Here is a 60,948-nt window from a genome sequence, read left to right as displayed (position 1 = left end):
TAGGAGAACAGATCAATTTCTTCAATAAATGGGAAAGAAGTATATATACTTTTCAACAATTACATAAACAAGGGCAAGGGGCTGTGATATGGTCATACAATGGAAAGCCATAAAGTAAAAAATATGGATGATTTATATTCCAAATATAATTGTTATAAAGAAGCCAAACACAAAGAGGTAAATATTCTAGGCCAGATAGGCTTTTCTAAATATGTCCAGAATAGTTCTTGTCCAATAAATGTCACCTTGATATGAACTGAAAAAGATCACTAGCATTAAAAACTTTACTACTACAACAGAGTAATCCCCAGGGAAAAGGGTGGTTGCAAGTGCCCCACCCTATGGAAGGTAGAGCTGGGTGGGGAAGTAAAGCTAGAAAAGATTGAGAAAAGGACTGAGAGAAGAGAGAAGACATGGCTGAGGAGAACTGGAGAGAGATGGATAAGGGAGAAGGCTGGAGGAGGAACATGAAGCAGAGACATGAGAAGAATCTGTGCTTGCATCTTGCCCTTGGACTTGTACCAAGGACTTGGGATATGGAAGGAGTCACTTGAAAAAGATGGAAACCCATGGGAAGGCTGACAATAGTAGTCTTTATATTGACTTGAGTTTTGATTTTGCTCTTTTTCTTCCAGATTTGTCTAGTCCTTTTGTTGTAGAGCAGCCCCAATACAAAACAGGGTGCCTGACTGTGGGTCCTCACCCGCGCGCTTAAAAGGACTTATCAATGCTCTACTGCAGGCACACGTGAAAGGTTAATAAAAGGTTTATTTACAAGGGAAGGGAAATGAGGAAATGTACAGCTCAGGGAGAAAAGTGGGAGACAAAGTTTTAAATGAGTCCTACCCGATCCGCCGATCAGGAATCCCAAAATGGCGCTCTGAGAGCTGGCTGCCAGCCAGGAGCAGTGAAGCCAGGAGGCAAGCGATAGCGAGCCCCCCAAGGCCCACGTGTTTAGTTTTTATATCCAACCTGGCTGTCCAACTCCACCCTCAGGTCCCAGCCACCCTCCCTTTGGTGGTGATGGGATTTGTCTTTCCCAGTGTCTTGATGGGTTTAGTCTGGAGTGGGGGTGGGGTCCACAAAGCCTGTATGAAATTAACTCAGGACATCATTTCCCCCTAACACTTTCCGCCCCATTCTGTGCTTCCCCAGCAGAAGTTGCCTTAGACTTGTGGCAGGTTTTTGGGTTTCAGTGGTCCTGCTTTGGGTCAATTCTATTTGTCTGGGGATTTACCCACAGGGGGATGAGTAACTTTGGGTGTTTTCATGTGGAAACTGTTTTATCTCTCCATTCTCTTTATTGCACACTAATTGTATTAAAGTTATTTTCTATTGACAGTCTTATGCACTAAAGTATGTTTTGTCTTGGTACAGTAAGTGGCAGAACCCAATGAGAGCAGGCAGATTTGGCTTTTCAGGATGCCCCTCATCCTGCCCCCTAACATTACCATTAATTAAAGAATTGATGAGGGGGTCTCTCTGATGGCAGTTGAGCACTGGGCTGTGAAGCTGCCCACAGCCTCTATAGTGTTGGTTCCATCCCCGCCCAGCAGGCGAGGGTCCCACATGGTACACAGACCTCTCCTGCCACCCACTGCTCCCCTCAGCAGTGCATTTCCTCAGTCTGCCTGTTCTGCTCCCCGCTCTGGCTCTGGTGAATTCTCTCACCCTCCCGCACTTCTGACTGTACCCAGTGCTTATATAAACAAACAAACAAACAAACAAACGAACAAACAAATAAATAAATAAATCTTAAAAAAAAAAAAAAAAAAAAGAATTGACGGGGGAAAGGATGTCCTGAGCAAACTCTATGCAGGCTTTGTGGACTCCACCCCCATAACACTGGGAACTACAAATCCCATGATCACCAAAGGGAAGGTTGTGAGGACCTGAGGGCAGAGTTAAGCAACTAGGCTCTCAGTTTGGTTATTTAACTGGCCAAGTTGTGGGGATTGGGGGATGGGAGGAGTTGGTCACCCTTTTGGCTATGAGGTGTGCTAGGTTTTTACCAGTTTGTTGCGTCATTGGGATTCCAGGTCAGTGGAAATGAGTAGGACGCCTTTAGGAGCTTATCTCCCTCTTTTTCTCACTGAATTATTCATTTCCCATTTCCCTTTCCCTTGTAAATAAACCTTTTATCAACCTTTTGTGTATGTCTGCAGGTTAGCATTAATAAGTCCCCTTTAAATGTGCGGGTGAGGATCCAGTCAGGCAATCCCATTTTATATCGGGGTTTGCCCTGTAGCAGCATGACAATTACTTTAATTTAAAAACAGAGAAAACCTTAGATGCTTTCTGTCCTTGTCCTGTTTCCTAATAGAAGAGCTAATCACTACTCTCCCTTTTACAACCTAGAAGGATGTAGTTTGGGAAGTATCATTTGTATGTAGGTTTACCAGTGAACATCTTCTCTATCTGAGAATCTTGCCTTTACTTGATGAGCAAGAAAGTATATGTCTCTCTCTGTCCCACCAGATAAACGCTCCTACTTCCTTTCTTTATTTACCCTCTAGGCTTAACAAACTCTGTTTTCTTATATTCCAAGGGAAAAGAGTATCTACTGGAAGATACCATCAGAATTGCTGACCACCAGGTGACAGCAAAAGCAAGCTGGTGTCAGTCAAAAACCTCCAGATGCTAGTGTTGCGAGGATGAGGATGGATGTGCTGACTCACTCCCCCCATCTTCTCCCTTATAACTCTAGATAATACCCCTGCACTCTGCAAAAGAGCAGGACAGTGGTCTTTTAGACCTTGTCTGCTGCCCTCCTCACTTTGTCAACAAATTCAACTACTTTCCTTCTCCTCAAACTCTGTATCCTTTTGCTGACCAAGGGAACCAAGACCATTCCAAGACCATTTACTCCCCCACCCCGAGTAAAAATGAGGTCAGCTTCTTCTTGTCTTTCCTGGGAAGAACCCCCTCCCAAGTCCCTAAACACAGAAGGATGTCCCTGATCCATTTAATTATTCTTTAGAATCCACAGTCATGTAAATATTCCACACACAATTTATAAAATTTTGGACTTTTTTCCTACTAATATCTCTGATGTTGATTTGTTCTTCACTCCAGCCTCAGAAGAACTCAGATGGGGCAGGGCAATGTCCCCCTGCAACCTGACAGTATTTTATAATTTTATTTACATGAAACCATTATATTCAGGAACAGGGATTTTAAAAATGTTTTTTTTTTTTTTTAAATTTTTGTATGTGAGCACATTTCACTATTTCTCATTTTAATGTCCTCAGACAATGATCTATGTTAATATTATTGCTTATTATCAAAACATTGTTACTTTTTTGACTTATTTTTTTCTCTTACAGACTTTCCAAACATAGATATAACATATTGAAAGCACTGACCCTAGTGCCTGAAGGATGTAAGTTACTAGACCTTTTTCTACTACATGGAAAAATCATGTAGGTTTTTTTTACGATCAATTTCCTCATTTGCATACCAGATGGTGGTTTAAGGAATAGAAGCAAGAACATCTAGTTTTCTGGCCAACATAGTTGCAGCTATATAATTTGATTTAAACAATGAAGATGACACCATTTTCTTTGCTAATTAGAAATGCAGTAACCCAATCCTTCATTACATGAGTGTAACTACTTCAAAACTAGCTCTAGGGTAAATTATGATATAACCATAATCTATAAATGTCAAGAAAACTGAAGTATGGAGCAAATAATTCAAATGCCACACAATTATAAATACAAAACAGTTAACTTCATGCCTAGGGGTGTTTTCCATAATAAAAGGTACATATTTTTAAAGAGAATAGGAATGGTGGCAGCTGCAAAATAGTTGCCTGCCAATTTGACTGTTGATTAGAGACTGTGAAAATTATTAGCACTTATTCTGTACTTGGCAGCCATTTTTGCAAAAAAAATAGGAAGTAATTTTATCCTTACATACATTTTAAAGCCAGCACATTGGCTTGGAAAGCACAAAGCACAGAGATTTACATCAAACTGACACATTGTATGAAGAGCATTGTGGGGAAACATGGTGTCACTTGCCTCTTAGAGTTTGTGACTAGACATTGACCTGCAAAAGAAAAAGGAAAATTTTTCTCCTAACACAACTGGTACATAAGTGTATGGCTTTGATAAGCAAAACCCCAAAAAGATAATTTCCCTAACAATGGATGAATTATGCACTTCTTGCATACAATTGCAAAACTATAGATGTTACAAAGAAATCATTAAATAAACCAAATCCCTGTATTTCAGAAATAGATTTATAATTTGTTTTTGAAAAATTGAGATAATTTAGTGCATTAATTACTCATTTTTTTCATATTTTATCATATCAATTTCTCTACATTATTTGCTTTTAAAATAAAGTTAAATTAAAAAAAAGCTAATGCATTTTGTAATTATACTTTATGGGTTTACTATAATACATAGTTTACTTAGGTATTCTATAATGGAGATCCACTATTTTTGCTTTTATTTCCAAAAAAAAAATATATATATAATATATATATATATATATATATATATATATACTGATTTTTGGTATATATTAAATATATATATATTTACCTGTATTTCTAATAATTTACTCAAATTTAGATTAGAAGCAAATGCAATTATATGATACCTTAATTTTTTTATTTAAAAAAATAAAGATTTATTTATTTATGTATATAAGAGCTGGGATACAGGCCAGAGGCATGGGGGCTGAGAGAATTCACCAGTGACAGAATGGGGAACAGAACAGGCAGACTGATGAAATACACTGGGAGCAGTGGGCAAGACAGGAGAGGTCTGACCGGATCGGGGATTGAACTCCTGCTGCAATGGCTGGCTGCGGAACAGCTCCATAGGTCGCATTCCAAACCCTCCGCCACCCCCATCCCTCATCAGCAGGGAGGCCCAGGACACCTTAATTTTAAGGTCCTTGAAACATATTTTGAAAGTACTCTTCAGAAAATATTTGAATAATTTTTTGCTCACAAATTTGCTGTTAAATTTTAACTTTGTTCATTATTGAATCTGTATATGTTCATACAACTGATTGATTATAGGGTTTTTTGATGCTCTGATCCATTAGATGAAAAGGAAATGTCTATTAGACAGTCAAAATGAGTGTGGAAATCTGGGAATCCACCTGATAGATTTTATTCTGTGAGAGCTGTTCCAATAAACACAAATTTGAATTTAGTTTATATGGTGGATCATTGACATTAAAAATGTAATTATTATTGATAGGAGGGACTTACATTTCTAAGTTTCCCTGACCTATAGATGTGCAGATGTTAAAGGAAGGCAGCACAATATTTAATCTCACCCCTTTGAAAGAATACCTTGCAGAAATGCAAAGGCTGTTACTCTGTTAAATAATTGAGAAATGATTTTTATCTGGTTCCTTGATTAACAGTGGATGTAAAAAAAACTGATGAGCTAGAGCCTGTGAAGATGACTGCTCTCTTGCCTGCTATCCAAGGGATGGGGTCCTTGGAAAGTCTTCTAGTTCATTTGTTCACAGACAGCTTAGAAAAAAGAATTTGGTTTTGTATCCATATTCCCTTGACTACATTAGGTTGGTGAGAAGGCCTGAAAGCATCAGGTGTTTATGGGTACAGTTGAGGATAAAAAAGTTACCTGGCAGAAACATAATTGAAAACAGTGATTTGGTGGAAGTAATGAATACTATCCGCATTTAGGGAGAGTAGATAATTCAAATCGGGTTGGAATGTTTATTTTCCAGAGATATTTCAAAGAAAATAAAGGATTTTTTTTTTCTGGTAAGTTTATTGATGTCATTTTTATGAAGTGTTGGGTTCAGAGAATGGGTCCTTGGGTTACCTGTGAGAAAAGTTTTGTTAATGGGAATAGGCCTGGGTTCTGCTGCCTGTCACTGCCAAAAAGCAAAGACAGGAATTGAATCTATAATAATTACTTTCTTTTTCAGATCTCTAGCCATTGATTTGCGAGAACAGAGGGCATAAGAGACCATTCTCCCAGGGCCATTGACATGTAGGAATGAAAAGACCATTCTGCCATCTCATCTCCAGCCTGCCCTTTTTTAATGAGTTAAACAAAAACAGTCATAAGCAAACAGCACATCATAATTCTCAGGATATTGGGGCCTCCCTGGTGGCACAAGGGGTTAAGATGCAAACTATGAAGCTGTCCGCAGCCACTGAAGCACATGTTCGAACCCCGGCCAGGGAGCTACCCACATGGCGCAGCAGACCTCTCCTGACTCGCCTGCTGCTCCCCTCAGCAGTGTATTTCAGTAGATCTGCCTATTCTGTTCCCCACTCTGTCTATGGTGAATCCTCTCACCCTCCAAACCTCTGGCATGTACCCCAGTTCTTGTATGCATAAATAAATCTTTAAAAAAAAAAAAGAATTTTCAGGATATCATTTAATAAAATAAAAAACTTAACCCCCTCCCCTTACCCAGCAGGAAGGTTTGGGACAAAGGTTTGCATAGATAAAGGGACTTGATAAGGTTGCTATGGGAACCAGACCTTAAGAGTGATCACTTTGATTGTGAAAGTGGAAGCAGGGCCAGGAAAATTCTATGTCAGAGGTCAACACCCATCCCAGCAGATAACTGGCTAAACTAACTTCCAGCCATGAAAAGCCTAGGAACACAGTTTATACAAGGGCCATTCTCCCAGGGCCATCAGTCTGAGAAAACAAGAGACCATTCTCCCAGGGCCATTGACATGTAGGAATGAAAAGACCATTCTGCCATCTCATCTCCAGCCTGCCTTTTTTAAATGAGTTAAACAGAAACAGCCAAGTCTTTCTGTTGGGGAACAATATATCCTGAATGAACTCTATCCACCATTATTTTATGAACTCCACCCCCACCTCCAAGCCAAAGAGATCCCAGGTGCTGAAGATTACAAATTCCATTGTGCCAGGAATCTGCTTTGACTCATGACTAACCAAAGGGGGAATTGCTGGGAAGTAAGGGTGGAGTTCAGCCACACTTGGTGTTATAGGGCAGCCCCGATACAAAACGGGGTGCCTGACTGTGGGTCTTCACCCGCGCGCTTGAAAGGACTTATCAATGCTCTACCGCAGGCACACGCGAAAGGTTAATAAAAGGTTTATTTACAAGGGAAGGGCAAATGACGAAATGTACAGCTCAGGGAGAAAAGTGGGAGACAAAGTTGTAAATGCGTCCCACCCGATCCGCGGATCAGGAATACCAAATGGCACTCTGAGAGCACCAAATGGCACTCTGAGAGCTGGCCGCAAGCCAGGAGCCGTGAAGCCAGGAGGCGAGCGACAGCGAGCCAGCCCAAGGCCCATGTGTTTGGTTTTTATACCCAAATTGGCTGCTTAACTCCACCCTCAGGTCCCAGCCACATTCCCTTTGGTGGTGACGGGATTTGTCTTTCCCAATGTCTTGATGGCTTTAGTCTGGACTGGGAGTGGAGTCCACAAAGCCTGTATGGGATTAGCTCAGGACATCCTTTCCCCTAACATTGGTATATAACCAAAGACATCTGGGCCTGGACTAGTTTTGGTTTTTGCCTGCTTTCAGTGTGCTCTCAGAATCCCAGCTCAGACAGCGCTACCAGGAGGATGCATTGCCCAATTAATCTCTCTGAAGGAGGAAGTTAGGAAATGGGGATAGGCATTCAGTTCGGAACAGAGTGCCCCAAGCCCCAAGTGCATTGGATGGACTTATGTAGAGTGCTCAGTCCTTGGGTTCACTCTGGGAAAGGTTTCACCAGAGCTCCCCTTTCAGTAGCATGTGGCAAATTTCTCCATGAGACAGAGACAGTAGTGATATTTAAAGAACAGGTTTATTAGGGAACGAGACAGGTTTGCTAAGAGAGGCCTGCATGGTTGCAGGCGGGTGGCCTTGAGGAGAGGGGCCTCCCCTGAGGGAGGTCAGTGAAGAGAAGTCCCAGCATGGACAGGTCATGGGCAGGCAGGGAGGTTTCTGCCCTGCAGAGGAGAGAGTTGGTAAGAAGAGGCACCTGCATAGTCACAGGCGGGCAGTGGAGTGCTGCCCCGAGCCAGTGCAGAGACTGCACTGATGTAGTACTCTTCTGTATGGGAGGGGCTCACTCCTCCATGGAGTGGCCTGTTTACTGCTGATTTGGGATAACTAGGCAAAACCAGGAAGGGACCAGAGATTCCCAGTCTCCATATCTTTACCCTCAGGTCTGTGCTCCACTTCCTATAGCAGTCTGATCCTGCTTGGGTTTCATGCCTTGTGATAAAGCACTGGTGCCTAAGGGTCCCCAGCTCTACAGCTGAGTTAATGGTCATGTTATACCCCTTGACCCCCACCTCCTTTTGAGTCAGGAGGTGGGCACCTTGGGCACCTCCTTTCCCATCTTTCTATTCTTGTCCTCCATCACATTTATCAGTCTGACTGAGAAACAGTCGCAGACTAGAAAGGAGCCCCTTGCCCCCAGTACAATTAAAAATGGAGTGTTCAGGGCCTCCCCTGGTGGGCAGTGGTTGAGCGCTGGGCTGTGAGGTTGCCCGCAGACTCTGCAGTGCCGTTGGTTCCCTGGCCAATGGCGAGGGTCCCACAAAAAAAAAAAAAAAAAAAAAGGAGTGTTCAGAACACCAACATAATAGCGCACTAGCAATGGACCAAAGCTCGTTTCAAAAAAGTAGGCTGAATAAAGTGGGAAGATTCAGTGCGCCTTGGTATCCAAAGAAACCCCTGTGGGCCTATTAGGGAGAAAGGATGTTCTGAGCTAATCCCATACAGGCTTTGTGGACTCTACCCCCACTCCAGACCAAAGCCATCAAGACATTGGGAAAGACAAATCTCATCACCACCAAAGGGAAGGTGGCTGGGACCTGAGGGTGGAGTTAGGCAGCCAGGTTTGGTATAAAAACCAAACACATGGGCCTTGGGGGTTGCTCTCTTCTCCCCTCCTGGCTTCATGGCTCCTGGCTTGCGGCCAGCTCTCAGAGTGCCATTTGGATCCTGATCGGCGGATCGGGTAGGATGCATTTACAACATTGTCTCCCACTTTTCTCCCTGAGCTGTACATTTCCTCATTTCCCCTTCCCTTGTAAATAAGCCTTTTATTAACCTTTCGCATGTGCCTGCAGTAGAGCATGGATAAGTCCTTTTAAGCACGCGGGTGAGGACCCACAGTCAGGCACCCCGTTTTGTATCGGGGCTGCCCTATAACAGTTCCAGCCAGTCATAAGAGACAGAATGGGGAGACACCCAACAGCCAAACCCCACTCCTTGCCCACTCTACCTATATAAGCAGCTAACCCTCACCACCTCAGTGGCTACCCACTTGGGGCCTCTCTGTGCTTGGAGAGCTTTCCTGTCCTCCTTTCTATCAATAAATCTCTTGCTTTTCTGAAACTTCGGTCTCAAAGTTGAATTCTTCTTTTCTTGCTGAAGACAAGAACCAAGTTAAGAGCCTGCCTGAGGTCCTTGGACTCTGGGCTTATTCCCCCAAAAATCCAATTCATCTCTCTCCCTGGGTTCCCACACTTTTCATTTCCCTTTATAAATAAACCTTTCATTAACTTTTCTATGTGTACCTGCAGTTGGGCCTTGTCCTAAGATTTTTTTTTAAAGATTTATTTATTTTTATATAAGAACTGAGGTACAGGTCAGATGTGTGGGAGGGTGAGAAGATTCACCCGAGACAGAGCAGGGAACAGAACAGGCAGACTGACAAAATGAACCGCTGAGGGGAGCAGTGGGCAAGGCAAGAGTGGTCTGCCACAACATGTGGGATTCTTGCTGGCCGCCCAGGATTCAACCCACACTGCAGAGGCTGCGGACAGCTTCACAGTGCGGCGCTCAACTGCCTGGGCCACCAGGGAGGCCCTTGTCCTAAGATTTTTAAGTGCACAGGTAAGGACTTGTTACAGGGCAGGGAGAGGGGCACCCCAGGACCTCCAAACCTGCCCACTCGAAATAAATTCTGCCATCCACTGCATCGAGACAAAACATATAGACCTTTAATGGAAAGAACTTTAATAAAATTAGTGTGCAGTACAGAAAAGACAAAGAATACAGTTTCCAAATCAAGCACCCAAAGTTGCCCATACCCTCGTGGGTAAAAGTACAGCAAACAGGACTGGCACAAAGCAAGGCCCAAAAGCCTGTCATAAGTCTAAGGCACCTCCTGGTGGGGACACATGGAAAAAGGTCAAAAACAGCTACTAGACAAGTCTGGCAAGAAAAGAGCAAAAAATCAAAATTAAGATAAAAGCTAACACTGGTAACTTCCCCACAGGTCTGTCACCCACATCTGTTTCAACCAGTCTAGGACAAAGAAACAAGCAGTTTCTTCACATGTCTCTGCTCCATGAGCCTCCTCCAGGTCTCATTCTTGCTCTCCACACTGACAGTTACCTCTCCAGCTTCTCCTTCCTGCTCAGTTCCACCTTCCTTTGAGTGGGGCAGGGAACCTGGAACCTCCACTTTTCTTGGGGACAGCCCTGTTACAATCCCCCCTTTTAATTTTTATTCCACCATATTTATGGTGGCACAGATTTCAGGTCCACCCTATTCCAGACTCACATCCAGGCTATCCCATTTCCTTTTGGGGTTCCCTTGTAACACTTCTTTCTGCACAGTCATTTCATCTCTCATTCATCATTTCTCTTAGTGCATTTCAATAAATTCACCTTTTCTGTTTTTCACTACAGAGTATAGAATGATGAATTCTTTCACCCCTATGCCTTCAGCTAAAGCCCCTATCCTTCCCCACACCAAGAACAGTTCATCATAGTTCATGCTCTTAGTATTTGTCATGTTCAGCCTTGGTACATCTGACCGCATCAATCTTTGCCACTTATTTTGGAATCATCGGGGCAGGAATCTCAGTTTTAATCAAGAGTTTTAGTATAAAGAAAACAGATCATTAGTCATAGTGTGTGTGTGTGAAGCCTGTGATAGGTGTGTGTGTGCAGATTCCTGTAGTTGGTAAGGTGCCTTCCCTTCCTCATGAGGCCTGTCAGTTTCACCAGAGTTCCCCTTTCAGTGGCACATGGTCAGTTCCCCATGAGGCAGAGGCTTTTGGTTATATCTAAAAGGACAGGTTTATTATATTTAATAAGTAAAGGAGAAGAAACCACTTGCACAGACATAAGCAGGTAGGAAGTGCTGCCTCTGAAAGGCACAGATTTGTCAAAGGAGATGCCTGCATAGACACAGGCAGGCAGACTTGGAACAAGAGATGTATTTTGCCACTGCAGAAATTGTACTGATATATTGTTCTTTTTGAGAGGAGTTCATTTCTTTGTGGAATTATTATTTATTGTTAAAGTAAATACCTCTAAGATGTGACTTGTCTGATTTGTAAGAATAGTTGATTCTCTACAATGACCTTCAATCTCTATATCCTCACCTCTGGGCTGCACCTCCAGATAGCAGTATGAAACCTGTTCTAGGAGGTAGGGGCTTAGCAGTTTTCATTGCTATAGATGGGTTAACTATGTGAATTATTTCTACCCCCACCTCCAGTTTCTGATCTTGTGAGGCTTCCATCCTGAATTTTAGCCTCCATCCTTGATGGTGTTCCTCGTGGTAGAAGTGAGCCCCAGGGCAAGTTAGGGTTAATTAGGCAGCTTCGGGGACAGGGCAGGCAGGGACTTCAAGAGAGTTTAAGAAGCTTCTGAGATAAGGGCAGAGAAATTCAGGAGGGATAATTAGGGTGGTAAATTTTAAGGCTAAATTTTAAGGCTAATTGAGACCATAAATTTTAAGAGATCTGGGACAGGGAAGGTAAAAGGAGAAATTCTAAGATAAAAGCTGGGAAAATGGGCACATCTGCCCTAGTATATTCACTAGGACAAAGAGCTGATCATAAAATAGGACGATGAGATTAAAGAATAGAGAAAAAGGTTTAAATATCCCCAAGACCTAGGCCTATAATGTCTGTAATGGTGTCTTTTGCCACTCCTTGGCATCACTTCTTTGGAGTTCTTGCTTTTGTTCTTTTCCACTAAATAAACTTTACTTTCTTGAACAAAGTTTGCTTCTCTTTGCTTATTATCTAAAAAGTCTATGAATTCTTTTTTATGGCTTTGTGGGACAAGAACGGTGGTTCAAGGGCTAAATTAATAGTGCACATTGGCTTCAGAAGGATATACCAGATAATGCCTAAAATAATTAATAAATACTTATGTAACAATAGGAGAAAAATCACATCATACTTCACATTCATTTACAGAACCTTCTCTGGATTTGTCATAGGAACTGGTTTTGATTTTAAATGACAACTCTTGCCTGGTTGGCAGACAGAATTGAGGGGGTACCCCAGGACTTCCACACTTGCATTTTTAAAATTTTTTATTAATTACTATTTTTTATTTTTTACATCATTGTTCATTTTTAAACAATATTTGCTTCCCCCAACCCCCTCAGGTGTAGTCCCCATACAGTTTCCTTCACCAAAGTACCTGTGCACCATCAACTCAGTCCCCTGTGCTCCTCCCTCCCTCCCTCTGATCCCTCTCCTGCCTCCTCCCCACTTGCATATTTTAATTGGACTCTGCCATTATGCCATTATTCACCAAATAAAGACATAGCATATTTTTTTCCAAACAAGTTTGGTGCTGAATTAATAGAGATGAACATTTATAAGTATGTAAAGTGGTTTCAAGGTTTAGAATTCAAATATTAATGCAATTAAAAAGAAAATTGGACATAATCATAAGGTTGATAAATTATGTCAAAGAGGTAATAAGGTAGAGATATATATATATATATATATATCAATTTGTTTCATAAGTTACAAGTCACTTAGCATCTCAAATAGGAAGGATTTCTCTTCTTTCCCATAAGGATTTCTCTTCTTTCTTTCTAGCTAAAAGGCATCACTTTGAAGGCTTTCTTTCATATTCTTTTGGGAGTTGGTTGCATATATGAAAAACATTTCTTTAGTGATTAATTGACTTTTTCTTTCTAAAACATGTTCATTTTTTCCCAAAGAAAATGGCGATAATATTGGAAACTCTCTATTCTGCAAATCCAATTCTGTTTTCTTTAATTAAGAAGTAATTTGCTGATTTACTGTTCTAAACACTCCCTTTCACCTCATTTCTCTTCATCTTTTTATCAATCATGTATTATTTTTAATTGATGATGTACCATTATTTTACATTCCTATTTGCATTCTCACAATGTAGGTTTTGTTCCCTCAGTTATGGCCCAGTTTAAATGTTTTCTGCTACTGCATAAATCCCTACCAAGGGGACTGCCCAGAATCTATCTCCAGCCTATGCTTTGCTGCTTTTACCAATAAATACAAAACACTATTACTCCAATTGTTAAGAAAGGGAAAAATCTTTAGAATAATTAATTCATTTTAATTAAAAAAGCCATACAATTGCAATCTGATTGGGGCAGGAATTTTGTCTTAAGTCCCTGTTCCTGGTAACCTGATCCTGCTCTTTCAATCCTTGTAATTCATCCTCTATCTTTCCCACATTAGAAGTTGAACATTCATTCATTCTAATTGAAAAACAAAAGTCATAATAAAATATTTCTTTTTTTTTTAAGATTTAATTACTTACTCATACAAGAACTGGGGTACAGAAAAGAGGTATGGGGATGAGAGGATTCACCAGAGACAGAGTAGGGAAAAGAACAGGCAGATTCACTGAATTACACTGCTGAAAGTAGCAGTGGGCAAGACAGGAGAGGTCTGCTGCACCATGTGGGGAGCTCCCTGGCAGGGGTTCGAACTTGTGCTGCAGTGGCTGTGGATATCTTCATAGGTTGTGTCTTAACCCCTTGCACAGCAGGGAGGCCCCAGAATAAAATATTTGTTCTCATTTGATTGAGGACCATGAATATGTTGGCATTTGGGAATGGTGACAGGGATATGTGCCTCTCAGGCTGAAACTTAAGCTAAATGTTTGTGTTCAAGGTCATCAGACATTGGGTGAAGTATTGTCATAGTGAACTGATTTGTGAACTTTATACTTGATAGAACCTGAGCCTGTGTCTCTTTTGTTCTGTAAGTTTTATGACAAACTTCTGAAATATCTTTCTGTAATTCCACTCATAGTCCATTCATAGGTTTGACATGAATAGTATATACCAGTTAATAATACAATGTGAAGAATGTGAAGCCCTTACCCTTTCCTCCCCTACACTTTCTTTCAACTTGAAGATCATAACTTTGAATGTATTTAAAAAAGAAAAATCTCCTGGAAGTCAATTCTGTGTTTATTTTTTTTAAAAGATTTATTTATTTATGCATACATGAGCCGGGGTGTAGGCCAGAGGTGTGGGTGGCGGGGGTGGGTGGATTCACCAGAGACAGAGTGGGGAACAGAACAGGCGGATTTTTACATTGCTGAGAGGAGCAGCAGGCCAGACAGGAGAGGTCTGCTGTGCCATGTAGGTCAGCTCCCTGGCCAGGGATCGAACGTGTGCTGCAGTAGCTGCGGATAGCTTCATAGTGCTGACACTTAACCCCTTGCACCACCAGAAAGGCCCCTTAATTTTTGAATTATTGTTTTATTAACTTTACACATATGTGATTAATTTTAAAAAACACCCCTTCTACCCACCACAGCACATAGCTTAGTAAGGGATGGTGGAATGGAATTCAACTCCCACTCAACCTCCTTGGGTGACACTATTCACAGTTTACAACCACAGCATATTCACATGGCACCCTCATTTAAGACTGTGGTTGGCAATGGCTGAATGTTCCTTTCTTTGTCACCTACCAACTGTCTCATATACCTTGCACTTAGAAAACCAAGCTCTGAACTACAAGATAGTTTCCACAAAGGACATGTTTATTAGTGAGTGAGTGGAGCTATGTCGGAACAATAGCCGAGTCAGTATTCAGACAACGCTGCCTCCCCATAAGCACATGAAGGAAGATTATGTAGGAAAGAAATGAGTGCAGGACGAGGCAGAGGCTTTTGGTTATATCTAAAAGGGAGTACCTGGCAGTCAAGTCAATCACAAGACTTTTGTAACATTTCTGGAGTATTTTCTCTTATGCTATCAATTAAAATTACCATTGAATGTTCGTCAGGCACTGATATTATCAACATCCTTGGAAAGAAGAGAAATATCTTGCTAAGCATTAGGCAACTCATCCTCATGACCCTGAGGAATGTAGTACAGTGGCTTATAAGGCAGAGGCCATATTCCCAGTTCAGGCCTGACCACATCATCTGCCCTTCTGATTCTCTTTTTGACTTAACTCCAACTCTCACTCCTAAGCTTGGGGCTTCAGAAACTTGAGGTATACTACTGTTATGCAGATCTTTGTCTAACCAGCCTGTTTTGTAGGTTTTTATACTAGGATTAAGAGAACCCAGTCTTTCTGGAATATCTGTACCTACACATCTTGTATATGTGACAGTTTAATATAACACTGCCTTTAAGTGGGACAAGAGGAATGTCCAAAATCCTACAGGGACATGACTTCTAGGATGTAGTCTGTATTGAATCAACTTTGTTAAATACACAACATGAATATTGAGTCATGGATTTTGTCAGTTTTCTGGCTTTAATATCAAAATTAAACTATATTTTGTTACATAAATTTAATACTCATGACCAGAGATGTTGTATTGGATGTATGGATGATAACAATATTTTAGCAGAATTTGAAAATAAGTTGATTTTTAATGATACATTCTTAAAACTTGTACAATGTTGTAATATAATGTTACTTCAATAAAATATAAAAATAAGCCTTGCTTGTTAAGTATAAAACTTTCTTTGATCTGGCCTCTAGCTTCATTATACAGGGTTATATTATGGATAATCAAAGAAAGTAAAACAGTAAAACTGACATATAAATGACGATCATTGGATCTTGAAAACAACCTTTAAGGGTACTAGTTAGTTTGAATAGTAAGAGAGGTACTATCTACAATTCTGTAAATTTCAGGCAGTGAGGGAATCTCCTTCATGAAATTTTCTGTAGTCTTAGTAGAGTGCCACAATAGAATTCACCCAGTTTTCCCTAATACATACATTTTTCCAACATATATATAACAAACTAATGGATACCGAAAATAATGTCAACATTTACCATGCAGTAACATTTTCCAGGTGCTCTTTGAAGCTTTTATATTAACTAATTTAAGTAGGTCAGAAGAAAATTGGAATCTGAAGACCCTTTTCTATCTTTCAAAATCCCAATGGTATCTCTCACTTCTACTTCTCCCTCTTTCCCAAGATTTGCAAAATTGGGACCCCAAATCCACTTTTCTGTATCTTTCAGGGGCTGCCTGATACTTCTCATGTCTCTCTTTCAATCATTTTCTTTCTGACCCACTCCCTCAGTTTGTTCATGACCAGAGACAACAAGCCAGTGCTTGACCTCTAGGCAATTTCAGCTTGCAGCAGCAGGGTCTGATTGATTTAGCTAATCTATCCACTTATCTTACTTAGTCAGATGTTGTCCCATGTCCTATCATCTATGGCAATACAGATGGAGGGGGTGGGTGAGCTATAAATGTTATTGGACCATTCTGAAGTGATTTGGGACTTATGAAATGACTTGCCAGGTGGTCCAAACCACATTGGATCCTGCTAAAAAATCAAGGCTATTGAAAGAAGGAGGAGGTCTGGGTTCTCTTGGTGGGTTTTGTGACTAAGATCTGTGAATGGTGATTGTTTTCACTGTTTCTGAAGACATTCCTCACTCTGATCTGGCAGATGAGCCACCCAGGCCAGGACTTGAGAGAAGGTGAGGATATCTCTGACTACTGCGGGGAGGCATAGGTTCCTGATAATTCTCCTTACAAATGTCCCTCATTGGTTTTACTCTTGCTGTTAAAGTTGATTCCTTTTTCTACACCACAGATGGAATTATCTTTAATGTAAATTTATTCTATGCATTTATTATTGAAATCCATTGTAAAATTCATCTCATTAAAAATTGTTAAAATCCATACTTAAAATTGATCTCATGGCTTACAGAAGCAGTTTTCATGGGGTAGGAGGTAATAGTAACTATGGAAATACAGGATCAAGGCATCAGTAGATTAGGTGTCCAGTGAGGTCTTCCAGTTGATTGACAGACAACCATCTATTTGCTATGTCCTGACAAGGTAGAAGAGGGCGGGTGGTCTCTGGATTCTATGGAGCTTCACCCTCATGACCTAATTATGAGGTCTCACCTCCAAATATGAACAGATTGAGACTTAGGCTTCAATACATGAATTTAGGGGTAACAAAACCATTTGGATGATAGTGAACATTTTTTTCATCTCCATTTCCTAGGAGAATAGCATTTTCTTTGGCTGAATATAGACTTCATGGCCACATTTTCCAGTAGAGAGTCCTTGAGTGTTGTGATATCCAGACCATGACTTTAAATCCAGTTCTCAACTTTCCTTCAAAGTTCAACTCATTGAGCTGTCTTCCCCCGCCCACTCTCTTCACCTCCCCATCCCTCCATACACTTTGGCTTGCCAGAATTTGTGCATTTGGAAGTCAAGACTGCAGGAAGCCTCTAGATATTGAACCATGCCAGGACTTCTTATACATTCTAAGAACATCTCAATTTAGCACTTAAGTCCATAATAATCCATCAGCCCTTTTATCTCCTCCACAAGGTATTTAGGTATCCTGAATCTCCCAGGATTTTCCTGATATTATCACTGACCAGTCCTAGTAAACTTGTCCTAGGGAAATAAGCACAATTGGTAACCTTCAATTATTTTGTGTTTTTTTTTTTTTTCTTTTCTATGACAACAGTTCTATCTTCATTTTTTAAAAAGATTTATTTCTTTTATGCATACAAGGGCTGGGGTACAGGCCAGAGTTGTGGGGGGTGAGAGGATTCACCAGAGACAGAGTGGGGGATAGAACAGGCAGATTGACCTAAGTATGCTGCTGAGGGGAACAGCGATCGAAGTACACTGCTGAGGGAAGCAGTGGTTAAGTCAGGAGTGGCCTGCTGCACCATGTGGGTTGCTCTCTGGCTGGCTGGGGATTGAACTCATGCTGCAGAGGCTGCAGACAACTTCACAGGTTGTGTTTTGCACCTTCCTTGTGCCACTAGGGAGGCCCCTCTTCTTCATTTTATAGTCTCAATAAGTAGCATGGCACTGGGTAAAAGGATATGCTCCATAAATGTTTGCTGAATGAAGGAATGAATGGATTAATTGTAAAAGGATGAATATCAGTAAGGAAAAAACTCACACAAACAAGATCCAAATTGAATATAGGGTTAGGATTTTCCTACAGCTCTCCCTGGGCACAGGTGGAGTCTCAATATTAACCTAAAAACATACATTTCAATGCTAGTGACTAGATGGTGATATATGAGTCCCAGGAAAGAGGAAAACCCAGTGCTGAGTTAGCTGCCCAATTTTGCATCTATTGCATTTTAAGTAGGAAATAAAAACAGCAGGATATTCTGAGGAAACAAGCACAACTCACTTCTAGTTCTGAGTTGGTGTTATTACTCACTTCTTGCCTTGCTATTGATTTCAGTTATTCTAGTCCCAGATTTATGGCAACAAAATTTCAGCAGATAGCTTATTAATTCAGCAGTGGTCCCTGTAACTGAAAATCTCTATTTCATGCTCGATTTTCTAGCCTTCTAGTTAAGGCTTATGGCCCTGACAACATGATGTGTTATGTGAAGGGGTTGAGAATGATTCCTTTTGATGGTTTCACCCACCTGCACACCAGTTGTTTAATTTTGAACATTTTCCACATTAACAAATATCTAATTGTACTTGTTATGCACAAAAAAACTGTCCTTAGCTAAATTTTCTCTGAGAAAGTAAAGCTAAGGACCCCTGTCCCAGGCAGGTTGGGGGTGGTGGCACCTGCACCACTGGATGAGGTGGGGAGGCTTGGGGCGATGGAGGTAGCATAAACCTAGAGAAGGATTCTGGAGGTGGAAGAAAACAAACATCAGTACAGAAAAAACATCCAGGGAAATCATGACTGAGTGGCTTGGCAGAGAGAATTGAGTAATGAAGAGATAGGAGAGGAATTATGGGCAATATGTGCTAATTAGAGGGTTTAAGACAAAGAGTTGGTAACATGTCTGGAGAAATTCCCTGATCTGAGTATCCAGAGCAGGTTTTCTATTTCATTCTGACCATTCCATTGCTCTCAGTCCAGCCTGTTGCTCCTCATCTAGGCATATTGCTTTAGGACACCAGAAAATAATCTGCAGATCAGCCCAGTGTTGTGCAGAAACTGCACTTGACAGGTGGTCAGGGCTTTGAAGTTGAGTCCTACCTTAGCCATTTCAGCAAATGATTTAATCTCATTGAACCTCAATTTCTTTATTTATAAAATTAGACTTAGAATCATACTTTTCTGGCAGTTTTGGGCTAATTATGTGGAATGATTTATGTCTCCTTTGGTGATTTCTCTAGCTGGCAAACAATGAAATGTTGGTCTCCAGGCTAAGTATCATATATTTGTGCCTGCATAAGGTTCTTCTGTGTTTTTTTTTTTCTTTTCTATGACAACAGTTCTATCTTCTTCATTTTTTAAAAGATTTATTATTTTATGCATACAAGAGCTGGGGTACAGTGCTGCAGGGGACCTTGCTACCCCAGCCAGGTAAGACGATGGCAAGCAGCTGAGAAAAGAGCCTCACATCTTGGGGCCAAAGCTCAAAGAGCCTCACACTGTGGGGCTGAAGAAAAAGAGCCTCACACCTGGTGGCACCAAAGACTTTTAAAGAGCCTCACACTGTGGGGCTGAAAATTCCTTGTGCCTCACACCATGGGGCTGAAGATTGAACATCCCTTTGATTTTTGTTCTTGATCATAATAAGAAAGAACTTCTCAGTAAATACATTGGGCAATAAATTATACGTATAAGAATATTGTAAGTACATGGCATGGAAAACTACTTGCTTAAAAATTAAAACACTGAATAATTTGGCCCACTTGACAATGGGAAATAATTATTGTGCAAGGGCATGCCTGATAAGCAAATCAGAGCTGGCCATAATATTCCTTATATGGAAGTTCTGTAAAGAAACCTTGTAATGATTCATAAAGTTGATTACACTAAGAGTTTCTAGGTAGAAAAAAGTTTTAATAACTGATTACCGGGAAGCAACTTGTCTCTAGCTATAGGCCATATAGATAGAGCAGTCTCCTGATATTGTAGTCTTGGCGATAGGGATGTACCAAGGACTATTAGCTGTACCAGGTTGTTGTTTAGGCTGAAATGATGAGTCTAAGTTTTAATTATCTATTAACTTTTAAGGTCGTTTCTTTTCTCAAAAACACATAGGTGCCAAAATGTCTATGGGAAAGGAATGTACTGTTTTTTTTCTGTTTCACTTCTATGCAAATGATGATGTAATCCCACAGCTTGCCTTAACATATAAATAAAGACCCACTGAGACCCTCAGCAGGGGATACTTGCACCAATATAAGAGTGTCTGTGTCTGCCTCACTCCTTTTCCCCTCAGTCCTCAAGTTTGGCCTAGGCCATCTCATCCTTTCAGGGACACCTGACCGACATTTTGCCAGAGTTGGTCTTCAACAGTACAGCCAGAGGTGTGGGGGGTGAGAGGATTCATCAGAGACAGAGTGGGGTGCAGAACAGGCAGATTGGCTGTAGTACACTCCTTGAGGGCAACAAAATTTTAACAGATAGCTTATTAAGTCAGCAGTGAATTATCATAGGCAAGTTCCCTGATTCTCTGAGTCTTGCAATCTAGTAACCAGGTAAGAAAAATACATGATGAAAGTTAAAACCTGTTCTGTGTTGATAGCTGGAAGTACAGCTAAATAAAATGCCATTGAATTTTAAAAGATAAGAAGTTTTTCTCCAGTTGAGTAAGACTTCACAGACTGGAATAGTCTGTGGAGTATATGAACAATTGGAGACAACTTAGCTGGAGGCATAGAACTTTTAGATATTGAACATGTTTCCGCCATCTTTTTTTTTTTTAAGATTTATTTATTTGTACAAGAACGTGGATATGGGTCAGATGCATGGGAGTGTGAGAGGATTCACTGAGACAGAGCGGGGAACAGAACAGGCAGACTGACCAAATACACTGCTGAGGGGAGCAGCGGGAGCAACAGGAGAGGTTTGCTGCATCATGTGGGACCCTCACTGGCTGGCCGGGATTGAATTGGCACTGCACGGGCTGTGGACAGCTTCATTGTGCTGCGCTCAACTGCCTGTGCCACCTGGGAGACTCTGTTTCCTCCATCTTTGACCCACTGATTCTGGGTGGAGGAGGACTGGGTGCCATGAAACAGAATGCAGCAGGGGGTCTGCCAACATGGGTGAGCACATAGGGAGAAGAGTGTGCGCCTCTATGCAGAGGCAGGATTAAAGTCTCTAGTGAGGATTAAAGGCCACCCATGGCCAGTAGCCAGCAGCTTGGGGTGGGTACATGTCATTGGAAGCTATAGACAAGGAGTTATAGGTTGGGGCCTGCAGCTACCCTAAAGGCCATGCAAAGGGGTGAGTGGCAGTGAGTGAACTTTGAACATGTAAGTTACATGTTAAACATAAACTTTGAAAGGTCATTTAGAAAATGACAGTACATGTTTGGAGGGTACTGTTCCAAGTGACAAGTGAAGATTTAGTTATTGTGGTGATGGTGGGACTGTAGGCACTAAGCAGACATCATTTTACAAAGGCATTTTGGTACTTTTACATGTCCATTCATGTCGCCAGCCTTAGTTGTGTGCTTAGGCCTATGATATGGAGCTGCTGTATATGTACAAGTTACTTAAAAACAAAACCACAGATTTATTACCATACAGCCCTGTAACTCAGAAGTTTAAAATAGGCCTTACCTAACTCCAATCAAGGTATTCATTCTAGAAGCTTTAGGTGAAATTTCGTCACCTTTTATTTTAATTTATTTTATATAATTTTACATCATTTTTCATTTTTGCACAATGTATGCATTTTAATTTTGGTTATATTCCACATACAATTCCCACTCCCCTTATTTTCACTCTAATCTCTTTTCCCTCTAACCCCCCCAGAGAGTGTCTCTGGTTTACAGTTGCTTATTGATTTTGATATTTACTTAATTATAATTAGTCTTTTTCCTGGTCCCTTATTTAGGTTTTCTAGATTCCTGCTATGAGTGAGACCATCTGGTAGTTTTCATTTCTTTCCAGCTTATTTCACTGAACATGATCCCTTCCAGCTCCATCCATGTTGCTGCAAATGGCATGAGTTTATCTTTTTTGATTGCTGAGTAATATTCCATTGTGTATATGTACCACATCTTCTTGATCCAGTTATGTATTTTTTTTAAAGATTTATTTATTTATATAAGCACTGGGTACAGTCAGAAGTGCGGGAGGGTGAGAGAATTCACCAGAGCTAGAGTGGGCAACAGAACAGGCAGACTGAGGAAATACAGTGCTAAGGGGAGCAGCGGGCATGGTAGGAGAGGTTTGCACGTCATGTGGGACTCTTGTCGGTGGCCAGGGATTGAACCAGCGCTGCAGAGTCTGTGACAGTTTCGCAGCCCAGCACTCAACCACTGTGCCACCAGGGGAGGCCCCAGTCATGTATTTTTGTGCATTTGGGTTGTTTCCATAGCTTAGCTATTGTAAATAGTGCTGCATAGGGGTGAAGGTGCCCTTTTGAATTAATGTTTCTATGTCCTTTGGTTAAATACCTAGGAGTGGAAAATTTTGGAGTGTAAACTGGTCCAACCACTATGGAAAGCTGTGTGGGGATTCCTCAACCTGCTAAATATGGATCTTCCATATGATCCAGCAATTTCATCACCCTTCCTTTTTTTTTTTTTAATCCAGCAGCTGCCTCCATTTTCAAATCGAGAAATGACTGTTTGAGTCCTTATACTTCATTGTTCTTCCATTTCTCCTCTTCACGTTTAAAGAGTCTTTGAGATTACATTGGCCCTACTGATCTTGGAGGTATTATTATATCCTAAAGTCAACTGATGGTAACCAACTTCTGCCTTGCTAAGTTATATAATATAGTCACAAATTCTAGGGAGTAGAATATAGACATGTTGAGGGTCCCTTCCGACATACTGTACGAGGGGAGTCAGATGAATGGCTAAGTGAATGCATTCACTTCTGTGTGTATATGCATCTGTATGCCTAAATTATTTCATAGTAAGGAATTTGCCTTTAGAGTAGCCAAAAAAAAAAAAAAATGCCATGATATAGAATAAATTGGGAGACTCAGAAAGAGTCTGCTGGAAGAGGTTAAAACAGAACAAAAACATGTTTTCAGAGGGTACTCGGATCTGTCACCTCATGTAAATTCACAGGACACAGCCAGCACAGGGGTCCAGCATTTTCTGGATTAGGACTAGGGCAAGCCACTTAGACTCTTTGTTCCTCCACTTTCTTATGCCTAAGAAAATAGAATAAGGATTTATCCTTATACACTTGTTTTGAGTATAAAACCATGTAACAAATTTTACAAAACATCTAGAGGTGAATCATAGGACTTATCCTTTTCAAGTCAAATGGTAGACTTATTGTCTGTCTCTGTTATGCAATGAAGTGAATACATCTCAATATCAGACATTCTAATCCTTGTTTTGTTTCTCATTGTACTGAAATCCAAGAGCTAAATGCACAGGTTGACAATTGGTAGACATCAGAAGCAAACTGCTACTGGTTCCCATTGCATAATGATCCAGGCCATATGTTTAGGGAACTTTTTTCTTTTTCCACAGCATCTTTTCAATCTCCTTGTAGATGGTGGTTTCCCATTTCATAGGAGACAAGCTGACTACAACTCCTGCATTCCAGAGGGCAGATATCTTCTCTTTTGTTCCACCTTTTCCTCCAACAATAATTCCTCCAGCATTCTGCTACCAAGAGGAGATGTTATACCGGAAATGAAGGACTCCGCAGGTCTGACTTTGGGACCAGAATTATGTTGCTTCAAAAATTCTGCAACATTTTCTTCTGCATTACCACCAATTTCATTAACCAGTATGATGCCTTCTGTTGCATCAAAGTAGTCAATTAAATCTATTCCATTGAGAGGGTCACCTCCAATGCAAACACACAAAGTCTTTCCAAATTCAACTTGTGTTGTTTGGTGAACCAATCATACATGAGAATGCCATTCTGGACACAACACCATTTCTACCTTTCCTATAAATATGGCCAGGCATGATGCCAGTTTTGCATTCTCCAGGATTCCAGGGCAGTTTGGCCCAATCAACTCTGTCTTTTGCTGGACCAGCAGTTTGTGCTTGACCCATACATTGTCCTGCTGTGGGGTACCTTCAGAAATATACACAACTGAAGGTATTTCTGCCTCAATGGCTTCATCATTGGCAGTCATAGCAAAAGGATGAGGGACATGAATGACAGACACTGTTGCTCCTTTCGGTTCTTTGGCCTCCTTCACAGAATTAAACAGCTATAAGCCCAGATGTGTCTTGCCTCCTTTTCCTGGACCGATTCCTCCAACTATTTGGGTGCCAAAATCCAATGCCTCCTGGCTCAGATAGGTGCTCTGCTTACCAGTGAAACCCTGGCCAAGAACCCTCATATTTTTATTAATATGGAGATGTTTCCAAGATGCTGTAAAGGAACAATGCTAAATTCTATCCTGTCTCAGAAGGAAGGGGTGTGACAGGAGGCAGTGACACCAGTCACACAGCTACTTGATGGAGAAATGGTCTCTGTGACTGAGGCAAGACAATTTATGCTTTGATGCAACAGGAATGTCACTTTTTGGAAGTATTTTTGATGTATTTCCATAGACTGAATTTTTTATTTTTCTCTTCAGAGAGAAAAAAAATATACGTGTTAAATCAGTAAGCTCATTTCTCCTGTTTGACTGTCAAATAGATTTTTCTTTTAGTTTGAGCATATATTACCGTAATAAAGACTATGAATCAGGTTTTGTGGGGACACAGGCACCATGGTAAAATCAGGAGAGGACAAAATGAGTGGAAGATTTTATTGAGGTCTTTTAGTTTTCCAACAACCCAACCTGGAGACTGCACATTTCAGCACCCCTTGCAGAAATGCAGAAGCAATGTCTCCACATAAAAATTAGAGGAAGAGGAAGGCACAGCATAAGTGAAGGAGAACTCCTAGCCAATCCCTTCAAGGCTAGGATATGGTGGAAGAAAGAAAACAGGTCACTTCGGAAAGTCTTATTTTTCCTCCACTGCTTGAGATGTACCTTGGAGATGGACATTCAGAGACATCGTGATTGCTATTAAATGTGATAAGATTCAGAATGGCAAATGACTTTGGTGGAAATGAAATTTGCAGCCATTTAGAAGCATCAGTATATATCAATATATATCAGAATATTAGTATATATCAGAATCTCCTTAAACAAGCTGTGCTAGGTAAAGGATGGGAATTTCCATGTGCTAAATTAGAGCTTAGGATATAGTGCATCAGCCAATCTTAGGATTGGACTAAGATGACCCTGCAGGCAGAGAGTTTGACAATGGATACTGTAGTCAGGTACTCTAAAATGGACACTCTCTTGGAATCTAGATGATGGTTTAGTTTAAAAAAAGAATCAAAGTTTTAGCTGAGAAAAAGTGCTCCTATTCTATAAATAAGTCTATGTTTCTTGGCAGGTACTGTAATTTATTTCACTTATCTTTTACTCACATTTTAATGAATGAGAGATTATGTGGAAGATATAAATGAATGTAAAATCTCAACTTTTTTCTCTGCACATAGTTAGAGTACCATATGTCTAATTTTAGGGTTTTACTACATTTGTTCATTATCTATACATTATTTATTCATTTCCTCCTTTTATAAAAATCTCTTAGAGGACAGAGATCTTACTTGTCTTGCTTTCCTTAGTCTTTGAACTATTATTGGTGCTGATACATGCTCAACAGATATTTGATAATTGAGTAAGTAAATTAAAGTGTGGTAAAAATGGCTGACAATAATATGAAAGGACATAAAGAAATCACATACACAAATTATTTTCCAATATATTTAAAGTCTTAAAAAATGACTTATATTATAATGTTAAAAATAACACTCAGAATTCAGTAAGTTCCTAATATGCAAAGGAACTACTCTGAGAAAAGCATAACAAATTCTGTGAAGAGGGCCCATGGGCTATGCTTATTTTCTTTTTTGTGATTTTCTACTTTTACTAAATTTACGTCTTTTGTGTTGGTGCAAGCTCTTGGATAAAAAAAAAAAAAATGTTATGCAAGTAAGTGCACATGAATATTGGCCAGCATGCCCCCATTAAAGAAACATTAAGGTAAATGAAAGTTATTGCTTTAAGGCATGTAGTCATGAAAGCAGTAATGATCAGGGAGCAGGAAAGTGGGAAAAAGACCTAGCAAACTACAGTGCATAATACAATGCCTGTGATGGCAGATGAGAGTTCCCAGTGTTGTTCTTGTCAACTGTGAACCTTATGTTCTATAGTCACAGCATGTCAGGGTGTTAAAAAGAGGAATTAAGGTGGTTGTCCCGAGAAATTGGGAAAAGAGTGTCTCGTCAAAGTTTATGTCCCTTCCCTTTTAAACAGAGCAGGGTTTTTCCTGTACAGTTCTGTGGGAAATGAAAATGGGAAGTCAATAATAGTACTGTCTTTATTTCCTTCCATTTAATCCATAGGCCATGGGCATGTTGGATATATATGTACATCATAGCTATATGTGAAGGAATAGATGGAGTTGGAGATATGGGATGGAATTGTAAAACAGACGTAGATAAGCCTACAGAAGTTGGTACAGATTCATTTGTAGAAGTAGATATAGATACATAGAGGAAGACGCAAACATAAAACGACGTATGGGTAAGTATGTGGATGTAGAAGTTGATATGGATATAGTTGTAGAAGTGGCTGTAGAAATAAATGTGGATGTAGGTGTAGATGTAGCTATAGCTGTATTTGTAGAATTGTATGTACAGTAGAAATGGATGTGTATATAAATGTGAATATAGAAATCGATGTGAGTATAGATATAAAAGTAGATAACTTTATGACCTGTCTTCTACATGCTTCTCCTACCTCCTCTCCCTCCTCTTATTCCCATGAATTATATATATTTTTTGTTTTGCAGACACATAACATTGTACTTTGTCCCTTTGCCTTTTCTTATTTTGTTTCCCTTCATCTTCTCTTTCTCAAGAACTGACTAAAGAACTTAAATATCCAAAGTAGGCAGGGGTTGGGTGAGGAGTAGGAATAAAGAGGGAAGTAGGCACAAAGGGCTGTGATGGTGGACTCTGGTGGACATCCTGGTGGACATCCTGGTGGACATCCTGCAGCAGCAGGAATCCTAATATTACCATAATTGAAAGAATACGTTATTATGGAAAAAAAAAAGAACTGGTTCAGAAGTCACACTTTTAGGGAAGTTTTACTATACTCTTATAGCAAATGTGTTGATGTCCTTTACAATTACATGGGTTCCTGCATTTTTCTCTGTCTTGACACACGGGAAAATAATTGCCTTTTTTTAGGGTTGTATTTGGAAGGAAAAATAAGAGAATAATAAAGTATTTCTCAAACTGTTGTCTGAATTTCTCTCAGAGGATTGCTAGCTTACACCTGATCACAGCTAGGACATCTTAGTGCCTGCATATGGGTTTGTGTTAATAATTGAGTTGATGTCAAGAAATGCTTCTTTCACTGTCTTAGGCTAATGAGAAAAGCACTGGTGTGAATTAACTCATAAGTGATGTGCTTTCAGCTAGTGGAGGCCAGATGGCACCATGGAACACCACATTAATGGAGTTTCACAGTCACTCAAATAGAGACAAACATGGGAGATATGAGTCATTGTGGGCACTCTGACTCCCAGATGCAGAGTTGCAATTTACTGTTGTAAAACCATATCTGCCTCATTCATGTATTATTTTATTTTAAATTATGCTTGTTTTATATTATTTGTAGATGTGTTCCATATTACATTAACACAATATATAAAATAACTTGGTCTATGCTTTTTAACATTTTATATTATTTTATATATTGTTTACATCATTCTTTATTTTTATACAATGAATGCTTTATCATCTCGGGTATAGTCCCTGTGAAATTCCCGCCACCAATTCACCTGTGTACCATCACAATAGTCCCTTGTTCTCTTAAATGGTTAACATTACAACAAAATGAGTTAAGTTGCAAGGAGCTGAGGCCCTTTCCCCTCCTCTATAAAGAAACATTTAGTAACATCAGTCCACATGCAGACAAGTTTAACTGCTTAGATTCAAAGTTCTTTTTCCACTCTATGGGTGACCTTAGGAAAATTTGTTTTTTTTTTTTTAAGATTTATTTTATTTATACAAGAACCGGGGTACATGCCAGAGGCGCGGGAGGTTGAGAGGATTCACCAGAGACAGAGCGAGTAACAGAACAGGCAGACTGATTGAAATACACTGCTGAAGGGAGAAGCGGGTGAGACAACAGAGGTCTGCCCTGCCATGTGGGTTGCTCCTCCACGGCTGGTGGGGATCGAACAAGCACTGCAGAGGCTATGAACAGCTTCACAGTGCTGTGAAACATTTTAAGCTTCTGTGTCCTCATTGGATTTTGGGGCTGATATTGGTTGCTCCTTTATGTGGTTTTAATAAGATTAAATAAGAAAATACATGCAAGGTGCTTAGTATATTAGTCACACTCATTACATTGTCTATGCCATTATTATTAGACAACTCGAGGGCAAATGCTATATCCTATTCAATTCTACCTGAACAAAGCCAAATGCTACAAATATATTGAGTGCAAAAACATTCATTAAAATTAACTCCTTTTTTTCTTTATAGTTTATCAAAACCAGGCATCATCCATAAAAGTTTAGTCTCACTGTGGGTTGAGTCAGTCCTGAACAATCAGAAAGCAGTCAGCATTTCTCTCTTGTAATGAAGTCAATAGTTGAAATATAGAGTTCTTGATTCCTGGAAATCAAAATGGACTCCAGAATATGTTTATGCTTTGCTGCCCATCAGATGTGGGTCCTTTTTATTTCCCCCAGAAAATTATTCTTTTAATTTACAAATAGTTTCTCAATGCATCTTTAAATCTTAGCTTAAGCTGAACCTGTCTCCATGCTAACCTCTTTGTGTTGACTTAATATTTTTGTCTCATAGGCATTTGTGTCTATCCTCATTTTTACCCTATTTTCTTTGCCAAGTCTACCATGTCTGTGTGTTCCTACTTATGATAGACCCAGCAGTCTCAGCTTGCTTTCACCAGTCTACCTCAAAGGGTGTTTTTCTAACTTAATACTAGTTCAGTGGGCACAGCTTCCAGATGATGAAAATATTCCCATAAGACCCTTTGCTATTTTCTGATGCCTGGATTCCCTCAACAGTGTGTCTCCTATCACCAGTGTGAACATCTACATTTATCCAAACTTAGAAATTCTGCATCACTTACTCACTGGAGATTTCTAAGTCAGCTGCTGAAACTTGATCATATGTCTAAAACATATTCTCATTTCAGGGGGCATATCTTGGGTCAAGCTCTAATTTTCCTTCTTTTTTTTTTTTTTTTTCGCCTGCCTGAAGTTTCTTTTAGTATAGCAATGACTTTCCCTACAGTCTTAAAACAGTGAAGCTCATTGCAGAGAGGAGCAGTGAGAGGAATCCACAGGACTTGGAACCTGGAAATTGCCCTGTTCTTTCAGGCTGAGATACAGAGGCGATTTCTCTAGTGACAGGCTCATTATTTGAATGGACAATCAATAGAAAAATGGCACAGAACAGAACAGCCATCTTAAAAATGGAAGGATGTGTTCAATAAACCCATGTAAAGATATTAGACACCATTAAATGAAGAGAGAAATGAAAATCAAGAACACTATGTGATAATTTTACACTCATTCTGTAGAAATGTGAAAGATATCCCACAACTGTCATTTCTGGAGAGGATGTGAAAGAGTGTTTCTCACTCATTCCTGGTGGATTGAAACTTGGTGTGATTTCTGTCGAAAATAAGTGGGTCTTATTTCCTAAAGAAATTTTGTGATTTAACACTTTGAAAGATACTTAAGAGAAATGCTTGAACATGGACAAAAGAAGACATATGCAAAGAATATACCTAGTGAGCCTGCCCTGATGGCACAGGCTGTTGAGCACCATGCTGTGGAGCTGTCCACAGCCTCTGCAGTGCTGGTTCGATCCCAGCCAGCCTGGATGGTCCCACACGGTGCGGCTCAGTAGACTTCTCCTGTTGCGCCCTCTGCTCCCCTCAGCAGTGTATTTCGTCAGTCTGCCTGTTCTGTTCCCCACTCTGTCCCTGGTGAATCCTCTCACCCTCCCGCACATCTGGCTGCACCCTGGTTCTTGTATAAAAATAAATAAATAAATCTTAAAAAAAAAAGAATATACATAGCATCACTGCTCACAAGCTGCTATGTATGCCCCACAGAGAGTATCATTTTGTGATCCAAACATGAAAGCTCCAGTGGTGAAACTATGGACGAGAACTGTCAGCATAACAGGATGTGGAAAATCCCCAAAGATTATGCATGGCCTGATACCAGATACATAAAATTTAAAATGACATAGATAAACAGGATGGGTGCGCATACATATATTTTAGAAATGCATAAATATTACATCAACATATATAAAAAAGAGGAAGCTAAGGAGAAAAATGGAATTTTGAATGATAGTCACCTTAGGTGGGAAGCAGAAGGAAAATGGGAGCAGCAACAACAAATAAAGAAAACAAAAAGCCAACAAAAGCAAAATTCAATTCTCCTTGTTTTGAAGATTAACTTGGAAGATATTCACAAATTATGGACCATAGTGGCGGGGAGGTCCAGGAATCAGAATCTTGTTTTTGGAGAGTATACAATAAACTTGTCTCTTAGAAATCTCTGGTCATTGTAAGGGTAGCAAGAGGAAGTCAAGAATAGCCATGGGAGAGAAGGGGAGTGGAGGTATTTGGTCATTGACTGGTTGCAGGTGAACAGTGTGGGCTTGGGGATGGGACTGCTTTCGCTGGATCCTATGGACAAATCTGCAATGGGAACACAGAACAACCAGTGCAGCCTAAGCTTTGGTAATACTTGAGTCTAAGACTAGTGAGCAATATCACATTGGACAAGCACTCATTATAAATGGGCTGAGTCAGATGAGTGAGGTGTGAGGCAGACAGAGTGCTGAGAATGTAAGCAATGAGAGTAGAACACACGCAGCCTGAAACATAACAACCCCTGTTATTGGAGTGAATTAATTAACATTTGTTTCCCTCCAGTTTCTTTCCTATAAGTTATATAACATAAAGTAATATAAATATGTCATATGATATATAGTAGACAATATAAATTACATATAAAGTAGATTAATATCATACAACAAATCATGTGTTTTTTTTGATATTTATTTATTTATATATACAAGAGCTGGGGTGTAGGCCAGAGATGCAGGGGTTGAGAGGATTCACCAGAGACAGAGTGGGGAGCAGAACAAGCAGATCCACTGAAATACAGTTCTCAGGTGAGCAGCTGGAAAGATCAGAATGGTCTGCTGCACCATGTGATCAGCTACCTGGCCGGGGATCAAACTCATGCCGTGGTGGCTGTGGATAACTAACACTTAATCCCTTGTGCCACCAGGGAGGCCCAAACAAATCATATTTGGATATCAGGCCAACTTTGGGAATTTTTCACTTCCTGTTATGTTGACAGTTCTCTTCCATAGTTTTGCCACTGGACCTTATGTGTTTGGATCACAGAATGATATTCTCTTTGGGGCATACATAGTAGCTTGTGAGCAGGGATGCTATGTGTTTTCTCAGCATATGTCTTCTTTTGTCCATGTTTAGGCATTTCTCTTAGGTATATTGCAATGGATTAAATCACAAAATGTATAAGGTTTTACTTTCAGAATCAGAAATAATTTTTTAAATAAAGATTTATTTATTTATGCATACAAAAGCTGGGGTACAGGCCAGAGGTGTGGGGGGTGAGAGGATTCACCAGAGACAGAGTTGGGAACAAAACAGGCAGATTGACCGAAATATACTGCTGAGGGGATCAGCGGATTAGTCAGGAGAGGTCAGCTGTGCCATGTGGGTTGCTCCCTGGCCAGTTGGAAAATCGAACTCCTGTTGCTGTGGCTTTGGACAGCTTCATAGGTTGTGTCTTACCCCTTGTGCCACCAGGGAAGCCCCAGAATCAGAAATAATTAACTTAGATTTACTGTGATGATTGAGTTTTTTAATACAGGCAGCACATGGCTATACAAATGTCTATGCAAGATAGAACCATGCAAAGCACTCTTAATAATTGATGCAAAATAAATGATTTTTTTATAATATTTAGAATTTTTGTCCAAACACTAAATATTCTGTCAAATTATGTATGTATGGAAAAATGAAAAGTTGCAAAATTGATATTTAAAGCACTGATTTAAAACATTAGAGACACTGAAAATTAAAGTGTTTCTTTCTTTGTTAAAATCTTACCAAGAGCAGCTTAGACAGTTTGGTGCTGTGCCACCTTCTACATTCTTCTCATGTATAACTTAGGAGACAGAGCAACATCTTTTCAACACCATAGCAAATTGCCACACTCTACTCTGAGTTTGGATTAGCTTCCAACATTTTGTCTTTTGTGCTTTCCATGTTGTGAGACATCTCTGAGGATGTCTTTAAGAAAAACTTCTCACTGTCTTGGCTTCCCCAGGATACTAAATAGTCTACCTTTTTGATGTAGTCTGAAGTTTCTCCTCCCATATTCTTTTGGCTATATATAGAATTTTAAAATTGCAACAGCGTCCATGTTCCCTCTAGTAGTCATTTCTTTGATAATATAATTTATATTTGATTCATATCTCACTTCTAGCATCATCACTTTTTATTTCTTTGCTACACTTTCATTTTTGCTGACTGATTCTATTACCCATTTTGGTAAAATGTTATGCAGCCTTGTCATGGGAGTCAAAGAGGCAACACAATAACATGTTTTTTTTTTTTTTGTTGTTGTTGTTGTTGTTTATTTTGTCTGTACATTGAGGCATTTAGCACCTGGCCAAAATGTAGATGTATGATTTCTTTTAGGCAACTATAAATAATTGCAAAAGATCTATTTGGCATGCCTCATGGGGAAACTGTCCTCCCTCCTATTCAGAATTGAGGCACAGCAGGCCCTACAAGTTGTGCCTTTTGGCACATATGCAATCCTAGGTTAGGTGACAGCATTCCAGATTTCTTTATCTGAAGGTTTTAGACATACTTCCTCTTCAGAAGGTCTCCTGACAGGGAGGAGAAAGAAGGGAAATCTTGAATAACTTTCTGACTCAGTTGTCAGTCATTTTCGTGCTAGCCCTTCTCTCTCTCTTTCTCCAGGCCCTGGGTCCACAAAATGTGGGAGTCTTTTATTTTAGACTTCCTCAACATCGAGTCTGTATGGATCTAATTAATCCCATTCCACTAGGAGGAAGTATAATGGGAGGAACATTGGAACTCTCTACAGTTTAACCTCTTGTTTATACTAGTTTTGTAAATGATTGAAAGTGTGACTATTAATTCTATTTTGTCTTGTCAATGTAATGGGCTGCTCTCACACCTGCCAGCTCAGTTCTTCCCAAAGCTCTGCTGAGCTCCAGATATGCATGGACTGAATAGTAAATGTACAGGCACCAACTTTGCAGAAAATAACATCACTTGTTTTTGATCATGATGAATGTCTGTAATTGATGGAGTGATTTTTTACTGAAGAACGATAGCAAATTTTGAACTTTTTGTTTAAATTTTTTTAAAGATTTATTTATTTACTTGTTTGTTTATTTGTTTATTTATTTATACAAGCACTGGGTACAGTCAGAAGCACTGGAGGGTGAGAGAATTCACCAGAGTCAGAGCTGGGAGCAGAGCAGGCAGAAGGACCGAAGTACACTGCTGAGGGGAGCAGCAGGCGGCAGGAGAGTTCTGCGCGCAATGTGGGACCCTCCTCCGGTGGCCTGGGAGCAGCCGGGGATCGAACCGGCGCTACAGAGGCTGTGGGCAGCTTCACAACCCAGTGCTCAACTGCTGCACCACCGGGGAGGCCCAATCTAGTGTATTTTCTGAAAAACAAAAGAAGTGTGTAAGTGTATGTGTATTAAGAGGGTTTTAAACAATATTTAATGTTTTATTCCCAGTTCATTGATTATTTGTGTCATCATTATACTTTTTTTAATTTAAATTTTATTTTTATATTCCCCATACAATTACAACCCCCTCATTTTGATCCCAATCCCTCGTTTCCCCGCCACCCACCACCCATAGAGTGTCTCTGGTTCATAGTTGTTTGTTGATTTTGATATTTTCTTTCTTATAGTTATTCTTTTTCCTGGTCCCTTATTTAAGTTTTCTAGATTCCTGCTATGAGTGAGACCATCTGGTATTTTTCTTTTTCTTTCTGGCTTATTTCGCTGAGCATGATCCCTTCCAGTGCCATCCATGTTGCTGAAAATTGCATGTGTTTTTCTTTTTTGAATGCTGAGTAATATTCCATGATGTATATGTACCACATCTTCTTGATCCAATCATCTATTTTTGGGCATTTGGGTTGTTTCCAAAGCTTAGCTATTGCAAATAGTGCTGCTATAAACATAGGGGTGCAGGTGGTGTTTGGAATTGATGTTTCTGTGTCCTTTGGGTAAATACCTAGGAGTGGAATTGCTGGATCATATGGAAGCTCTATGTTTAGTAGGTCAAGAAATCTCCATACAGCTCTCCATAGTGGTTGGACCAGTTTGCACTCCCACCAACAGTGCAGAAGAGTTCCTTTTTCTCCACAACCTCACCAACATTTGTTGTTGCTAGTTTTTTTAATATGTGCCTTTCTCACTGGTGTAAGATGGTATCTCATGGTAGTTTTGATTTGCATTTCCCTGATTACAAGTGATGTTGAACATTTTTGCATATGCCTGCTGGCCATTTGCATTTCCTCCTCAGAGAAGTTTCTTTTTAGCTCTTCTGCCCATTTTTTGACTGGGTTATTTTCTTTGTTTTTTGTTGAGTCTTATCAGCTCTTTGTAGATTTTTGTGATCAGTCCTTTATCATTACTGTTGTGTGCAAAAATGTTCTCCCAGTCTGTGGGGTTTCTCTTTGTTTTTGTTATTGTCTCTTTTGCTGTGCAGCAGCTCTTTAATTTGATGTAGTCCCAGCTGTTGATCTTTGCCTTCACTATCACTGCTTTGGGTCATGTGTCTGTAAAAATGTCTTTGATGTGCATATCATGTAATGTTTCGCCTATATTTCCTTCCATGTATTTTATGGTTTCAGGTCTTATGTCTAGTTCTTTAATCCATTTTTGTGTTGTTTTTTGTGCATGGTGTTAGGTAGTAGTCAAGCTTCATTTTTTTGCGTGTAGCAACCCACTTTTCCCAGCACCATTTATTGAACAAACATTACACTAATACCAAACAAGGACTACACAAAAAAATAAAACTACAGGCCAATCTCCCTAATGAACACTGACGCAAAAATCCTCAATACAATTTTAGCTATCGGAATCCAACAATGTGTCCATAAGATAATTCACAACAACCAAGTAGGATTCATTCCAGGAACACAAGGATGGTTCAACATCCGAAAATCAATCAATGGTATCAAACACATCAACAAAAAGAACTATAAAAACCATATGATAATATCAACAGATGCCGAGAAAGCTTTCAACAAAATGCAACACCCATTCATGATAAAAGCCCTTGAAATTCTTGGGATACAAGGAACATACCTCAACATCATAAAGGCCATATATGACAAGCCAACAGCCAGTATCATTCTCATTGGTGAAAAGCTGAAAGCATTCCATTAAGATCTGGAACAAGACAAGGATGTCCACTCTCACCACTGCTTTTCAATGTAATACTGGAAGTCCTAGCCAGAGCAATAAGACAAGAGAAAGACATCCAAGGAATCCAAATAGGAAAAGAAGAATTCAAACTATCGCTATTTGCAGATGATATGGTAATATACATAGAAAATCCCACAAACTCCACAGAAAAACTAATTCAACTCATCAATCAGTTCAGTAAAGTGGCAGGATACAAAATCAACACGCAAAAGTCAGTAGCCTTCTTATACACAAACAATAAATCTGAAGAAGAAATCAAAAAAAACCATCCCTTTTATTATCGAAACAAAAAAAATAAAATACTTGTGAATAAATCTAACAAAAGAGGTAAAGGACCTATACAAAGAAAACTATAAAACACTGTTAAAAGAAATAGAAGAAGACACAAAGAATGGAAAGACATCCCCTGCTCATGGATTGGAAGAATAAACATTATTAAAATGGACATCCTACCAAAAGTAATATACAGATTCAATGCAATTCCAATCAAAATTTCAATGTCATTCTTGAAAGAAATAGAACAATTATTGATGAAATTCATATGGAATCACCAAAAACCCCGAATAGCCAAAGCGCTCCTGAAAAAATAAGAAAGGAATGGAGGTATCACACTCCCAGACTTCAAACTATACTACAAAGCCATAATCATCAAAACTGCATGGTATTGGAACAAGAACAGACACACAGACCAATGGAATCGAATAGAAGATCCAGAAATAAACCCACAGATTTATGGTCAACTAATCTTTGACAAAGGAGCAAAGTATATGCATTGGAGCAAAGAAAGTTTGTTCAATAAATGGAATTTGAAGATGTTTTAAATTTCCCATTGAAATACTATCTGATATTTCATTCTAAAAGGAAACTGAAGCATTCTCCCCTATATTTTCCTCCTACTACTTCTGGGCCCACTGTCCTTTTTTTTTTTAAGATTTATTTATTTACTCATACAAGAACTGGGGTATAGCCCAGATGTGTGCAGGGTGAGAGTATTCACCAGAGACAGAGCGGGGAACAGAACAGGCAGACTGATGAAATGCACTGTTGAGGGGAGCAGCAGGTGAGACAGGAGAGGTCTGCCACGCCATGTGGGACCCTTCCCTACTGGCCTGGGTCAAGCCAGCACTGCAGAGACTGGTGACAACTTCATAGTGCTGTGCTCAACTGCCTGTGCCACCAGCGGAGGCCCCCCACTGTCCTTTACATGGATTAAACTCTGGGGAAGGGAAGTACAAATAATTTACTCCAATTAAGGTAAACAGAGTGTGTTCTGTTGAGGAGGCCCTGGGAGCCTTCAGAGGGATCCTTTCATGGTAGCTAATCACAGCCTCCCTGGCAGAAGGGGTTGCCACTCCTGCACTGGAAGGAGAAATGAGCAAGGTAAGCTCCTTTAATCATGAACTCCACACAAGTTATTTGGAAGCCAACGTGAGTTGCCATCTGTGCAACAATGGCAAATGCCCACTAAATCTGAATATAAACATGATCATTGTAAAAAATGGAGACTTCCCTGGAGAAACTCTTTTGGTGAAGACATGGGGCTCCTACCCAAACCCTTGAAATCTTCTTAGTCTTTCAAGCTTTTTAATAAACAAGGCTAACACTTTCCAGAAAATTCACATGAAGAAAAAGGAGGGGGCAGCATGTTAAAACAAAAGGACATAGATAACATCTATTTTAACGTATTAATTAAGAGAGGGGTAAATTGTGGTCAAAGATATAACAGGTCTTTGAAGACCCTGGCATGATGCCTGGAGTAGCATCAGATGATATTTATAGCAGAGTAACCTTTGCTGAATGCCACTATAGGGGGTGAGTTAATTTGGAGGCAAAATCAAAACCTGGTGTTTGAACTCATACTTGGAACATTCTGTGTTGTATGAACTTTAAAATAGTTTCTTCCTGCAGGCAGATGCCCATTATGAATCTCTGAGAAAGGATCAATAATGTTTCATTTTATAAACTTACCTTGCTACTGATTTTTTTTTCTTCCTGAGAATCATCCATTGAGAAAGGTTGATTCAAGAATATGGGCTCAGATATATTGCATGTACCGGGTTTTTGTTTTCTTTCTTTCTTTTTTTTTTAAGATTTATTGATTTATGAATGCAAGAACTGGCATGTAGACCAGAGGTGTTGGGGGTAAAAAGACAGAGTGGGGGGCAGAATATGCAGATATACACTGTTGAGGGGAGCAGCCAGTGAGACAGAAGAGGTCTGCTGCACCATGTGGGTTAGCTACCTGGCTGGGTATGGAACTTAGGCAGTTGTGGTGATAGCACTGAGATTTAGCCTCTAGGACACCAGGGAGGCATTACCTGGTTTTTCTATTGCTACTTCATCATTGCTGTGCTCCTAAAAGCAAATGTTTAAAGTCTCTAAATCTTGTTTTTCTCTTTTTAAAAAACTGAACATAAAATAACTTATTCTGTGTTGCTACTATCATGTTAATTTTTAAAAAGTGTTTAAGAAGAAAACAAAGGCAGTTCAATGGAGAAAGGATGATCTTTTCAATAAGTGGTGATGGAACAAATGGAGATATATATATATATATATATATATATATATATATACACACACACACATATATATATAACTATAAACAATGAATTTAAATATAGACCTTACATCTATAAAAAATTTACTTAGTATAGATTACAACTGTATATACAAAATGTAAAACTATGGAATCTTAGAAAAAGAAATTGAAAAAATACAGATGTTAGATTTAGTGATGACTTTTTAGATATAACAGCAAAAGTATGATTCATGAAGAAAAAAAAATCCACAAGTTGGATTTCTGTGAAAGACACTATTAATCAGATGAAAAGATAATCCATAAGATGGGAGAAAATATTTGCAAAACACTTACCTAATAAAGGACTGGTTATATAGTTTTAAAAACTGTTAAAAAATTCAACCGTAAGAAAGCAAAATTACCCAAATGAATAAAAGGCCAAAATTCTGAATAGCCACTTCACCAAAGATACACCAATGGCAAATAAACACTTGAAAAGTTACATGTGATATATCATCCAGAAAATGCAAATTAAAACAATAACTACATGTCACTACACATTATTAGAACAGCCAAACTTCAGAAGAGTAATAATTCCAAATGCCAGTGAGGTTGTGGCACATCAGTAATTCTCATTCATTGCTAGTGGGAATGTAAAATGGTAGAAGCACTTGGAAGAGTTTGGTGGTTTCTTACAAAGCAAACATACTCTTACCATACCACCCAGCTATCATGCTTCCAAGTATTTACCCAAAGGAGTGGAAAACTTATCTCCACAAAAAAACCTAAACAGGTCTTCATAGAGCTTTATTCATAATTGCCAAAATGGAAGCAACCAAGATGTATGGTTGATGTAGGTGAATGTATGCATAAACCATGGTACATCTAGATAATGGAGTAAAGAATAGAAAAATCAGGCTACAAAAATATATGGAGGAACCCCTAAGTTTACAATACTGAATGAAAGAAGTTGATCTGGAAAAACTACATACTGTATGATTCTTATTATTTTTTTTTAAGATTTATCTATTCAGGAATACAAAAACCGGGGTATAGCCCAGATGTGCGGGAGGGTAAGAGGATTCACCAGAGACAGAGCAGGGAACAGAACAGGCAGACTGACGTAGTATACTGCTGAGGGGAGCAGCAGGTGAGACAGGAGAGGTCTGCTTCGCCCTGTGGGATTCTTGCTGGCTGTCCAGGATTGAACCCGCTCTGCAGAGGCTGTGGACAGCTTCATAGTATGGCGCTCAACCGCCTGTGTCATCAGGGGAGGCCCCATACTGTATGATTCTAATTACATCATATCTAAAGAAAGCAAAACTGGGCCCCCCCTAGTGGCCTAGGGGTTAAATCTAAGTGTTATCACTGCTATCACCATTGAGTCTGAGTACCATCCCTGGCCAGAGAACTAACCCAACATATGGTGCAGCAAACCTCTCCTGTCTTACCCACTGTTACCCTTAGCAGTGTATTTCAGTAGATCTGCCTGTTCTGCTCCTCATTCTATCTCTGGTGAATCCTCTCACACCCTGTACCTCTGACCTGCACCCCAGTTCTATGCAAAAATAAATAGAAATTAAAAAAGAGAAAGCAGAGCAGTTTTAGTTTACAGAAAATTTTAGGAGAAATTACAAATAGTTTCCATCTATCTCTCACATTCATCATTTCCTTCATTGTCAACATTTTTTATTACAGTGGTAATTTGTTGTAAGTCATGAGTCAATATTGATACAGTAATAGGAACAAAAGTCCATAGTTTACATTAGGGTTCACTTAGTGTTGCAGTTCTATGGGTTTTGACAAATGGATTAAAACATGTATCCAGCATTGATTACTGTATCACATAAAATAATTTCAGTGCCCTAAAATTCCTCTCTAATCTGCCTAGTCATCACTCCCTCTCCCCACAACCTCCGGCAACATCTGTTCATCATAGTTTTGCTTTGTTGTGTTTTGTACTGTTATTTTTTTTACACTGATGTCTTATTTGGTTTCCCTATATTCCTGCTATAAGTGAAACCATCCAATAGTTTTCTTTTTCTTTCTGGCTTATTTCATTGAGCATAATTTCTGAGATGTCTACTGTAACTTCTTGTCTTTCATTACTGTTTTTTTCCTTTTGCTTACTGAACCTACCAATAGTTTTGAAGTACTTAAGGAAATATATAGCAACACAGGCCTAAATCAAGAAACAAGAATGCTCTAAAAAAATAAAATCTAACCTTGCATCTTAAAGAATTAGGTAAAAAACAAAAGAGGGCTTCCACTGGTGGCACAGCAGTTGAGTGCTGGGCTGTGAAGCTGCCCACAGCCTCTGCAGCACTGGTTCGATCTCCGGCCACTGGTGAGAGACCCACATGGCATGACAGATCTCTCCTGCTGCGCCCACTGCTTCCCTCAGCAGTGTATTTCATCAGTCTGCCTGTTCTGTTCCCCACTCTGGCTCTGGTGAATTCTCTCACCCTCCCGTGCTTCTGACTGTATCCAGTGCTTGTATAAATAAAACTAAAAAAAATAAACAAAAAAATGCTACATCGAGGAAAATAATATTATATATAAATGAAATAGAAATAAAAGGCAAGTACAAAGATAAGTGCAAACAAGAGCTGATGACTTGAAAAGGTACCATGCCGTGACTTTAAATGAATAAAGTGACTTCTTTCATACCTCTGATGCCCTTACCTGAAACATACCATTGCTTGACTAGGGTTCAGCTCTGTCTCAGGTATTTCAAGAGAAATAAGAAGCCAAAAGAATAGTGAGAATAAGCTGTAAGTAAATAACAGTGAGTCCTGAGACTATCTGATCTGTAGGTAAAACACAGTTACTTATGAATCCTTTTGTGAACACTTAATGGTCTGTCATTTCTTATTTTTAATTTCTTTTTTTATTTTTTAAAGGTGTTTTTTTCATTTTTTTTAAAAGATGTGTTTATACAAGAACTGGGGTACAGGCCAGATGTGCAGGAGGGTGAGAGGATTCACCAGAGACAGAGCAGGGAGCAGAACAGGCTGACTGACGAAACACACTGCTGAGGGGAGCACAGGCGAGACAGGAGAGGTCTGCCTTGCCATGTGGGACCCGCGCTGGCCGGCTGGGATAGAACTGCCACTGCAGAGGCTGCGGACAGCTTCACAGTGTGGCTCTCAAATGCCTGCGCCACCAGGGGAGGCTCGGTCTGTCATTTCTGATACCTTCTAAGTGCACATAATGTCCACACTAGGGGCTTCATGGTTAAGTCTTCCATTATGGTGAGTTTCTTTGAGGAGCAGCTCACTATAGGACTCTGTCACTTAGACTCATATCACTGGTTTCTGTCTAGTAAATAAGGTGCTGATAAAAGTGACAAATAGTGCTTTCATTTTAAATGTACTATTCTGTCACCCAGCAGAGGGGGAAAGATATGGAAGTTATTAAAAGCAATGGGGAGAGCAGGCACCAGTTTCAATGTGGCACATTTAATCCACAATTCAGCTGCTCTTTCCTCCAAAGAGCCCAGAGACAAGACCAATAGAGATTAAAAATTCTCCAGCAGCAAGAACAGAAAAGTGTGCCATCAATGGTTTATGTGTGTATTTTGCAAATTTATATGATTTTTATCCTATTGGGAAACTACCATGGTATCTGATTGTCCAATCAGTTTCCTTCTAGTCAAAGAATCTCAGTGCCAAGCTCTGAGTAATTTTCAAGGGTGAAGATGACTTGGAGGATTGGGCAAAATTGAGAGCAGTCTGGGACATCAAGACTGGCTCCAAACATCCTCTGTCCTGCAGTCATGCACCCCTGGATCAGAACAGTAGATGAGACCTATAGATGAGGTCTGTGGGGATATCTCACACAGGAGAAACATCTCTGGTCATTGTCTGTTAAGTGCTTATGGGGCATTCTTCAGGATCTCCAGGGCCTCTCAGAGATTCTGAGTTATTTACTCTATGTGATACTTTAGCTGGGAAGTTCACTAATTAAAGCAAAAACTAAAACTAAAACCAAGAATAAATGTGTAAAACACATAGTACATTGGAACATCATGTTATGGACATTCGATAGATAAGCACTCTTTTCCCAAGGAAATATTTACCGAAAGATACACTTGCCGAGGACATTGGACTGGATAACTCCTTTCTATTCCTTCCTCAGGGGGTCCCAGGCCCAAATGGAAAAATGGATTTTTTAGGGAAGCTGCTTTATTTTCTTATTTCCTGGGCAGAAGGCAATGGAAAACCTGTTCAGGCCTGAGCTTTCAAAATAAACCAATGAAGTTGCTTACCAGGCCACTCCTGAAATGTGCGATGTAGACCACCTTTCCTGATGGAGCTAGAAACACCTTCAAAATCAGAGCAGCAAGAGCAGGCCTCATATGGCCAGCTAAAAGCACAGTGATGATAAATTAATGTAATGGATTGTGTTCTCCCTTATTGAACCCCTACCCTCTCCCAAATGAGATGGCGTTTAGAATTAGATAATTGGAAGTTAATCAGATTTAGATGAAGTAATGAAGGTAGAGGCCATTTGTTGGGTTTGGTGCCCTTATATAGTGAGACCCCAGGGAATGTTCTCGTTCTCACTAGTGAGAACACAAGGAGAAGTTGGTTCTCTGTAAGCCAGGAAGTAAACCTTCACCAGGGAACTGAATTGGGATATATTTTTGTAACAGTGTAATCCCCAGGGAAAGCAGAGTTCCAGGTTCCCTGCTCTAAGCAAAGGAAGGGTGGAGCTGGGCAGGGAAGTGAAGCTAGAAAAGAGGAAAAGTGGAGAGAGATGGAGAAAGAATACTGGAGGAGGCACATGCAACAGAGAGACACATGAAGAAAAGGCACTTTCTTCTTGGCCTTGGACTTGTACCAGGGATCTGGGGCACATGGCATGAGACACTTACAAGAGACATGGCTGAGAGAACTGTGAGTGGGCTGACGATGATAGCCTTTATCTTGACTTGCTTTAGCTATTTTTCTTTTTGTCTTGTCTGGCCTATTCTGTCCTTCTCCTGTGGTTCCCGACCAGAAGGTGCCCTAAGCTTTGGGCATGCTTTCAGTCCTCAGTGGCTCCACTTTGGACCAACCCTGTTTGGCTGGGCATTTACCCACCATGGTATGGATAACTTTGTCTGCTTTTTGGGGAAACTATTTTAACTATTTTTTTCTCCTCTCTGTATGGCACACTAATTGTCTTTCTATTGCACACTAATTGTATTAGTTATTTTCCATTGAAGGTCTTATGCACTAGAGTATGATTTGTCTTGATATGGTGGATGGCAGCACTTATTTACAGCAGGCAGGTTTGGGGGTCCTGGGGTGCCCTATACCCTGTCCACTAACACCTTGATGTTAGACTTCCAGTCTGCAGAGCAGTGAGCAAAGGATTCCTGTCATCCAAGCTGTCTAGTCAACCTGTGATATTTTGTTAGATATCCTGAAAAATGCAGCTATATGTTGGTGACCTAGAGGAACTCTCACACTCATATTTCCCTCTTTTTGCTAAACAATGAGGGAAATTTGGGGGTGGTCAGAGACTTGCACAGGATGGCCACATATGGAAGGATCAACCTCCTGACCAAACTTAGACCACTATTGTTTGAAAGATCAGAGTTTGAGTTATCTAAATAGTTCTATCTTCAAGCAATGCCTTCTTTGCTTTCCAGTGAGAATAACTAACCTCCCCTTTCACTGCCAGCCCTAAGAGTCACTGGTCAGAACTAGATACACGGGACTTGGAGAACAGGGGCCAGAGAGCCACACTGAGGTTTCTGAAGGGCACTGGGTCCCTACACACTGCTGGTGTCAGTAGGGTCAGAGGCTGAGTGGCCTGGTAGGACTTCTGATGTCCAGCAGTGGTCACCAGGAGTTGACACTGATCAAGTCAGAATTATCATGCATTAACATGGAAAAGGAGTTCCCTATCAGGGGAGGAGAATGAACTAAAAAGACACAGATGAACTGATCAGACAAAAAGGACTTGATTCAGGAAACAGTAAAAACTATAAAATCATTACTCAGAATGAAATTTAGATAATTCGACATCTACATAACAATACCATGCAGCTGCGAAGGAAGAAAACACTAAGAAATGTAAAGCAAGGTAGAAATTTTGCTATTCTCATATATATTTAATAAAATTAGAATGTGATTAGTAAAATTACAAAAATCAGCGTTGAATGAACTTTGAAAAAAGTGAAAGAATGCAGGCTTACTTTGAATTATCAAATTTTATGGTAGATTTTTCAATTAAGGAAATTACAGCTACACTTATAACTGTAAGTGTCCGGAGCTGCCTGGAGCATGCACCGTGTTGCACATGTGCGCGATAAGTTAGGTTTCGATTTACCATTTTGCCTTCTGAGAAACCACTGCGTGGTTCCTGTGAATCACGTGGGACTTGGAGGTACGATGGGAAGAGCTACCAGGTTATAAGAAGGGAACCACGAGAGATAAGGCAAGGATACTGCGAAGAGACTGCGAGAGAATACTGCGAGAGGAAGATACTGCGAGAGGTTACTGCGAGAGGAGCAGCGAGAAGGCCAGGGAAGGTAGAAAGACAGGGAAAAGAAAGACATGTAAAAGTAAGAGAAGGTAAAGGAAAAATAAAGAAGCAACCGCTAGCGTCAAGTTGTCTCAAGCCCCTCATTTCAATCCTCAGCCCTTCTCTTTTCGTGCCTACGAATCCCGCGGGTCGGGACAGTAAGTATTATTATTAAGTAGTGTCATTGATAAGGTTCTTTACCACATTACATGACTGAAGGAAGTTGGAGGATGATGTTTAGAAGCTTGGCAGTAGGTGGAGAAACCTGGGCCATTAAAGTATCTCTTTAAAATTGCTGGTGAAGAGGTGGAGGCAGGTGGTGGGAGCATGGTCTTGAAGTGATGTACTTGATATAGAAACATCAAAGAAGGTGATCAGTCACAGAGGGAAATATAAAGCCTTAAATCTGAAATTGGCATAAGATTAAGGTGAAAAATGCACAGGTTTTTATAGCAGAATTCAACTGAAGTGACTTCAATTTTCTGAACTTCAGCTTTAACCTTTAATATGGGGGTGAAATTCCAAGCCAGAAAATTATCTTGGATATTGAAAAAGATGATGCAGATGAGGCACTGGAATAATGACTGGCACATGTCTGAACCTCAAAAACATGGCAGAAAATCATGATCAATCTGCCTCCCCATACATTAGGACCTAGGAGTTTAGGTACCTAGTCCAGATAAATGTCTGCATTTTCAGACTATTCATATTTTTCTTTCTCTCTGATTTGAGGAACCATCATAATCTTAAATGTGCATTGTGGGAAAACAGTTCCATTGTAGAGAAATGGGTTGTATACCAGACAACAAAATATCCCTCCTCTAAAGCTTCATACTGTTTGTTGGTGTTTTGTCTTACTCAAGTTGAACTTGAAAAAGCAATCATAACCCCATCCCTCAGATAACAAAGAAGTCAATTCCTCTGAGAAATGTTTGTACATAGTAAATCACTTTAATGGAAAAAAGCAAAAAATTATTTGGTTTCTGTTATAAGGTAACTCCTGATGCCAGTAACATTCCATTTTTTTAATTACTGCTTGGATTCTGTATACGATTCATGCTTTACTCTAAATCTCCATATCTTATAAGCTAGGACCTAAAACAAGATATTCAATTAAATAATTTAATTCCTCTGCTGTGAAACAGTTCCCATTATTGCCTAGGAAATTTCACTGTACTAATTCTCCTCAGAAGAAAAAACACGTTGGTCTGATTTGTTCTATTATGTGAGACTGAGTTCCCAAAAGACACTGCACAATAAAGTCTATCCTGTTTGAAGAGAGAGAGTGGCTTTAATTTTCATATTCTTTGGTGTCCCCAAAAAAGGAATGAGTGGTGTTTTAGCTTAATATTTGTATACTCTGTAACAGGAACTGTGAGGGTAATTTCATGCATCAATCTTGGGTTACAACTTTTGGTGAATCAGTCACTATCATTTCCATTTTCATGATGAAGAAACAGGTAGATAAATTATTAAATATTAGGATGTGAAGGAGCCAGGATATATAGACATGTCCCACTGATTTTAAAGCATGTTAATTTCTATTTATATATGTGGAAAACTAATACAAAATCCTATGATGTTATGAAAATTTTAACTAAAAAATACTTCCATGAAACGTGTTAACTGTGGAGCTCTCTGGGGCTTGCAAAAGTTGAATACTCTTTGTTATAAACTTACTGGCTTTTATTGATTACATTCATTTTCATGTTTTCAGCAGAATACTGGGCTAAATTACAAATTTTATGAACTCCACAATCATTTTAAAGGGAAATATGCTGGTGCTCAAGCAAATCTCTTCCTTGGTAGGGTGAGGACTAAAGACAAGCACAATGGGCTTAAGCCACTTGCCAAGGAAGATCTCACCACTGACTGCCCTATATTTAAGAGTGTCTATTTGTGAACAGGTAAGTAAGGGGAACTGTATATGTATCAGCATATAAGGAGGTGAGTATAAATATGAAGGTCTGTATGTGAGTCTGTATTTAAGGATACCTGCATATGGTCTGCATGGAAGAGTCTGTATATGGTATGTGTATAAGCAGATCTGCATATTAAGAGGTCTTTATCTATGGAAGGAGCCTATATATCGGTCTGTATATAAGAAGATCCACATATATGGATTTGTATATAAGGGGAAGTCTACTCTGTTGAGATGACCAGAGGTTTTGTAAACAAAATCCTCCCCCCCACTACCCCCCACAGTCAAATTTTGTGTTTGGAGAGATACCAAATTTCAACTTTGGGGAAAACTGACTGAAAATAATCATGGCACTACTTGTTCCGTTTCATTACATTTCAAGAGACAGATCCCTTAGATCATTTTAATACTATGTTGCTTCTCATTGCACTAGAGGTCAGGGAAGATCATGATTGTGGTGCAGGAAAGCATAGAGCTGTTCTCTATGATCCGAGCAGACAGGTAAAGGAGAGTCCTGGAGCCCTCGGCGGCTTTCTCAGGCTTTTATTGAGCTTTTACACATAGTGTGTCAACCAGGTACACGGCAGGCAGGGGTGCCAGTTGGCCAGGAGGCTGGCAGGCCTCCCTCCTGGCCCCCGGCAAATTTTCACTCTTTACTGGGCTCTCTGGCATTCTCTCGTGGCCTCTGCTTCTCTGCTCTTTTTCTTCCTGCTGCTTTTCTGTTCTCCTTCTGGTAGTTTTGCCACACTCCACCACACCACACACCACACCTCTCCACACCACACCATCCTCTGCTGCCCTGGCCTTATATGCCCAGTCTCTTGGCTCAGGTGTGCCTACCTATGCATGCCCACACCCTATTCCAGGTGTCTGCCATTAGGCATGCATTTAATCTAATGGTGGGAGGGTGGAAAAACCTGATACTTTTTACTTATGCTTCAATGATTTTTGCCAACATGCAAACTCAGGAATGTTGAATTTGAGAACTTGTACTCATTCCTTGTGCTCTTCTGAGCAAAAGACTTTGTCCTCAAAGACCTATCCAGTTACAGAAAGAGGGTTGAGGAGGTTTTAAACAGAAATTGAAGCCCATTCCTTCAGCAGCCTCCTACACTGGTTATTCTTGCAGCTTGGAAATTTTATTTGATGTCTTCTAACTTAGGGAAGTGGTGGGAAAGGAGAAAATGAGAGTTATTTGAATCATAGACAGCTCTTTGAATTTCAATACATCGAAGTTTCCAGTCACCCTGTCCCACACTATGCCAGGTGCAGCAAAGAAGAGGCACAAGGTACAAAGAAAAGATACAATGTTCAATCTTCTAGAAGCTGAAGTCTTCCCCTTGGCGGGATACAAAGTGAATTCACTCTAGTGGTTCAGAATATATTGCATTGGAAGAACTGATGTGAGAACCCACTTCTGGCTCAAGACTTGGGTAAGGTAGACTTGAAAGTGTTGGGTGCAGTAGTTTCTCATTAAGGTTGCTTCAGATGGCTGGTGCCTAGCACTAAACTAACTCAGTTTTGAATTCTCATTAAGCTAAAAAAAGTGCTTGTTATTGGAAAAACTGGAAGAGAATACACTTTTCCTATGGTACCTCTTTCTTCATGCCTCTGGGAGGAGGCTGGTATTTGCTGGAATATGTTTATCTTCCCCCAGCCCTCCATCTGTTTCACTAATTGCTTATCATCAGCTCTCTTCCTGACTTGTGTTCTCTCTCCTTGAACTTTTCATCTGCCTTTGTCTGGTCTGTTACATCTATGTCCTGCCTGCTGACAGTGGTTTTGTTTGCTGCTGGATTGATTCCCATTTTCTACTGTGGGTGACCTTAGATAGGACTTCAATTCAGCATGCAAGATTTTGAATTTTTGACCTGTCTTTAAAATTCTGCTGAGGGGACAGGAATACAGATACTCATAAATGAATTTTTGTACATACTTATGCAATTAGAAAACAGCTGCAATGATGATCCCAGGATGTGGAATAATCATATGCATTTGCAGGGATGTAGAGACATCATCCAACTGTCAGAATGGATGTCCAAGGTCTAATTATAGTCCTATACCCTTCCTGGTGACAGTTCTTTTTTTTTTTTCCTTAAGATTTATTTTATTTTATTTTATTTAGTTTTTTAAAGATTTATTCATTCATGCATACAACAACTGGGGTACAGGCCAGATGTGCGGGAGGGTGAGAGAATTCACCAGAGACAGAGTGGGGTACAGAACAGGCAGACTGACTGAAATACACTGCTGAGGGGAGCAGTGGGCGAGACAGGAGAGATCTGCTGCTCCATGTGGGATTCTTGCCAGTCAGCCGGGATTGAACCTGGCTGCAGAGACCGTGGACAGCTTCACAGCACTGCCCTCAACCACCTGTGCCACCAGGGGAGGTCCTAAAGATTTATTTTATTTATGCACATAAGAACTGGGGTACAGGCCAGAGGTATGGGAGGTGAAAGGATTCACCAGAGACAGAGTGGGGAATAGAACAGGTGGATTGACTGAAGTACACTGCTGAGGGGAGCAGCGGGTGAGACAGGAGAGATCTGCTGTTGCTGTGCCATGTGGGTAAATCCCTGGCCAGGGATCAAACTCAAGTTGCAGTGGCTGTGGACAACTTCATAGGTTGCGGCTTAACCCCTTGTGCCACCAGGAAGGCCCATGATTCCCTACGTTTCTATTTATTGTTGCAAATGGTTAGTTCCTCTTTTTTATAGCTGAGTACAATTTCATCATGTATATACACTGCATTTTATTTTTTTTTAAGATTTTTTATTCAAGAACTGGGGTACAGGCCAGAGGCACGGGAGGGTGAGAGGGTTCACCAGAGACAGAGTGGGGAGCAGAATGGGCTGATGGACCAAAACACTTCTGAGGGGAGCAGAAGGAGAGAGAGGAGAGGTCTGCTGTGCCATGTGGTTATCTTTCTGGGTAGCCGGGAATCGAACCTGCGCTGTAGTCTGTGGACATCTTCACAGCATGGCACTCAACCTGCTGTGCCATTGAGGAGGCCCTATATACTGCATTTTATTAATCCACTGTGCTGTTGTTGGGCACTTAGTTTGCTTTAATAACTTGGCTATTGTAGATAGTGCTACAATAAACATAGCCATGCATGTATTACTTTGTATTAGTGTTTTGCACTCTTTATCTAGATAGTTAGTGGAATTGCTAGATGATTTCTAATATTTTGAGAAAAGTTTCCATATGTGCTGGTCCATCTTCCCACCAACAATTTACCAGGGTTCCTTTTTCTTAACATCCTTACCAGCACATACTGTTTGTGATCTTTTTGATATGGTCCATTTTCACAGGAATGAAATGGCATCTCATTTGATTTTGAATTGCATTTCCTTGACTATAACTTAAGATGAATATATTTTTTGCTGTGCCTGTTGTCCATATGTCTTTTTTGGAGTAGTGTCCATTTAGCTCTTCTGCCCATATATTTGATTGGATTATTTGTTTTCTTTTAGTTGAGTTGTACTAGTTCTTTGTAGGTCTTGGATATCAGCCCATTTTAATTTTTTTTTAAGATTTTATTTATTTATTTATACAAGCACTGGGTACAGTCAGAAGCGCGGGAGGGTGATAGAATTCACCAGAGCCAGAGTGGAGAGCAGAACAGTCAGAGTGACAAAGTACACTGCTGAGGGGAACAGAGGGCGGCAGGAGAGGTCTTTGAGCCATGTGGGACCCTTGCCTGGAGGCCGGGGATCGAACTGGTGCTGCAGAGGCTGTGGGCATCTTCGCAACCCAGCTCTCAACTGCTGCACCACTGGGGAGGCCCCCCTTTTAATTTTTTTAAAAAGCTTTATTAGAGCCTCCCTGGTGGTGCAGCGGTTGAGCACTGGGTTGCGAACCTGCTCGCATCCTCTGCAGTGCCAGTTCCATCCCCGGCCGCTGGGTGAGGGTCCCACATGACGTGCAGACCTCTCTTGCCGCCCACTGCTCCCCTCAGCAGTGTACTTTGTCCTCTGCCTGTTCTGCTCCCTGCTCTGGCTCTGGTGAATTCTCTCACCCTCCCGTGCTTCTGATAGTACCAAGTGCTTGTATAAATATATAAATAAATCTTTTAAAAAAATAAAAAGCTTTATTATATTTATTTTGCATACAAGAGCTGGGCTGTAGACCAGCGGTGCAGGAGGGTGAGAAGATTCACCAGAGACAGAGTGGGGAGCAGAACAAGCGAATCTACTCTTATACACTGCTGAGGGGAGCAGTGGGCAAGACAGGAGAGGTTAAGATATCAGCCCATTTTAGATGTATGGTGTGCAAATATATTTTCCAATGCAGTAGGATACGTATTTGTTTAGTTAGTGATCCACAGTTGTTCAGTTAGTGATAGTTTCTTTCATTGTGCAGAAACTTTTAAATTAGATAGGGTCTCATTTGTTTATATTTATCTTTTTTCCCTTGTCATTGTTGTGAAGTCCCCAAAACTATCATTGAAGCCAATGTAGTGGAGTGTTTTTACTAAGTTTTCTTCTGTGAATTTTATGGCTTTGGTCCTACATCCAAGTATTTAATTCATTTTGAGTTAAATTTTGTACAAGATGTGACATAGTGGTCTAGTTTCATTCTTCTGCATGTAACTGTCCAATTTTTCCAATACCATTTGTTAAAGAGACATTCTCTATTGTATACTCTTGGCTCTGGATTCTTAATTATATTCCATTGTTTTGTGTGTCTGTTTTTGTTCCAATACCCAACTGGTTTGATTAATACAGATTTGTAGTATAGCTGGAATCTGGGTTGTGATACCATTATTTTCCTATCTTTTTTTTTTTTTTTTTTTTTTTTTGGGCAGAATTGCTTAGTTTGTTTGGGATCTTTTATGATTCAGTGAATTTCATTAATGCTTGCTTTATTTTTTTGAGTAGTTCCAGTGAAACTTTGAAGACTTTGAAAGGGATTGCATTGAATCTGTATATTGCTTTGGCCTTCTTAACAATGTTAATTCATCCAATTAATATCTGGGAAATATATTTCATTTCTTTGTGTCTTCATCTATTTCTTTTAACAATGTCTTACCGTTTTTGTTGTACAGGTTGTTCACCTCTTTTGTTAATTTTACTCTTATGTCTTTAGTTCATTTTTATGTAATTATAAATTGAATTGTTTTCTTGATTTATTTATTTTGTAGCTCATTGTTTGCATGTAGGAACACACCTGATTTCGTGTATACTGCTTTTGTAACCTACCTCTTTGCTGAACTGATTTACTTTTCAGTTAGTTTTTTAGTGGAACCTTTAGGGTTTTCTATGTGTATTATCACATCATCTGAAAATAATAATAATGTTACTTCTTATTTCACAATTTAATTTTGATTTATATCTTTTTTTTTGCCTAGTTGCTCAATCTCAGACTTTCAATACTATGCTGAATAGTAGTGAAAGTGGTTGTCCTTGTCTTCTATCAGATCCTAGAAAAAAGGCATTCTGTTTTTCACCACTGAGAATGATATTAGCTGTGGGTTTGACAAATACGACTTATTATTTCAAGATATGTTCCAGCTATCCCCATTTTTTGAGGTTTTTTGGTTGTGCTCTAAATTTGTTTTTTAAATTAATTTATTTTTTACATCATTGTTCATTTTTAAAGAAAATATTTGCTTCCCGCTCTCCCCAAGTATAGTCCCCATAGAATTTCCTTTACCAATGCATCCATGCACCATCACCACAGTCCCCTGTGCTCCTCCTTCCCTCTTTCCTCTCCCTCCTCCTCCCCTGCAGGATGTCTCTGATTTGTAAATGTCTGTTTTTGTTTTGTTGTGTTTTGTATTTTTTTTTAAACTGATATCTTATTTGGTTACCCTGTATTTCTTCTATAAGTGAAACCATCTGATATTTTTCTTTTTCCTTTTTTGAGGTTTTCAATCTGAAATGGATGTCAAATCTTATCAAGTGCTTTATCTGCATCTGTTGATTTCACATAATTTTTATTTTTGTTGATGTGGTGAATTGCATTGACTGATTATCTGATGCTGAACCATCTTTCCATTCTTAGGCTAAGTCCTAGTTGGTCATGATGTATAAATTTTTTAATGCATTGTTAAACTCAGTTTGCTAATGTTAATTGGAGATTTTTTTTTTGAATTTGGGTTTATACCTTATTTTTCTTTTTTGTTTTTAAATTAAAATTTTTATTTTTTTAAATAATTTTTTTTATATTCCCCATACAATTACAACCCCCTAATTATGACCCAATCACTCCCCTCTCCGCACCCTACCCCCCATAGAGTGTCTCTGGTTCATAGTTATTTGTTGATTTTGACTTTCACTTTCTTATAGTTATTCATTTTCCTGGTCCCTTATTTAAGTTTTCTAGATTCCTGCTATGAGTGAGACCATCCGGTATTTTTCTTTTTCTTTCTGGCTTATTTCGCTGAGCATGATCCCTTCCAGTGCCATCCATGTTGCTGCAAATTGCATGTGTTTACCTTTTTTGAATGCTGAGTAATATTTCATGGTGTATATGTACCACATCTTCTTGATCCAGTCATCTATTTTTGGGCATTTGGGTTGTTTCCAAAGCTTCGCTATTGTAAACAGTGCTGCTATAAACATAGGGGTGCAGGTGCTCTTTCGAATTGATGTTTCTGTGTCCTTTGGGTAAATGCCTAGGAGTGGAATTGCTGATCACGTGGAAGCTCTATGTTTAGTAGGTCCAGAAATCTCCACACAGCTCTCCATAGTGGTTGGACCAGTTTGCACTCCCACCAACAGTGCAGAAGAGTTCCTTTTTCTCCACATCCTCACCAACATTTGTTGTTGCTAGTTTTTTTAATATATGCCATTCTCACTGGTGTAAGATGGTATCTCATGGTAGTTTTGATTTGCATTTCCCTGATTACAAGTGATGTTGCATATTTTTTCATATGCCTGCTGGCCATTTGCATTTCCTCCTCAGAGAAGTTTCTTTTTAGCTATTCTGCCCATTTTTTGACTGGATTATTTTCTTTGTTGGTGTTGAGTCTCATCAGCTCTTTGCAGATTTTTGTGATCAGTCCTTTATCATTAGTGTTGTGTGCAAAAATGTTCTCCCAGTCGGTGGGGTTTCTCTTTGTTTTTGTTATTGTCTCTTTTGCTGTGCAGAAGCTCTTTAATTTGATGTAGTCCCAGCTGTTTATCTTTGCCTTCACTATCACTACTTTGGGTGATGTGTCTGTAAAGATGTCTTTGATGTGCATATCACATAGTGTTTCATCTATATTTCCTTCTATGTATTTTATGGTTTCAGGTCTTATGTCCAGTTCTTTAATCCATTTTGAGTTGATTTTTGTGTGTGGTCTGAGATAGTGGTCAAGCTTCATTCTTTTGCATGTAGCGACCCAGTTTTCCCAGCATCATTTATTGAACAAACTTTTTTTGCTCCAATGGGTAGTCTTTGCTCCTTTGTCAAAGATTAGTTGACCAAAGGTCTGTGGGTTTATTTCTGGATTTTCCTATTCAATTCCATTGTTCTGTGTGTCTGTTTTGTTCCAATACCATGCAGTTTTGATGATTATGGCCTTGTAGTATGGTTTGAAGTCTGGGAGTGTGATGCCTCCATTCCCTTCTTATTTTTTCAGGAGAGCTTTGGCTATTCGGGGTTTTTGGTGATTCCATATGAATTTCATCAATAATTGTTCTATTTCTTTGAAGAATGTCATTGAAATTTTTATTGTAATAGCATTGAATCTGTATATTGCTTTTGGTAGGATTGCCATTTTAATAATGTTTATTCTTCCAATCCATGAGCAAGGGATGTCTTTCCATTTCTTTGTGTCTTCTTCTATTTCTTTTAACAGTGTTTTATAGTTTTCTTTGTATAGGTCCTTTACCTCTTTTGTTAGATTTATTCCCAAGTATTTGATTTTTTTTTGTTTCGATAATAAAAGGGTTTTTATTTTTATTTCTTCTTCATATTTATTGTTTGTGTATAGGAAGGCTACTGATTTTTGTGTGTTGATTTTGTATGCTGCCACTTTACTGAACTGATTGATGAGTTGAATTAGTTTTTCTGTGGAGTTTTTGGGGTTCTCTATGATATGATATTATCATATCATCTGCAAATAGGATAGTTTTATTTCTTCTTTTCCTATTTGGATTCCTAGTATGTCTTTCTCTTGTCTTATTGCTCTGGCTAGGACTTCCAGTATTATATTGAAAAGCAGTGGTGAGAGTGGACATCCTTGTCTTGTTCCAGATCTTAATGGAAATGCTTTCAGCTTTTCGCCATTGAGAATGATACTGGCTGTTGGCTTGTCATATATTGCCTTTATGATGTTGAGGTATGTTCCTTGTATCCCAAGAATTTCAAGGGCTTTTATCATGAATGGGTGTTGCACTTTGTCAAAAGCTTCTCAGCATCTATTGATATTATCATATGTTTTTTTTATTTATTTTTGTTGATGTGTTGGATAACGTTGATTGATTTTTCAGATGTTGAACCATCCTTGTGTCCCTGGCATGAGTTGTAATTGGTCGTGGTGAATTATCTTATGGATACAATGTTGGATTCTGGTAGCTAAAATTGTATTGAGGATTTTTGCGTCAGTGTTTATTAGGGAGATTGGCCTATAGTTATCCTTTTTTGTGTTGTCCTTGTTTGGATTTGGTATTAGTGTAATATTGGCTTCATAGAACGTGTTTGGTATTGTCCCTTCCTTCTCAATTTTTTGGAAGAGTTTGTGAAGGATAGGCACTAATTCGTCTCTGAATGTTTGGTAGAATTCATTTGTAAATCCATCAGATCCTGGGCTTTTGTTTTTGGGGAGGTTTTTGATTACCATTTCAATTTCGCTGCTTGTAATTGGTCTGTTTAGGTGTTCTATTTCTTCTTTATCTAGCTTTGGGTGATTGTAGAGTTGTCGGAATTTGTCCATCTCCTCTAGATTGTTGAACTTGTTTCCATATAACTGTTCATAGTAGTTACTGATTATTCTTTTGATTTCTGCTGTGTCCGTTGTGATTTCTCCTCTTTCATTTATGATCCTGTGTATTTGTGCTTTCTCCCTTTTTTCCTTTGTGAGCCTGGCTAGGGGTTTGTCTATTTTATTGATTTTTTCAAAGAACCAGCTCTTGGTTTCATTGATCTTTTGGATTGTTTATTTTAGTTTCAATTTCATTTATTTCTGCTTTGGTTTTTATTATTTCTTTTCTTCTACTGGTTTTGGGGTTTTTTTGTTGTTCTTTTTCTAGATCTTTGAGCTTCGAGATTAGGTTGTTTCTTTGAGTTCTTTCTTTTTTTTGATGTGAGCTTCTATTGCTATATATTTTCCTCTTATTACTGCTTTTGCTGCATCCCATACATTTAGGATATTGGTGTCCTCCTTGTCATTCAATTCAAAGAATTTTTTAATTTCTTCTTTGATCTCCTCATTAGGCCAGTGGTCTTCCAGTAGTGTGGTTTTTAATCTCCATGAGGTAGGATAGTTCCTTACCTTCTTTTTATGGTTTATTTCTAGTTTGATGCCTTCGTGGTCAGAAAAGATGGTTGGTATGATTTCAATCTTGGTGTATCTGTTGATGTTTGTCTTGTGCCCCAGTATGTGATCGATCCTGGAGAATGATCCGTGTGCGCTTGAGAAAAATGTGTACTCCGTTTTTTTTTGGGTTTAATGTTCTATAGATGTCTGTTAAGCCCAAATGCTCTAGCTCCTTATTTAGAGCTTTAGTTTCTTTACTTATTTTTTGTCTTGTTGATCTATCCATTGTTGATAGTGGTGTGTTGAAGTCTCCCACTACGTATGTGTTTTCTCTGATGTCTGTTTTCAGAGAGGACAACAGTTGTCTGATATATTTTGGTGCTCTTTCGTTTGGTGAGTATATGTTAATGAGTGTTATTTCTTCTTGAAGTATTGTCCCCTTGATCATAATGTAGTGACCATTGGGGTCTCTTTTTATTTTTTTGAGTTTGAAGTCTGTTTTATCTGATATAAGTATAGCTGTTCCTGCTTTCTTTTTTGGCACATTTGCTTGTAGGATTGTTTTCCATCCTTTGACTTTGAGCCTATTTTTATCTTTTGTAGCTAAATATGTTTCCTGGAGACAGCAAAAGGTTCGGTTTTGTTTCTTAATCCAGGCTGCAACTCTGTGTCTTTTTATTGAAGAATTTAGTCCATTTACATTTAGAGTTAATATTGATATGTTAGCATCTGTATTTGCCATTGTGTTTGTCTTTCCTTTGATTTTATTTATTTATTCTTTTAATAACTTTTTTTTTTTGGTCTTTTTTCGTTGTTATTCGTCCCTCTGAGGTTCTGGCTTTAGGATTCCTTGTAGTATTTTTTGGAGTGAGGGTTTAGTTGTAATGAAATTCCGGAGTTTCTCTTTGTCTGGGAAGGTCCATATTCTTTCTTCATGGAGGAAAGAGAGCTTTGCGGGATAGAGTATTCTTGGTTGGCATCTGTTTTCTTGGAGTCTGTTGACTATGTCCCTCCACTCTCTCCTTGCCCGTAGTGTTTCTTCAGAGAAGTCTGATGTCAGCCTGATTGGTTTTCCTTTGAATTTTATCTGTTTCTTCCCTCTTGTCAGCTTCATTATTTTTTCCTTGTCCTGGATTCTTGGGAGCTTTACTATTATGTGTCTTGCTGTGTTTTTCCTTTCGTCGTGGAAGTTTGGTGTTCTTCTTGCTTCTTGTATATCAATTTTCAGCTCCTTCTTCGCATTTGGGAAGTTCTATTCAATTATCTCCTGGAATATTTTCTCTGTTCCTACATCTCTCTCCTCTCCTTCTGGAATTCCTATAACTCTTATATTTCCTTTCCTCATGGAGTCAGATAGTTCCCGGAGTCTTTCTTCATTCTTTTTCCTTCGTACTTCTCTTTCCTTTTCTGTTTTGGTTCTTTTTATTTCTGTGTCTTCAAGAGTACTTATTCGTTCTTCCATTTCATCTATTCTGCTTTCATTGCTTTTCCCAGAGTTCTTTAGTTCCTCCATTAATTCTTTGATCTCCTGCATTTCTTTTACTTCCCTCTTTAGGGACTCAATTTCATTCTTCTGACCATTGTTTTCCCTCTTTAGGGACTCTATTTCCTTCTTCTGATCTATCACTTTTTTAATCATGGCAATTTTAAATTCTCTTTCTGAAAGGCTCAGAAGTCCTTCCAAGTTGCTGTCGTTGCAATCTGGGGAGTGGTTTTCTTTTTGTGGTGTGCTTCTTTCCTGAGGAGTTGTTAGGTTACGTGTGGTTCTTCTACTCCCTACTGTCTGTTTTCTAATTTGTCGTATGCGTTGGGACACTGTGTTGCTCAGACTGGCTGGCATCTTGGGTGAACTTCTCCGCTCCCCTCTGGCTCCTGCAGGAGCCATCTCTGGCTTCTGGGGGAGCTTTCTGATGGTTTTAGGCAGTTTTTACTGAAGAAATGTCCCTGTTCTATAATGGCGAAGCGGGATGCAGTCCCTGCGCCTCTGGTCTCAGGCACACACTTCTGTGTGCCCGGTCTGCCCCGGACGTGGGTGCCTGCTCCCTCTGTGGGCTCAGACTCCTGGTCGGAAGGGGCCTGGCGTGGGCTAACTTCCCGGCTGGCCACTGGGTCCTCCAGAAGCCTTCTGCCCTTCTCAAGCAGTCTTAAGAAATTTCCTGTTCTATGGGGTGTTAGTGACTTTTCTTTTTCTGGGTCGCTAGGTGGCACCAGAGATCTCTCCTATTGTCCTTGGGGGGCTGTTTTTCGCCTCCCCCCACCCCGTGGGACAGGGAATAGAGCGGGAATGGTAGGGTAAGCCTCAACAGCTTTGGGGTGCTGTGTCTGCCTTGTGCCCCACCGTCGTGGAGAACCCACGCCCCGAGTTTTCGTGCCCCGGGTCTCAGTTCAAAGCCCTCAGGTCCAGGACGCAGGCTGTAGCCCAGTTCAGTGGCGCGGGAATGGTGCCTTTTGCACCCAGCTCCCGTGCCTGGGCGCCTGGTTCCTGCTCACTCAGGGAGGGACTTTCACCCCCGTGAGGGTCTCTGCGCGTCTCCCCACAAGCCTAGGTCGCAGGCGCGGGGACCTGGGCAGCCGCGATCCAGGTCTGCATTTGCTTTTCAAGTGCGCCAAGCATGCCCGCTTTCCCGCGCAAGCTTACCAGCAGCCCGGGCTGTGTGCGCGTCTCCCGGGTCTTTGTTCTTCTCTAATGGCGCCCGGAGCTGTTCGCTCACCGCTGCGGCGGATCCTGCAGGGTTCTCCACAGCTCCCGTTCACGGGGTGTGGTGGCTGCAATAGTTCCTTTCCACTCACAGTCCCGCTTGCTGCATAGTTTTCACTTGTTGGTCGTTTTAGTTTGTTGTTTTCCTCCTCTGTGCCGGTTGGAGAGTGCCGCCTCTGTGGGCGGGGGAGGGGAGCAGGGTTCTGCGCTTTCCTCCCCTCTAGTCCTCTTTTATGGTAACTTTCTTCTTTGGGTAGTTTGCTGGCGTCACCCGTTTATCTTCAGTGTCCCAGTTCTCACTGGGACCTGCCGCTTTTCCTCCCTATTAACTTTTTTTAATGGGAGATCTTACTCTCAGCGTCTCCTCGCCGCTATGTTGCTCCACCCCCCCTCTCTTTCTTTTTTTTTTTTAAAGATTTATTTATTTATATAAGCACTGGGTACAGTCAGAAGCGCGGGAGGGTGAGAGAATTCACCAGAGCCAGAGCGGGGAGCAGAGCAGGCAGAAGGACCGAAGTACACTGATGAGGGGAGCAGCGAGCGGCAGGAGAAGTCTGTGTGCCATGTGGGACCCTCCTCCAGTGGCCGGGGAGCAGCCGGGGATCGAACCAGCAGTGCAGAGGCTAAAGGCAGCTTTGCAACCCAGCGCTCAACCGCTGAGCCACCAGGGAGGCCCATACATTCTCTTTCTGGAAGGCTCAGAAGTTCTTCCAAATCACTGTTGTTGCAATCTGGGGGGTGGTTTTCTTTTTGTGGTGTGCTTTTTTCCTGAGGAGTTGCTAGGTTGCATGTGGTTCTTCTACTCCCTACTGTCTGTTTTCTAATTTGCCATATGCATTGGGACACTGTGTTGTTGGGGCTGGCTGGCATTTTGGGTGAAATTCTCTGCTCCCCTCTGCTCCCCAGGAGCCATCTGTTGGTTTCAAGCAGTCTTTACTGAAGAAAGTTCCCTGTTCTAAAATGCCGATGTGGGGACATACTCCCCTGCACGCCTGGTCTGCCCTGGTGGTGGGTTCCTGCTCCCCCTCTGGGCTCAGACTGCAGGCCAGAAGGGGTCTGGCATGGGCGAACTTCCCAGCTCACCTCTGGCTCCTCCAGGAGACTTCTGCTGGTTTTAGGCAGTCTTTACTGAAGAAATGTCCCTGTTCTAAACTGGTGATGTGGGAAGCACTCCCTGCGCGAGTGGTCTACCCTGGTGGTGGTTTCCAGCTCCCTCTCTGGGCTCTGACTGCAGGCCAGAAGGGGCATTGCAGGCTTGGTGATCTGGGGAGCCGTGATCCGAGTATCCTTTTCACGCACTGCTTTTCTGCACAAGCTAACAGGCTGACCTGGGGCTGTGTGTAGGTCTCTGGGACTCTTTGTTTATCTCTAATGGCACCTGGAGCCGTTTGCTCACCTCCGTGGCGGATCCTGCAGGGTTCTCCACAGCTCCAGTTCACGGGGTGTGGTGGCTGAAATAGTTCCTTTCCACTCTCAGTCCTGCTTTATGTGTAGTTTGGTCTTGTTGGTCGTTTTAGTTTTTTTGTTTTTTCCTCCTTCCTGTTGGTCGGAGAGTGCCGACTTGTGGGTGGGGGAGGGTAGCAGGGTTCTGAGCTTTCCTCCCTTCTGGTCCTCTTTTATGGCAACTTTCTTATTCTGGTAGTTTGCTGGCGTCATCCGTTTATCTTCCGTGTCCCAGTTCTCACTGGGACCCGCCACTTTTCCTCCCTATTAACTTTTTGTTAATGGGAGATCTTACGCGCAGCATTTCCTCACCGCCATGTTGATCCGCCCTCCTCCAGAATTTGTTCATTGGAGATTTTTGCCTATAGGTTAATAAGGACAACTGGTCTGCAGTTTTCTTGTGATATTGGATTTGTTTTTTGTTTTAGGATTGAGCTAATGTTGGTCTCATAAAATGTTTTTGGAAACATTCTTTCCTTCTCAATTTTTGGGGAGAGTTTGAGAATGATAGTTATTTACCTTTGAAGATTTGGTAGAGCTCACTAATGAAACCATTTGGTCCTGGATATTTTTTTGGTGGGTGGTAGAGCCTTTTGATTACTGTTTTAATTTCTTGTAATTGGTGTGTTTATGTTTTCTGTTTCTTCCTGATTCAGTTCAGAAGATTACATACTTCCAGGTAATTGTCCATTTCTTCTAGGTTATTCAATTTACTGACATAGAAATGATTATACTAATTTATTATGATCC

General features: G+C 40.2%; 1 pseudogene; it reads right to left on the bottom strand.

Moving 5' to 3' along the window:
• Window positions 1-23,569: 23,569 nt before the first annotated feature.
• On the bottom strand, window positions 23,570-44,532 carry LOC119237628 (succinate--CoA ligase [ADP/GDP-forming] subunit alpha, mitochondrial-like; annotated as a pseudogene).
• Between the last annotated feature and the right edge of the window lie 16,416 nt (window positions 44,533-60,948).

Source organism: Talpa occidentalis, unplaced genomic scaffold (genome assembly GCF_014898055.3).
Source record: "Talpa occidentalis isolate TD23 unplaced genomic scaffold, MPIMG_talOcc4v2.1 talOcc4.10, whole genome shotgun sequence".
NCBI classification, from domain to species: Eukaryota; Metazoa; Chordata; class Mammalia; order Eulipotyphla; family Talpidae; genus Talpa; species Talpa occidentalis.
This window is presented reverse-complemented; position numbering and strand designations above follow the sequence as displayed.